Source organism: Felis catus, chromosome B1 (genome assembly GCF_018350175.1).
Source record: "Felis catus isolate Fca126 chromosome B1, F.catus_Fca126_mat1.0, whole genome shotgun sequence".
NCBI classification, from domain to species: Eukaryota; Metazoa; Chordata; class Mammalia; order Carnivora; family Felidae; genus Felis; species Felis catus.
The window spans coordinates 148145054-148203906 of NC_058371.1; the positions used below are offsets into that span (position 1 = coordinate 148145054).

Below are 58853 nucleotides of genomic sequence, written 5' to 3' on the forward strand. Positions count from 1 at the left end.
GAGAGAGAGAGAGAGAGAGAGAGAATTTCAAGCAGGCCTTGCACTGTCAGCACAGAGCCCACCCAACATGGGGCTCTAACTCATGAACTGAGATCACAACCTGAGCTGAAAACAAAAGCCGGACGCTTAACCAACTGAGCCATCCAGAAGCCTCTGAAAAAATGAAATCTTAATGAAGTTAAATAACTCGCCCAAGACTAAGTGGGGTTTTGAACCTAGGTCTGCCTGTGGTTAACCGTGTCTCTCTAGATAGTGTAGACTTACATGGAATGCATGTTTTCACCAGTGGTGTCAAGACACCGGGACCAAGATTTTATAAAGGACTTCTCTGTAAAAATGAAGTGGGATGTGAACTTACACGAAATGGGTTTGTGAAGTTTCAGTTTCAAATGCAAACACAAATTATAGTTTTTTAAAGCTCAATTGCATGGAAAGTAAAAAAAAATTCTTCCTTCTCTTGAAAGCAAGAGGCTCTCTCTTGGTACTGGGAGTGTATTGCATGCTGGGCAAGATGAATCAGCTTTTAAATGAACAGTTAGAGCAGACTAGACTCAATTAGACTCCTACTAATTGAGTAAGTTGAAGCTTGTTGAGTCTATCACATCATTTCGTACCAGACATCATCTAATCACTTTCTATAGAAATGCTAGCCTCTACACTGACACAATTACATTGAAACGGTGCACACATTTCAAACTCCTCTCCCTAAACAGGGTCCTATACATGGGGTGCAGCTCTCTGTTTATGGCTTTTGTATAAGGTGGGTTCCCTTTCCCACCCATCACCACCCACACTCACCTATCTATTCATAGCACATGAATCTCATGAGCCCACCCGCAGGATGTTAGATCAACTCCTTGGATTCCAAGGAGCTGCTACTCATTTATTTAACATGGGACTTAGGGACAAAGTTATGTATTTCAGATATATTGTATTCAAACTCTGAATGGTAGATGGTGCGGACTGAGACTCACAGCGAGTAAGTGACAAACATGGGCTGAGGCTACACAGACAGAGCGCAGGTTTGCACAGAGGTCTGTGTGCCTCCATTTTCCATTTGCCACAATACCACCATCACAGGTCTTGGCCAACAGTGGCACGAAGGGCATCGACTGACTGGGGCCACCAGAGTTAGGGAGTCAGAGTGTTGCCCGCAGGCAATTTCCCTCTGTTCTGGCTTTAGGCCCATCTTGGTTCTTTTGCTTTCCTCTGATGAGATCATTCTGGGTTCCTCAGCAATCCAATACTTGCTTTATCTACAAGAAATGTAAGGACCCAGCATAATTTAGTGTTCAAAAGATAAGTAACTGGAAGAGATTGGGGTTTTAAATGATGGACATTTTTCTTTCATTATTTTTTATTATTTTTATTTTTATTTTAACTTGTTTTATTTTTTATTCTTTAAAATTTACATCCAAATGAATTAGCATATAGTGCAACAATGATTTCAGGAGTAGATTCCTTAGTGCCCCTTACCCATTTAGCCCATTCCTCCTCCCATAATCCTCAATTTGTTCTCCATATTTATGAGTGTATTCTGTTTTGTCCCCCTCCCTGTTTTTATATTATTTTTGTTTCCCTTCCCTTATGTTCATCTGTTTTGTCTCTTAAAGTCCTCCTATGAGTGAAGTCATATGATTTTTGTCTTTCTCTGACTAATTTCACTTAGCATAATACCCTTCAGTTCCATCCACCTAGTTGCAAATGGCAAGATTTCATTCTTTTTGATTGCCGAATAATACTCCATTGTATATATATACCACCTCTTCCTTATCCATTCATCCATTGATGGACATTTGGGCTCTTTCCATACTTTGGCTATTGTAGATAGTGCTGCTGTAAACATGGGGGTGCATGTGTCCCTTTGAAACAGCACACCTGTATCCCCTGGATAAATGCCTAGTAGTGCAATTGCTGGGTTGTAGGGTAGTTCTATTTTTAGTTTTTTGAGGAACCTCCATACTCCTTTCCAGAGTGGCTGCACCTGCTTGCATTGCCACCAACAATGCAAAAGAGATCCTCTTTTTCCGTATCTTTGCCAACATCTGTTGTTGCCTGAGTTGTCAATGTTAGCCATTCTGACAGGTGTGAGGTAGTATCTCATTGTGGTTTTGATTTGTATTTCCCTGATGATGAGTGATGTTGAGCATTTTTTCATGTGTCTGTTGGCCATCTGGATGTCTTCTTTGGAGAAGTGTCTATTCATGTCTTTTGCCCATTTCTTCACTGGATTATTTGTTTTTTGGGTGTTGAGTTTGATAAGTTCTTTATAGATTTTGGATACTAACCTTTCATCTGATATGTCATTTGCAAATATCTTCTCCCATTCTGTCGGTTGCCTTTTAGTTTTGCTGATTGTTTCCTTTGCTGTGCAGAAGGTTTTATTTTGATGAGGTCCCAGTAGTTCATTTTTGCTTTTGTTTCCCTTGCTTCTAGAGACGTGTTGAGTAAGAAGTTGCTGTGGCCAGGATCAAAGAGGTTTTTGCCTGCTTTCTCCTCAAGGGTATTGATAGCTTTCTGTCTTACATTGAGGTCTTTCACTCATTTTGAGTTTATTTTTGTGTATGGTGTAAGAAAGTGGTCCAGGTTCATTCTTCTGCATGTCGCTGTCCAGTTTTTCCAGCACCACTTGCTGAAGAGACTGTCTTTATTCCATTGGATATTCTTTCCTGCTTTGTCAAAGATTAGTTAGCAACACATTTGTGGGTCCATTTCTGGGTTCTCTATTCTATTCCATTGAGATGAGTGTCTGTTCTTGTACCAGTACCATACTGTCTTGATGATTACAGCTTTGTAGTATAGCTTGAAGTCCAGGATTGTGATGCCTGCTGCGTTGGTTTTCTTTTTCAAGATTGCTTCGGCTATTCAGGGTCTTTTCTGGTTCCATACAAATTTTAGGATTATTTGTTCTGGCTCTGTGAAGAATTCTGGTGTTATTTTGATAGCGATTGTATTGAATATGTAGATTGCTTTGGGTAGTATTGACATTTTAACAATATTTGTTCTTCCTATCCAGGAGCGTGGAATCTTTTTCCATTTTTTTGTGTCTTCTTCAATTTCTTTCATAAGCTTTCTATAGTTTTCAGTGTATGGATTTTTCACCTCTTTGGTTAGATTTATTCCTAGGTATTTCATGGGTTTTGGTGCAACTGTAAATGGGATCGATTCCTTGATTTTTCTTTCTGTCACTTCATTGTTGGTGTATAGGAATGCAACCGATTTCTGTGCGTTGATTTTATATCTTGCAACTTTGCTGAATTCATGAATCAATTCTAGCAGTTTTTTGGTGGAATCTTGGGTTTTCTGTATAGAGTATCATGTCATCTGCGAAGAGTGAAAGTTTGACCTTCTCCTGGCTGATTTGGATGCCTTTTATTTCTTTGTGTTGTCTGATTGCAGAGGCTAAGGCTTCCATTACTATGTTGAATAACAGTGGCAAGAGTGGACATCCCTGTCTTGTTCCTCACCTTAGTGGGAAAGCTTTCAGTTTTTCCCCATTGAGGATGATATTAGCGTTGGGTCATTCATATATGGCTTTTAAGATCTTGAGTTATGATCCTTCTATCACTACTTTCTTGAGGGTTTTTATCAAGAAAGGATGCTATATTTCGTCAAATGCTTTCTCTGCATCTATTGAGAGGATCATATGGTTCTTGTCCTTTCTTTTATTGATGTGATGAATCACATTAATTGTTTTGTGGATATTGAACCAGCCGTGCATCCCAGGTATAAATCCTACTTGGTTGTGGTGAATAATTTTTTTAATGTATTGTTGGAGTGGGTTGGCTAATATCTTGTTGAGGATTTTTGCATCCATGTTCATCAGGGAAATTGGTCTATAGTTCTCCTTTTTAGTGGGGTCTCTGTCTGGTTTTGGAATCAGGGTAATGATGGCTTCATAGAAAGAGTTTGGAAGTTTTCTTACAATTTCTATTTTTTGGAATAGTTTCAAGAGAATAGGTGTTAAGTCTTCCTTAAATGTTTGGTAGAATTCCCCTGGAAAGCCATCTGGTCCTGGGCTCTTGTTTTTTTGGCAGATTTTTGATTACTAATTTGATTTCCTTACTGGTTATGTGTCTGTTCAAATTTTCTATTTCTTCCTGTTTCAGTTTTGGTAGTGTATATGTTTCTAGGAATTTGTCCCTTTCTTCCAGATTGCCCATTTTATTGGCATATAATTGTTCATAATATTCTCTTGCTATTGTTTTTATTTCTTTTGTGTTGGTTGTGATCTCTCCCCTTTCATTCCTGATTTTGTTTATTTGGATCCTTTCCTTTTTCTTTTTGATCCAACTGGCTAGTGGTGTATCAATTTTGTTAATTCTTTCAAAGAACCAGCTTCTGGTTTCATTGATCTGTTCAACTGTTTTTTTTTTTCATTTCGATAGCATTAATTTCTGCTCTAATCTTTATTATTTCCTGTCTTCTGCTGGTTTTGGGTTTAATTTGCTGTTCTTTTTCCAGCTCCTTAAGGTGTAAGTTTAGGTTGTGTATCTGAGATCTTTCTTCCTTCTTTAGGAAGGCCTGGAGTGCTATATACTTTCCTCTTATGACTGCCTTTGCTACATCCCAGAGGTTTTGGGTTGTGGTGTTATCATTTTCATTGACTTCCATATACTTTTTAATTTCTTCTTTAACTGCTTGGTTAGCCCATTCATTCTTTAGTAGGATGTTCTTCAGTCTCCAAGTATTTGTTACCTGTCCAAATTTTTTCTTGTGGTTGATTTCAAATTTCATAGCATTGTGGTCTGAAAATATGCACAGTATGATCTTGATCTTTTTGTACTTACTTAGGGCTCATTTGTGTCCCAGTATGTGGTCTATTCTGGAGAACGTTCCATGTGCACTGGAGAAGAATGTGTATTCTGCTGCTTTAAGATGAAATGTTCTGAATATATCTGTTAAGTCCATCTGGTCCAGTGTGGCATTCAAAGCTATTGTTTCCTTGTTGATTTTTTTGATTAGATGTTGTGTCCACTGTTGTGAGTGGGGTGTTGAAGTCTCCTACTATTATGGTATTACTATTAATGAGTTTCTTTATGTTTTTGATTAATGATTTATATATTTGGGTGCTATCACATTTGGCACATAAATGTTTACAATTGTTGGGTCTTCTTGGTGGATAGACCCCTTGATTATCATATAATGTCTTTCTGCATCTCTTGATACAGTCTATTTTAAAGTTTAGATTGTCTGATATAAATATGGCTATTCTGGCTTTCTTTTGTTGACCATTAGCATGATAGATGGTTCTCCATCCCCTTACGTTCAATCTGAAGGTGTCTTTAGGTCTAAAGTGGGTCTGTTGTAAACAGCATATAGATGGATCTTGTTTGCTTATCCATCCTGTTACCCTATGTCTTTTGATTGGAACATTGAGTCCATTGACATTTAGAATGAATACTGAAAGATAGGAATTTATTGCCATTATGATGCTTGTAGAGATGGAGTTTCTGGTGGTGTTCTCTGGTCCTTTCTAATATTTGTTGCTTTTGGCATATATATATATATATATATATACATATATATATATATATATATATATATATATGTTTTTTTTTTTCATCTTTTCTCCCCTCAGAGAGTCCCCCTTAAGAGTTCTTGCAGGGCTGGTTTAGTTTTCACGAACTCCTGTAATTTTTGTTTGCTGGAAAAAGAATTCTTGACTGCGTATTTTTCCGATTCAGCTCATTGAATATATCCTCCCACTCCTTTCTGGCCTGCCAAGTTTCTGTGGATAGGTCTGCTACAAACCTGATCTGTCTTCCCTTGTAGGTTAGGGACTTTTTTCCCTTGCTGCTTTCATGAACCTCTCCTTGCCTGAGTATTTTGTGAATTTGGCTATGATATGCCTTGTTGATGGTCGGTTTTTGTTGACTCTAATGGGTGTTCTCTGTGCTTCCTGGATTTTGATGTCTGTGTCTTTCCCCAAGTAAGGAAAGTTTTCTGCTATGATTTGCTCACATAACCCTTCTACCCCTATTTCTCTCTCTTCCTCTTCTGGGACCCTATGATTCTGATGTTGTTCCTTTTTAATGAGTCACTGATTTCTCTAATTCTTAAATTGTGCTCTTTTGCCTTAATCTCCCTCTTTTTTTCTGCTTCATTATTCTCCATAAGTTTGTCCTCTATATCGCTGATTCTCTGTTCTGCCTCATCCATTCTTGCTGCCTCTGCATCCATCCATGATTGCAGCTCAGTTATAGCATTTTTAATTTCATTCTATTTTTTACTTCTTTTATCTCTGCAGAAAGGGATTCTAATCTATTTTTGACTCCAGCTACTATTCTTATTATTGTGATTCTAAATTCTGGTTCAGATATCTTGCTTGTATCTGTGTTGGTTAGATCCCTGGCTGTCGTTTCTTTGTGCTCTTTCTTTTGGGGTGAATTCCTTCGTTTTGTCATTTTGAAGGGAGAAAAGAAATTAATGAGGTAGAAAAAGTAAATAAAAAAATTAAAATTAAAATTTATTAAAATTAAAAATTAAACACACACATACACACACACAAATTTAATAAATGATGCTAGATCCTAGGTGTGTTTTAGTCTGGGTGTTGAAAGTGGTTTGACAGATTAGAGAAAAAAGGGGAGAACAAAAAAGAAAATCATTTGAGAATTTGAAAACATGAATACACTGAAGTAGACTAAAATGAGATGATGGGAGTAAAATAGAATTAAAAAAAATTTACATAAAAGCAAAAATATAGAAAAAAACTAAAGAAAAATATTTTTAATAGAAATTTAAAGTAAAAATGAAGTTTTCCATTTTCTGCATTCAAGAAAAAGAAAGGAAATGAAAAAGAGGAAAAAGAAAAAGAAAACAAGGAAATCATTTGAAAATTTGAATAGGTGAATACACTGAAGTAGACTAAAATAGAATGATGGAAGTAAGATAGAATTTGAAAAAATTTACACAAAAGTAAAAATACAGTAAAAAAATCAAAGAAAAATATTTTTAATAAAAATTGAAAATAAAAATGATTTTTTCCTTTTTCTGTATTCAAGAAATAGAAAAGAAGTGTAAAAGAGAAAAAAAAGAAAATTGAATAAATGGACCTGCTAACGGATTGAAGTAGGACTGAAATTACTTCGTTTTCCCCTAGAAGTCAGACTATGTAGTGCTTTATAGTCCATAAACTAAGTAGGCGGTGAGACTTCTGTTCTTGAAGAGCCAGGTTGGCCCAGTTGGGCGGGGCTCAGTGTAACAGCTCCATTCTCCACTAGATGGTGCTGCTAGCCTACTGGGGTGGAGTGTTGCAGCGCTTGTCGTTGCGTAGGCACATGTGCAGTAGCGGTGAAAATGGAGTCACCCAGGTACCCAGTCTGTTCTCCCAGATCAGCAATCGTGCACCCGTCCTCTGTCTTCAGCTTTCATCCACTCCCGCTTCTCCACTCTCCGTGACCAGGCCCCAGGCAGTACCTCTCTCCCGAGTTTTGTCTCAGGTGCGGCTGTTTTCCCCAGCCCCTTACTTCAGAAGGACTGCGGCTTTGACCCGTTTCGCCCCTCTGCGGGAAGGTCTCACCGAGCAATGGCCGAATGAGCAATGACTGAATGTCAGCTGCACCCAGGAATGCCCGCTGGACCCTGCTGCTGCTGGTGCCCTGAGACTGCAGCCAGGTGCCATCCTGCCCCCCAAAAATTTCATGAGATACTGTAGCAGCAGCTTTTCAGGGATTATGGAAAATAACAACACACATATGGCACCAGGCTTCACCCTTAACCACCTTGTTCCAGCACCAGCGAATGTGGCCGTGTTCTGGGGTCTGCTGGGACCAGGTGGCTTCAACGGTCTCTACCAAATGTCCTTCCAGCAGTGGAGCTGCTTTTCCCCGTGTGGCTGGAGAACCTCCCGGCCCCCACTCTGTTCCTGGGGATTTGCCCTCCCCACCAGAACACCGCCAGGTATCGAGCTGCGGGGTTGCAGCCTTTGCGCTGCCCTTGTTTACGGTCTTAATGGAATTTAAACCCTCTTCTTTCTCCCTTTTTAGTTTAGTCCCTGCGGCTGTTTCCAATTTTCCACTTTCTCTCCAGCTGCTTTTGGGGAGGGGTGCTTTTCCTGTATTCTCCCCCAACCCCAGTCTCTGCCTTGTCTGCACCCGCAAAGGCAGCTCCTTGCCCACCGCCGGCTTCCCTCTCTCCAAGTTCGCCTCTCTGCACCATGTACCTGCTGAATTCTGTGGTTCAGATTGTGCAGATTGTTGTGTTAATCCTCCAATCAGTTTTCTAGGTGTGTAGGATGATTTAGTCTGGCTGTGTTTGGTCTTGCTGTATTTCATGGACATGAGACACACAAAAAACTTCCATGCTGTTCTGCCATCTTGGCTCCTCCCCTTTCTTTCATGATTTTTAAAGAAAGTTTCTGTCATAGATTTTTCTTTTTATTGTAAGGCTTTCTGAGGAGAGAAAATAATTTAAAAGAGATATCATACATTTTTCAATTTGTTAAGAACTAGTTTCTCATTCAGGGGAAGTTTCCACCATGGAAAAAAGAGAAAAAGCGTCTCCAAATCATAGAGTTTCAGAGTCAGATGATATTTATTTAAAAAAAATTTTTTTTTAACGTTTATTTATTATTGAGAGACAGAGAGAGACAGAACATGAGCATGGGAGGGGCAGAGAGAGGAGGAGACACAGAATCCAAAGCAGGCTCCAGGCTCTGAGCTGTCAGCACAGAGCCTGATGCGGGGCTCAAACCCACAAACTGCGAGATCATGACCTGAGTTGAAGTCGGACGCTTAGCTGACTGAGCCACCCAGGTGCCCCAGAAGATACTTTAGAATCACCTAAAGGGATGTTTCTGTGTCTTTCTAGTTTCACAGACCTAAAATCTTGGGGTTCTTTGACCCTTCTCCAATTCCTGGACGAATCCTGCCAGCTTTACCTTCAAAACAGATCCAAAATCAGACGTTTTGCACCAAGCCCATCCACTGTGGTCCAATGTTACCACCATAGTAGTTGCTCTGCTTGCTTCTTGCTCCTCTTCAGTTTATTCTGAAATCAGCAGCCAAAGTGATACATTATATATAGGTCAGATCATGACTCTCCATCTCAGTCTGCATCAAAGATGGTCCTTACATGACCACAAGGCCATATGTGATCTGATCTCACCTCTCTGATGTCCATCTCTTCCTACTTTCTATCCTTCCTCTGCTCCAGCCATACTGGTATTGTTACTTTATCATGATACCAGGTGTGCTTCTGCCTTAGGACCTTTGTACTGGCAGTGCCCTTTGGTTGGAATACTTTTTCCCAGAATTGACATAGCTCACTCTCTTGCTTCCTTTAGATCTTTACTCAAATGCTACCTTGTCAGTGATGCTTAACCTGATGAAAATGGTCACTCCATCATCTTCTCTACTTCCCATTCTGCTTTTTTTTCTGTTGTACTTATCATCAATTTACACATATTTTTCTAATTTAGATTTTGTTGTCTATCTTTCCTTTACAGTAAAAGTAGGAGCTTTTGTCTGTTTTTCCATTACTAAATCCCTAGTACTTACATCATACTAGGCACTCAGTAAATTCTTGTGGAATTAAATAAAATCATCCCCTTTATGGGGCAGATGAGAGAACTAAGGCCTAGAGAGATTAGGTGATTTTTCCAGGGTTTCATTGCTGGTTAGGCTCAGTGTTGGAGGCACTGACTTTCAATGTAGAATCTATTTTGCCACGTGATATTTTGTTTTGAGCAATTCTTAGCAACTGTTAGTATATTCCATGTTTGAGACTCAATACATTAAGTAATGATAGTGGGAGAGGCAAAGAGAGAGATAGAAAGCAGAGAGCCAAAGAGAAACAGAGAGGAAGAGAGGTATACACCCCAGGGTTTGTACATGCACGCACACACGCGTGCACACACGCACACACACACGTGTGCACGCATTAGGAAGACAAAACAGAGACAGGAAGAAACAGTCAGAGGCCAGAGACAGCTCTAACAGGGTTCATGCCTCTAGCCATTCCCCATCCAAGGACACCCTCCAGCCCACCACACTGCTATCAGGGTTAATTTCACTCACAGCCGTTCGTGTCATAGAGCACTCTTCTCTGGGAGCTACAGAACAAATGTGAACTCCTCACCTTGGCGTACAAGCCATCATCTGTCTTTTCCTGTTTTTATCCCTGACATCATGACACTTTTGCCATATTGTTCCATTTCCCCTCCCTAGATTTGCCAGATCTTCCCACATATTTGTCCATCTGCACGTGTGGTTTACTGAGCCTAGAGTTCTTGCTTTCCTTCCTCCACTTGGAAAACGGAATCTCTGAAACTTCCCTCTTCTTTCCCGGCAGAGGCAGCTTTCTGTCCTTTGAATGCTTATCTAGATAGGAGCGTTTGCCATAGCATCTGAGTGACCTATTCGTCTTGGTGCTGTTGTGTTTCTAGGGACTAAACACAGTGCCAGAGCCTAGCAGGTGCTCAAAATGTGTTAGCTGAATTAAGAACATTGCAGCAGCTTAACTAAGCTTTTTATTTTAAGTTTATTTTTTTTTATTTTGAGAGAGAGAGAGAGAGAGAGAGAGAGAGAGAGAGAGAGATGCAGAGAGAGAATCCCAAGCAGACTCTGTGCTATCAGTGCTGAGCCCAGTGTGGGGCTTGAACTCATGAACTGTGAGATCATGACCTGAGCCCAAATCAAGAGTCAGACACTTAACCAACTGAGCCACTCAAGTGCTCCTAAGCTTGCCTCTTACGATAAGTGGTATGAAGTAGGGGCCACATAGATGAAGCTGCTTCTATTAAGTAAAGCCAGGTATTGCCTTACTTAGAGCCCTCACTTGTGACAACAAATAGCAAGTTCTAGATTAAAGCCTCATTAAGTCAAAGTAGGCATTGGCAGTTTTTACCAGCAAAAACTCTCCTTAGCTTTGCTTCCTTTCCAATGACTATGGTAATTATGCATTTTAAATACACTAATTTATTTGGTATATACTTACCGAGCACACACTCTGAGTCAGTTACTGTTCCAGGGTCTGGGAACCCTGAGGTAAACAAGACAAACATATTCCTGCCATCAGAGAGCTTAGCTAGCAGAGGGCTGGTGGGGGAGACAGACTGTAAGCAAATAGGAAACAAATAATTGCTATAGTTGTAATATAGATGATATTATCTACATCAGCAGTTCTAAAAGGATACCTAGCATTTACTGAGTGCTTAGTATGCAAGTCATTACCTCTCTTAGCGTTGAGTGTTTTATTTTGTTTTCAGATAAGGAAGTTGTGACACACACAGGTTAAGTAATGGGCTCATAGCTAGAAAGGGCAGAATTGGGATTTGAATAACTAAGTTATACTGCTGTGTGGTATTTATTTATTTATTTTCTTATTTAAATATTTATTTATTTTGGGGAGAGCACATGTGGGGAAGGGGCAGAAAGAGGGGGACAGACGACCCCAAGAGGGTTCTACCCTGATAGGCTGACGGCAGTGCGCTGAGCCGGATGTGGGGCTTGAACTCACAAACCGGGAGATCATGACCTGAGCTGAAGTCTTAACCGACTGAGCCAACCAGGCGCCCCTGGTGTGTAGTATTTATGCAAGAAAGGATGTTCTCAAGTTCTAATGAAATCCAGGCACGGAGTCAGGGTTAATTTATGTGTTTTCTTTCATCTGTATAACGCCAAAACTAAGAAGATGCCTCAGTCTGTGATAGAAGGTGGCGGAGAATAGCAGACTAGAAATGTTGCATCCAGGCTGGCTTCCAATTGTGGTTGCAATTGTGCAACCTTGAGCAAGTTATGTAGCTTATTTAGCATTCAGCGTTTTATTTTAAAAAATTTACAAGTGTGTGCATGAGTAGTTTTTCTCTAAGGACATTTTAGTTTTGAAATCATTGCATTCAAATGTCACCTCCTCAGGGAGCCCTCCGTGACCACCCCATCGTTCCTTCTTTCTCTTTCTTTCCTCACTCTGCTTTAGTGTTCTTCACAGGGCTTATCATCACTTGATGCTGTATCACAGACTTGACACTCTGTTCACTGCTGTTTTCCTAACGCCTAGAACAGTGTTTAATGCATGGTGTTCACTCGGATCTTTGTTGAACAAGTGTGTTTTCCAGGAGACTGACTAGGTGACAGTCCTTAGAATCAGGATGGAATCTTCCATAAAAATGTATGCTTTGTGCTAACGTCTCTAAAACCGCAAAAAAAAAAAAAAAAAAAAAAAAAAGAGACAAATGATACGTTTTTGAGAATCTGCTGTTAAAGGAAAAACTACATTTCATAAACTTGGCTTGAAAGTAGCTTGCTTGGCATATTTGGGCACTGGGTGTATATGAAAGAAAGCCTTAGAAATCCAAGACAGAGAGACAGTCTCAATCAGGATTCCTTCCTTCCTTCCCTCCTTCCCTCCCTCCCTCCTTCCTTCCTTCCTTTTGTTCTTTCTTCCTTCCTTCCCTCCCTCCCTACTCCCCTTCCTTCCTCTCTCCCTCCCTTCCTCCCCCTCTCTTTCTTTCTTTTTCTTTTTTATATTAAAATTTTTTTTAAGGTGTATTCATTTTTCAGAGACAGAGCATGAGTGGTGGAGGGGCAAAGAGAGAGGGAGACACAGAATCCAAAGCAGGCTCCAGGCTCTTAGCTGTCAGCACAGAGCCTGACGAGGGGCTGCAACTCACAGGGCTGCAAGATCATGACCTGAGCTGAAGTCGGATGCTTACCGACTGAGCCACCCAGGTGCCTTTCTTTCTTTCTCTTTCTTTCTTTCTTTCTTTCTTTCTTTCTTTCTTTCTTTCTTTCTTTCTTTCTTTCTTTCTTTCTTTCTTTCTTTCTTTCTTCCTCTTTCCTCCCTCCCTCCCTCCTTCTTCCTTCCCTCCTTCTTTCCCTCCTTCCTTCCTTCCCTCCTTTCTTCCTTCCCTCCCTTCCTCCCTCCCTCCTTCCTTCCTTCTTTCCTTCCTCCCTCCCTCCCTCTCCCTCTTTCTTTCTTTCTTTCTTTCTTTCTTTCTTTCTTTCTTTCTTTCTTTCTTTCTTTCTTTCTTTCTTTCTTTCTTTCTTTCCTAGGTTGTTGCCTGTATTCTGTTATCTGGGACTCAGTCCTCCTTGCTTTGCAGGGATAGACTAGTCCTAGACAGTCATATTGGAGTGATGTTCAAAGTATGCTAGACACTTAACTCTAGGGTTGACCTCTTTTATGTCAGTTTTTTTTTCAAACACATCTTTAAATATCACCTGCGCATTTCTAGTTTGTGAATAAATTAGAATGTAAATCCCCATCCACTCTGGAAAAACCCACAGTCATTTCCTTCCCTGCACTCACTACAGCTTATCTTTAAGTCATTATCAAACCGGTTGTTAGGCAGGTCTCTGGGTGGAAAGCTGCTGACCCCCAGGGAAAGATGAAAGTACAGAAGAGTGCTGGAGGCATCAGCAAAGGTATTATGACCAACAGCCTCATAATGACGGTTTCTCAGAGCTGGGGGTTTGTTTCTAATGTCTGCCTTCTGTGCAGGGTGCTTGCCAGTGCTTCTACTTTTCCTCCCGTCTCTCATGTTTATGGAAGAAAGAAATTGTCCAAACTTTTAGTTTGGTCTCGTCTGCAAAATGCAGCATAGTCTGTCTGTGGATGTCATTTGGCTGCTCGCACAGGCTGTCTCTACAAGTCAACCCTTCAGTGCTGAGTTCTATGGATGGAAGTGGAACACACTTAGGGAGTCATAGCTTCTATGTGTTTGAGACTTATTTTCCCAAAGAGAGTATATTCAAGTCCTAATGAAATTCAGATTGTGACTCGGGGTCAGTTTGGATATTTGCTTCAGCTCATACATTACCATATACTGATGTGTATTTGAATGATTAGACTTTTAGGCCGTCTGAGTAAGCACTGAAAATTTTTGGCAGAATTTTCCGTGTTCTCTCCACTTACTTTTTTCTTTCTTTCTTTCTTTCTTTCTTTCTTTCTTTCTTTCTTTCTTTCTTTCTTTCTTCCTTCCTTCCTTCCTTCCTTCCTTCCTTCCTTCCTTCCTTCCTTCGGAAAGATGACTCCCAGCTTTTGCTAGATTCTCAAATGGAAGTTCAACTGCTATGAAGGGTCCATGTGGGAGAGCATTGAGTGGGGCATCTGAAGGCCTCGGTTTTTCAGCCTCTGACAGCAACTAGAACTTGAAGAACAAATTGCTCTCTGGGCATTGAATCTTCTCATCCATAAATGAGAAGATTGAATTAAATCAGTGTCTTACTAAACTTCATTCATCGACATAGTCATTTATACTGCCCCTGTGATTATCATATCTTATTATAACCTGTACTATTTACTTAATATTTTTTATTTAAACATGAAAAGAAATTTATTTTAAAAGGAACCTTGGGGCACCTGGGTGGCTCAGTCTGTTGAGTGTCTGATTTTGGCTCAGGTCATCTTGTGATTTGTGGGTTCAAGCTCCACATGGGGCTCACTGCTGTCAGTGCAGAGCCTGCTTTGGATCCTCTGTCCCTGCCTCCCTCTGCCCTTCCCCTGCTCATGCTAGTGCACACTCTCTCTCTCTCTCTCTCTCCTCTCAAAAATAAATACACTCTTAAAAATAAAAAGAACCTCTGGGGTGTTTGGGTGGCTCAGTTGGTTAAGTGTTTGATTTCATTTCAGGTGATGATCTCATGGCTTCTGAGTCTGAGCCCCGTGATCAGCTCTGTGCTGACAGTTCAGAGGCTGGAGCCTGCTTCAGATTCTGTGTCTCCCTCTCTCTCTGCACCTCTCTTGCTCATGCTCTGTCTCTCTCTCTCTCCCAAAGATAAACATTAAAAAAATTAAAAAAAATAGAATAAAAGGAACCTCACTTTTGCATCTGTTAGTGGGAAACCAGAATCACTCAATATACATAAAAATAAAATTATTCCTGTACTACATAAAAGTTATTGAATTTATTTATTTATTTCTCTAAGAGCGAGAGTGTTCATACATGTGTGTGGAAGGAGCAGAGGGAGAGAATCTTTTTTTTAAATTTTTATTTTTTAAAAATTTTTATTTGTTTTTGAGAGAGAGAGAGAGAGAGAGAGAGAGAGAGAGTGAGAGAGCATAAGCAGGGGAGGGGTAGAGAGAGATGGGACAGAGGATCCAAAGCAGGCTTCTGGCTGACAGCAGAGAGCCAGATGTGGGGCTCAAAGTCACAAACGAAGAGATCATGACCTGAGCCAAAGTCGGATGCTCAACCAAATGAGTGCAGTGCTCCTGAGTGCCCCAAGGGAGAGAGAGAATCTTAAGTAGGCTCCACACCCAGTGTGGAGCCTGATGTGGGGCTCGATTCCACAACTGTGAGATCATGACCTGAACTGAAATCAAGATTCAGCTGCTCAGTGAGCCACCCAGGCACCCCAAGTTTTTCAAAGTTTATTTTTGAAAGAGAAAGAGAGAGAGCATGAGCAGGGGAGGGACGGAGGTGGGGGGGGCAGGGGATCTGAAGCAGGCTCTGTGCTGACAGCAGAGAGCCTGATGTGGGGCTTGAACTCACAAAACGTGAGGTCATGACCTGAGCCAAAGTAAGAGGCTTAAACGACTGAGCCACCCAGGCGCCCCTAGACATTATTATTATTGTTTTACATTGAATGTTTGTTTAACAATATCTGCCATTATCAGTTTTACTATTCATTCTTTCTGTACCTCAGACCTTCCTTCTGGGAGATAATTTAAAGCATAATGTAGTGTTTTAAAGTATACACATTAGAATTTTAATAAGAGCCTGCTTACAGTAAAAATAAAAAAAGATGCAGCTGCTCAATGACAGTAAAAATAAAAAAAAAAGATTCAGCTGCTCAGTGACCTAAGCCACCCAGACACCCCCAAATTATTGTCTTTATACTTGTGGCAGATGTGCTACTCCTGAGACACATGGGCATAATGGGTCTGTTATGTTTACTGCTCCAGATTAGCTCTCCACCCTCCTGTCTCCAGAAAGGTCCAGAAAATACTTTCTTCACTAGGGCATAATGAGCTCTGTGGTTTTCTCCTCTGTAGGGCAGATATGATGATGGGGATGCTGCTTTGGGTCTTAATGGGAAACATAGGATTCTGTGACAGGAGAGGCCAGATGGTGGTGTTTATCCCTCAGATAAAGAGGATGTGATTACCATGGTAGGCCACAAGATGGAATAGTAATCACAGTGCTTTGACCAGCAAGGATGTGTGATGATGCCTAGTAGATCATGGGTTTCTCGATAAAAATAGATGGACGTTCTGTTAAGATGTGGCCTGACATGAGTAGACAAAAAGAATCTAGGTTCATTGAGCCTAACCCAAGTCACCTAGTGGGACTCACAGTGTCTTATCCAGTTCCCAGACCTACAGCCCCCCAGTCAAGGGGACATCAGGTTCCTGTGAGAAAAGACTACGTGTGTATGCCGTAGTGTCCCTAAACCTTCTCCAGAAGAAACTGACACAGTGTTCTAGGGCATGTGGGAGGGAGTGGGGGAAGGGAAATACCCAGACTTCCAGCAGGTTGTTAGATGGTGGTCCTGAACAGGCAAAGCCTTCACAGTTTACCAATTAAAGCTTATAGAAATCAGATGAGAGATGGAATCTTGGTCCATGTCCATCTGACAGTGGAGCCAATGGATTTATCTTGTAATTCATTTTCCAGTCACAGAATGTATAGTGAGAATAGATGTATCTTATAACTGGCAGAATCCCACATAGATTCCTACACCAATGGAACACAAGCTGTAACGGTAGGAAGGAAGCTCCTGGAGCTGTGTCTCTTCTTACAATTTCTCCTCCCCTCCCTTCTCTCCCCCGCCCCCCACCAGATGGTAAGTCTTGTAGGGGGAATTGCGGAGATTAGTGTCACCACTGAAGTCTTGAGGGATACAGGGAAGGTGTCTTTCCACATCCTCATTTAACTCACTTGTTTGGCTGATGCAAAAGCTGGATGGGTCCTGGGAAATCATGGTAGATTACTGCAAACTCAGTCAGCTGATGATGCCAGTTGTAGCTGTAGTTCTAGGTGTGGCACCTTTATTGGAGCCAATCAGCATAACTCCTGGCGCCTATTATGTAGTTATTGATCCACCACATACTTGCATTCTATTCCAATCAGTAAGAAAAACCAGAAGCAGTTTGCTTTTAAAAGACAGGGACACTACAAACCTCAACTGTCTTGCCCCAGGGCTGTGTCACTTTTCCTACTGTCATAATACAATCCTAAGTGTGCTGGATCACCTTCATATCACATAAGAAACCATGCCAGTCCATTACACTGAAGACACAGTGCAACAGGTTTTAATTAGCACGAATAGCAAGCCAGAAGGTGGAAGATAGAGACTGCAAAAGTCCACAGGGCTGCTGACATTTCTAGACGTTTGGTAGTCCTGGGCATGTCAGGATAGCTAAAGTGAAAGGCAAACTGTGGCAGCTCCCAGTACCCCACAAGAAGAGAAAAGCGCAATACATGTGGGGCTTCTTTGTGTTTTGAAGATAACATGTAGCACAAACTGTTATCACTTGAATGGCTGTCAGTGTTAAGTGAAACGTAGGGCAAGAAAGGTGTCTATTCAGGAACAGAAGCTTCCCTGTCACTTGTGCATTAGGACGCAGGGACTCAAATGGATGGGAAGTATCCGTGGCTGCAGGGAACCTCTGGCAAGCGCTGGCAGAATAACAGCACAGAGATTTAGGGTTTTCTTTGTGAAAAGAAGTTCTTGCCTTGCTACTGGACCCTGGTAGAGACAGCATGCCGGGCTATGCGAGCCAAGTGATTATGCTGAGTTGCCTATCTTGAACTAGGTGGTATAGGATCCACTGAAACCGTAAAACTGAGTATAAACAGCAGCATTCCACTGTAAGTGGGAACGATATATATGACGCCAGGTTCCAGCGGGTCTGGAGGGCTCAAGTAACTTGCACAAGTGATTGGTTTAGACTTCCACGTACTTTCTCTTTTTGACTTTGATGCCTTTCCTCAATCCACACAGTTAGCCTCATGGGGAGTTCCATATGACCAAAAAAGCCAAAAACAAAATACCCCCCCCCCCCAAACCAGATGTCCAGGTTTGCCCTAGCTAGTACTGGTTTATACCTGTTGTGAACATTCATTTATCATTCATGACACCACTTTTTGTTGTCAAAAGTGTCCCAGTTTGGAGAATCAGTCCTGTGACCACCCATCTATGATCAATTAATGGAGAGGAAAGAATGTTTGCCGGTTTATGCATTTCTGTACTGTATTCCAGCATCAGCTGGAAGTACACGGTTAGTGCACCACAATGCCACTCGGTGGGCAGGACCTTAAGAGGTGTGTCTGGTCGTCTATTTTGTTTGGAAGAGGAGATGGCTCGAGTTACAGATTTACACTAACTCAGCACAGCACCAGATTGGTCAGCTGGTCCGGGACTTAAAGATAATAAAATTGGAAAATTAGTATTAAGGAGGTCTAGAAGGCAGGCTATTTGGATAGGACTCTCAGGATGGGCTATAGTATGAACATACTTGTTTCTCATGTAAATGCCCGATAGAGGGAAGCCACGGTGGAGGAAATTCTCAGTAATGAAGATGGTTCTTCCTGTGGGTGACATTTAGCCTCTTTGGCCACTTTGGTGTTTGCTCACTGGAGCAGTGTTTGAAGTGGATATGGTGGCAGGGAAAGAGGTTATTCAAGGGCTCAACAACACTGTATCCCCGCCTTGTCAAACTGATCTAACTATTAACACTGTTCAGTGCCCAGGCTACCAATGGAGAGGCCACCTCTGAGCCCTTGATATGATTCACCAGGGAAACCAGCATATGTGATGTCACAAATGCATGCTCTGGGGACACCTGGGTGGCTCAGTCGGTTGGTTAAGCATCTAACTTCAGCTCAAGTCACAGTCTCACAGTTTGTGAGTTCAAGCCACGTCAGGCTCTGTGCTGACAGCTCAGAACCTGGAGCCTGCTTTGGATTCTGTCTCCCTCTCTCTCTGCTCCTCCCCCACTCATGCTCTGTCTCTCTCAAAAATAAAAAAAAAAAAACATTAAAAAAATAAAAACAAACAAATGCATGCTATGAATTATAAGGAAGAAGTCAAAAGGCTAGCTGTGGAGTGTGAATGGAAAAGCACACATTCAGATAATGGGAACAATTCCATTCTATTCTTACTGATTGTTTTGCAGGGTTCTCTTTCTGGAAAGGATCAGCAGGAAAAGGTGGAAACCGCTATGACTCAGCAATTTTATCCCAGCGCTATCCATCTCATGTAGACCTCACAACAACCGTGTGGGGTGAGTTGGCTTGCAGCTCCATGATGGAGATGAAAACACAGGATCGGGGAGATTGGGTCTCATTCCCAAAGACTCAAAGATGACGACATGTGGTGTCTGTCTGGACGTCTTTTACTATCCTGCTTTTTAGGAGACTGTCTGGCTTGCTAAGGTGGGACTCAGTGGGCACCTGCTGGCTACGGTGGGGCTCATTTTCCAACCCTTGCACCTTTGCCAGAGCCGCTACAGGACACAGTTTTAATCTCCTGCAGGTCTCCTCAGGCTCTAGCCATAGGGTAGGGGTGAGTGGAGCTCTGCCTGAAAAAGGGGGAGACATTAGGGGTGGCTGTACGGTCCTGCACCTGAAGTATCCCAGGTCCGGAGGCATCAGAGCTCATCTCCTGGGCTGTATCCCCAGAATCTCCACAGGGGAGGGATGGGAATCTAGATCCTGGAGAGGGTAAGGCCTGGCTGGGCCACCTGGGAGGGGGTGGACAGAATGGGGTGGGAGGCTACTTTTCACAGGTGACCAGAACTGGCCTCGGAACCTGTCAAGTTAGGCAAATAGCCCTGACTGAATACCTAGCTTTGGTGACAAGTAGCAATCATTTGCTGATTCCCTTTTTTACCACAGTGTACTTCACAGGAATGAGCTAATTCTCACGTGGCACCCACATGACTCTTCTTGTGTTTCTTCCTCTTGGAGGCCTTATTCTGCAAATGGTTCTGAGAAAACTTGTCTGATCCCTCCCAGCCCCTCCAATGCCTCTCCGGCTGGGTGAGGCCGTCTCCTCTGTGGCTTCGGCGGCACCCTGTGCTTGGCATTTTCTTTCTTTTTTTTTTTTTCTCCCCCCGTGCTTGGCATTTTCATAGCACTTTTCATGTATGTTGTGGGTTTTGCAGTATTGTTGTGAGATAATGTATGTAAAATACCTGAGTTGGTTCAGAATGGCTGTTTTTGTCATAAAAACAAAAACTGTGGTTGTCTGTCTTCTTGTCAGTCATGCCCAGTGTAAGCTGTGAGGGAAGGGACTGTGTGCCCGTTGCCTAGGACAGTGCCTAGGACATTGGTAGATACTCAATAAACTTTCAATGAAAGAATGAACAAATTAAATAAAATGGGTTAAAGAATAGCAAAGGTAGGGAATGAGCATGCCTTTCTTAACCATTTGAATATATGTAAATAATAAACATATAATTCCTGATATTTTCAACGAGAAAAATTCTTTATTTAAAATAAGCTAAGTGTTTTTACTAGATTAAATAAAATACTCTACAATGAGAATTTTAAATCCAATATTACCAAACCCAGTAATACCAGTCAGGGATTGTTCACCCATCCCTGTTTAATAATGTTTGAATGGTGTCTCTCATAATTCTGAGAATATGTGCCTTTGCTTGGAGAAAAATTTCCAAAGCAATGTTGCATTTCCTGGATATGACTGTCATGCTGGAGAGAGAAATTCTATAGTGCCCAAGACAGCTAAGAAACAGCGATTTTCACATGCAGAGACCCTTAAACTTGCTCTGATGTCATTAATAGAATTTCTAAATCACAGAGAAAGCCAACACATTTTATTTCAATAAGAGAATGAAAGCAAGAAGGGGACCTACACTATTTCTAGCCACTTGTATTTATTAATATATGCTCAGCATTTTTAACGCCTTTGCTGCGGCAGGGTAGTAAGTGTTTCAGTAAAGAGATATACTATAGGGACAAAGCTGGGGAGCTTGTGCATACAGAAAGTAGCTGATAATCTCAAAGCTCTCAGGGCTCTTGGAAATGCCACACATCATGCATGATCTGGGGCTGCTGGGCCTTGTTTTCTGGCATGGATGTTTGCTGAGTGTCTGGGATGGCTGTGGTATCTGTGGGCGTTTCTTCCAGGGGTGTGGTCACGTCGGCACCATAGGTCTCATAAATATCTGCTAATCCAGGGGTCATCAGTGGGTCAGCTTCTGCTGGGGTGACCCTGGGGGGTCCCCCACTCTGCCCTGCAGGACCTCTTGCCAGGCTGGGGTCGTTGCCCTTTGGGTGAGCAAGAAGCCCTCCCAGGGCACCAGGTGCTACCTCTGGAAGGAGAGCTGGGTTTTCCGGATCGGCCGGGTTGACATCCGGCCTGGGGGAGCCTTGTGCACCTCCTTCGCCCTTCTCAGGGCCTTTGGTTCCGGCGACTGGGGTGTCAAATTCCAGAGTAAAATCCCCACCCATGGCTGGATTGTGGGGTATCCCGCCAAGGTTAGGCCTCATGCCTCCAAATCCTGGGAACATGGCTCCATAGGCCATGGGGCCTCCTCTGCCTCCCTGGAAATAAACCATTTACCAAAGGTACCGTTATCACCTACTATTAAGTATAACACACAATCACAATTGGTCAGATTCACCTAGAAATCATAAAAAACTGTTAGGGAACAAAGAGTGAGTTGACAGCTTTGGGTAAGCACATTTCTCACTAAACTGGCTTTGAAATATAAAGGAGAGGATTCTGCACTTTTCTGGAAAGGTGGAAGGCAGGTGGAGGCTCTTTGCCAAGTCTGAATGATAGCAGGAAGGAGAGAAGTGGGGAAGCAGGGCAGAACCAAGTCTACAGGCAAACGGAAGTTCAAATTTAATGTTAAGAAAACAATAAGCAGCCAAAATAGGCAATGCCATCATAAAACAAATGAACAAACAAACAAAAACTGGTCCATTGCTGAGTTTGTTGAGGGATATTCTAGAAAACCACCTCAACATCATTTCTCAAATGAACAAAGCCCTCTCTAAGATTTTCCTTTTCTTTTTCTTTCTTTTTATTTTTAGAACATGTGTCAGAAAAAGAAGCTTGATCTCTCTGGAGGAACTGAAATATTTTCTTCCTGTGGACGGTTAGAATTGTAGAACTTACCAGGTCCCTTTTTTTCTGCCTTTGCTGCCCCAAAATATCCAACCTCCAATTTTGGGCTACTTACAGTGATTGTGTGTGTAGGGCTTTGTAATTTGCATGTTTGTAATCTCATTTAATTAATCGCTTACAGTTTTTACTCATTTTAAATTCTATCTTCAATTTTTTGGTGACCTTTATTGGGGGCTTTTCATAAGCTACTACAAAATCTTGTAAGCATGAGGCAGAATATAAATAATTAAAATGATAAGATGATAATTAACGCTTACTTGAATTTTCAGCCAGTTGTGTTGGTAGTATGTGGATACCGCATTCTTTTCTCCTACCTTCTCTTGGCTCTCCACTCTCTAAATCTCAGCTTCTCACATCATCTCCTTGAGGGATGGCACTGTGAACCCCTTGCCTGGGCTAACTGCCTCTCCCCTTTACCTCTCTTATAGGTCTGTTTGCCCTTATCACAACATTTTGACACTATCTGCCCTTGTATCTAACTTTCCCATTGATTAGAGAGTAAACTCCTTGAGAACAGGAATCTTATCTAATTTATCTTGCCTCTGTAGTGTCTTCCTATGCATCTAGTTCATAGAAGGCACTCAAGAATGTTGGGATGAGAAAGGCACCTGGGTGGCTCAGTCAGTTAAACATCTGACTTTGACTCAGGTCATGATCTCGCAGTTTGTGAGCTTGAGCCCCCCGTCTGGCTCTGTGCTGACAGCTCACAGCCTGGAACCTGCTTTGGATTCTGTGTCTTTCTCTCTCTGCCCCTCCCCTGCTCTCACTCTGCCTCTCTTTTTCCCCCCAAAATAGGTAAACATTAAAAAAAAAAGAATGTTGGGATGAGAGTTTTCTTTCGGTGATAGCATATTTATAGTATTTATTCATTTGATAGGATCTATAGTTGATAACAATTTAATTTAGTATGGTATTTGTTTTCTTTTGTTTTGTCCTCTAACAGAGGTAACAGGTAGAAATTTCTGGGGGAAAATATGAAATTGTGCAAGTCTACTGGTCTCAAAATTTAAAGTTGTCATATGAATGGAAAATAGAAAAAGAATATGCTCAAATTAACTTATTAACGCACTTTGAATTTTACACTAATCACCTTTTAAACTTGGTTAGTTTTCTTTTTCTTATCTGAATATAGTTGACACACAACATCACGTTAGGTTCATGTATACAACATTGTAACAGTGTTGTGTGGTGACAGATGGTGGCTACACTTGGGGTGAGGATAACATAATACATAGAGTTGTTTTCTTTTTCTTTTTTATCTCTCAATGTTGAGGTCTAAATTATTTGCAAAGCTGTTGAATTTGTTGTTTTGAATTTATTTGGTCCGAGAAGAAATGGGAACTCTGTACAAATCATGCGTGTCTTTTTTTTGGTTTGAAGCATATGCCATTCAATGATAATGGCCTTTCAGGAAAGGTTTCTCCTCTGCTCATATTCGAGAAACAGGGCAAAATCTTATGTTCTAGAATGGTCATGACTCAGAAATGACTGATGGAAATGTGGCGAAATCTTTGCATGTTGCCTAAGAATCAAGGTTTTGGTTTCTGAGTGGAACAATCTGAGTCCTGTGCTCTATATTCAGTGACATTTATGGCCAATGCCTCTTGCAGCAAGTCTTTTGTGACTGTTCTGCCCTGACCACTATTTTCATAACAGTTTGAGGACATTACTCACCGCCATTTCTTCTGAGCTCATGATGCCAAGTCTGGCAGGAGCATTCTGTTCAAAAAGAAACAGTGCATCTTATTACCAGTCAGTAGGTTCCTATTATCCCATTCGCTACTCAAGACAAAGTTAAAAGTAAAGTAAAAAGTTAACTTTTTCCTTAAACCTTAAAGTTAATGCCATGTCCAACGGCAGGGTAAAGTGTAGAGGTGAGTCATTATTAAATGCATGGAGCCAAGTTGGATAATTCAGATAGAAAATTTACCTTTCCTAAATGCTGTTGTATATATGCGTGCGTGTGTGTGTGTGTGTGTGTGTGTGTGTGTGTGTGTTTCTGGCTAGAGTTACTCAAATAGAAAGTGTGCCTCCTTGACATTTCAGTTGCTATTAGGCACTCAGAGAATATGGAATCTTTTGTGTGAAGCCTAGATTTTTATAATTATAGCTCTTAAGATAATATTTAATTTAAAATGATATTTTTTGTAGGTTACAGACTTACCAATTGATTTGCTCCATAGGACATGTAAAATATTCCTGGATAAAGCTAAATATAAATACAATAATCATCATAAAATGCATTTTCCAAGGAAAAATGTTCAAGTAAATTATAAGCAGAGGCATATTTTTTAAAAAGCTTACTGGAGAAGGTTTATTTTGTGGCATTGGTCCCCGAGATATCAAACGAGCTATTTGGAACACCTTTAAGTGATAGAAAAACAGATTTAGTAATTCATTTTTGCTATAATACAGGCAAACCTCCGATTACAGCCATTTCTAAGTGATATATGAAATGCATCTTCAGGTGGATTAGTCTAACAAATAAGTGTTTAATATTTAAGAAAACAAAGGAACCCATTATACTTCACATTCATGAATGAATGGGGCAATTAAACATTTTCACTCTTCTTTCTTTTTTTTTATTTTTAAAATGTTTATTTATTTTTAAGAGAGAGAGAGAGAGAGACAGAGTGCGAGTGGGGAAGGGCCAGGAAGAGAGAGGGAGACACAGAATCTGAAGCAGGCTCCAGGCTCTGAGCTGTCAGCACAGAGCCTGACACAGGGCTTGAACCCACAAACCGTGAGGTCATGACCTGAGCTAAAGTCAGACGCTTAACCAACTGAGCCACCCAGGCACCCCTCTTCTTTCTTGAAGTATAGATATTTTTCTTAATAAAGTATCTCATTGAGATCTGTACTTACTGATGGGCCTTGTGGATCAGCAAAATCCATTCCTGGTAGCTGCATCATAGATGAATATTAAAATTACTAAACTATAAAAGTAGAACTGGACATACTCTTAACTTATTTATGACTATAATAAGCAATCTAAAATGAATTTCCTGATTTTTGCTTTCATTTAGTCAGGCAGGACACAAAGTCTGTCTTCTCTTTTTAATTTTTTTAACGTTTATTTATTATTGAGAGACAGAGAAGGACAGAGCATGAGCATGGGAGGGGCAGAGAGAGGGAGACACAGAATCTGAAGCAGGCTCCAGGCTCTGAGCTGTCAGCACAGAGCCTGACGCGAGGATCAAACTCACGAGCCGCAAGATCATGACCTGAGCCGAAGTTGGACGCTTAACCGAATGAGCCACCCAGGCACCCCAGTCTGTCTTCTTTTTAAAAAGGATGATAATATCTGTCTTTATAGGATTTTAATCAGGGTGACATGAGGGAATGTCAAATGCCTGCAACATGCTAGTTACATGGTAGCTTCCTTTTCTTACTACTGCTCTTTTCTCTACATTATTGCATGATTGTTTTTTCTCCACCAGATAGAGAAATAATAATCCAAAATACTACATGCAATGCTGTGGGATAATCAGTCTTCTCAGTTCTTCCAACACTGAAAAAGATCCTGGTGATAGGAAGCATAGACTTCTTTGGGCTGTCCTATTTCCCCTGAAAGCTTTCATCTTATGTGACTAAGAAACTAAGAGGCACAGGATCTTTTTAGAGTCCATGCCTTGCTTCTGATGGCAAAGGACAGATATGTCAACTGCTTAAAAACATATTTGTATTGTCATAAATTATGCCTGAAAATTCCGATTATTTAAATATGCTCTGTAAATCAGTTTTCCTTTGAGTTAGTGGGCAATCCTGATTGGACTTTTGAGAAGGAATTACCTCGGCCTTTGGTGGCTTATCTGATGGTGCCACCTGCTGTTCAAGCATTGGCCCCTCTGCTTGCTGCAAGGGCGGTTGTCCCTGGTAAACTGGAGGGTGAGGTCCTCCCTTCTGGGCTGCGTCCTGGATGGCGGTTACAATAGTAGGCTGGAGGAAAGGTTTCTGTCCTGGCTGTTGAGGCTGCAGGGATGGCTGCGATGGGAGAGGTGGGGGATGTACAGGCAAAGAATATTCATACTGCAGAGAAATTTGAAAGGAGTGTCAGGAAGCGATAGCTCACTGAACTGTGGTGTCTAGAATTTCTAAAACAAAAGGGCTTGGGAAGCTTTCTACTTGCAAGAGAGTCCAGGGGAATTGGCCTGAAGCTTATGTTCATTTAGGAAGCACCAGTTTATGTAAAGTCAATGTTATTGGGGCAGTCTTTTGTGTGGCTGTCTCCTCCACTTCCTTTGGAACTATCTGTGCTGAAGAATATGGAAAACTATTGGACTTCCTGGTAGAATGGTTGTTTCCTCCTCTGAGTTCCCAAAGCTGCCTCTAGGTATGTCTCTTTTACCACTTTTTCACTGGATTACAGTGATATCTTTGCCCACCGTCAACTGACAGACAATAATATGTCTTCTTTGACTTTATAGCCCTAACACTTAACATGGTTCCTAACACGTGCCTGGCACTTGATAAATAATATATGTTTTGAGTTAATGAAAGGAGAGAAGTGATAATTAAGTAAAATACCAATCAAATTCCTGCATCATGGAGTCCATTTTGGAAATAATCAAGTGGAGAAACAGTCACGACTAACATTATTTATTGTCCCACTAAATGTGGCTTGGTGAATAATGTTACTTGTGAGCACTGGAATCAAAAGTTCCTATTAAAACAACCATGTTTATTTGCTCCTTTTTGAAATTAACTGTGGTGGATGGCTTCCTGTTATTTTTAAATCATTTGCAAGCTCCTCAGAGTGGTATGGAAATCTCACAACAATCTGGCTCTGCTTTGCCTCTTCAACTACTGCCCATCTCTAAACTCTATGGCTTTTTATTACCAATACCTCATAATTTAACACCTTGTAATACATTGTCTTATCTTATCTCCCAATCAGATCTGAAACTTCATGAACCTTGGAGCCATTCTTAAATGTTTTCATTTTCACTCCCAATCTATAATTTGGCTTATGCATTTATTAGGCACCAAAAAAATAATGGTTAACTGATTGATGTATTTATTGATTACTGTAGGGTTCATGATATTTTAACCAGGACTTTGGCATCATTTTAAATGTGACTTTGAATAATTATTTGGGACTCTTGACTAAGATCAGAATTATCCAGGATATAGCCTGCTTCCATCTTGAAGATAGTTTCTCTTTTGTTATGGCTCATGTCATTAACATAGGCCTCTTATATTTTGGAGGCCATATCTTCCTATTTGAAATAAATATACAAATAAGTTGAAAGTTTGGACCACTTTATTTTAATTTTTCCTAAGTACTAAAAACAATTATAGGTTTTGACTTGCTAATACTTGGATAATTTTTTATTCATTATTATTATCTGTCTGTAGCTAGTATATGATAAGTTAGAGAAGGCAAATATTGTTAAGCGTGAAGTTTCAAGCACATTGATGCAATTAACCTACCTGTTGAGTTTCATGCTCTCTTGGTCTCATCCATGGGAAAGAAGAATGTGGTGGCAGGAGACCATGCATCCACAAAGAATTAAATGACTTTCCAAAACCAAATCTTGAATACTAAAGATATGCAGGGGGAAAAAAAAAGAAAAAAAAAACACATGCTTTTATTTCAGTAGTGGCTTAAACGTGGTTTTCATTTTCTACAAAATCCATAGAAAGTGTGGAGACAGCAAAAGTAAGTGTGACATTGGTGAATTTAATGTGGACAGGTAAATGCTCTCTTCCAATAGACTTACTTTCCATCCTAAGACAGACTGCAAGATTCCCATAAACTTACTTGATATTTAGCTTTTTAAGCACTCATATTTTGGGCTGTTCAATAAAATTGAAGTGCTAGAAAGGATTTTTTTCTTACTCAAGAACATTAAATATTGTTTTACCTACCATCCCATCCAAGGGTCTTATTTTGTTTTAGGTTATCTCTATTACTCATTTGTTCTTTCAATACTTAGGATAATATCTGTTCACAAACAAATTTTATGAATTACAGTGTTGCTATTAATAATATCACTACCACCACCACCATTAATTCTTGCAATAAGAAATATTTGAAAATAAGGTTACCTGAGAAAGCATATTTAATCCCTGCAAACTTCCCAACTGTCTCATTGTCTATCAAGAAAAAAGGTGGGTTAGTGTTTGCCACATATATTCCCTTTCATATGGTACAACCATTTTCTAAATATATGGTATTAGCACAAAGTTTGCAGTGGGTCAGCTGAATAAAATAAAATAGACACAAATCATCACTGAAGAGTGGAAATGTTAAATGTGGTTGTGCCATTGTTGTTATTGCTATTAAAATAGTGAGTTTGCTTTTTATCATTAATCAAATAAGAGAAAAAGGTATCATTTAAGTAAAGGTCACATTAAAACATTGGAAAATAGCTCATTCAATTGAAATAGAAACTTAATCATGAGAACATTGTTTCATTGACGCTTTCCTCCCTTCCCCATTTAATTTACTTTGCCTTTTATAAATCCATCCCCAAACAGGGAAACAAAACAAAAACAAGACAAAACAAAGCACCCTTACCTCCTTCCCAAATAAAAAAGGCCTCAAAATAGTAAATGTAAAACACACTGGGGAAAATGGTGAGTATCTGGATAGATGGTTAAGAATGCTGCCAATTCAACAGAAAGTCAATTTCAATTTAATGGGAAGAGGTTTAGAGTGCTTTGAGTTGTTTTTAAGCTAGAAAGTGAGAAAAAAGTAACTCTGTGAAATTAGCTTCCGTTTGAAATAAACTTCTAGCCTATGTATATATTAATTGCCCCCAGATTATCATGATATGAATAAACTTTGCAAGGTCTTATGAAAAATTTATAATCTCATAAATGTTTTTTTATTCATAACTGTTAATATTTTCTTTTGACATGGTCAAATGTTTCCAGTGTGCTGAGATTTTCTAAACAGAGTATTATTAGTTATGAGAACTTCAGCAAGACAAACATAGGCTATGAAGCAGGTGCCACAAAACCAGGTTAATGTTATTTACAGAAGTTTTTATAAACAACCACATTTTGTGGGGTAAATTCTCTTCAGGGGAACATTGTCATATAAAATACTATAAGGTGATGGAATTAAATGTAAACCATTTGTGGCTTCAGAACAATGTGTTTTAATTAATGTAGTAATTATATTAATATAGTGATTATACAATGTATACGTAATATATATTAGGTATTAAATATTAGTATTGATCTGATTCACACACAGATGACATTCTGAAGAGTAAAATATCTGAGAGTTTAAAATTGCAGTAAAATGAGAAGATGAGGTTCTAATAAATGTCATACGCTTCTCTGGAACTTCTCTAGAAAGCCACTGACTTCTGACTAGGAAAACAGAACTTGCCCATGGTGTTTCTCTCTTACCAAGACCATACAAATGTACAGACTACATGTAAATACTCTGACGATACATACCTCCAGGCTCAAGCTAGCCATGCCTGGTGTTCCAGGTTGCTGAGGAAACATCTAGACGGAAATAAGAATAATTTTGAGATATCTGGTGAGAACCTTCCCTAAATGCATACTGGAAATAGAAAGCCTAGCCCAGTGCATAAAGACCAGCTGAGGGATTTTGACTTGAGTTTTTAAGCAGAATAAAGAAAAATTTAAATTAATTGGGAGAATTAACATCATATTTAATGGCTTTGCTCCCACATGAATCATCTACCCTTTGTATCTTAATGCAGAAATTTTTGTTTTAACCTTGAGATTACACTGAGCACAAATACAGTGTAGGATAAAGCTACAAAATAGAAAACCAAGAATACTTTGTATTCTTTTTTTTTTTAATTTTTTTTAAACGTTTTATTTATTTTTGAGACAGAGAGAGACAGAGCATGAACGGGGCAGGGGCAGAGAGAGAGGGAGACACAGAATCGGAAGCAGGCTCCAGGCTCTGAGCCATCAGCCCAGAGCCCCACGCGGGGCTCCAACTCACGGACCGCGAGATCGTGACCTGAGCTGAAGTCGGACGCTTGACCAACTGAGCCACCCAGGCGCCCCAAGAATACTTTGTATTCTTAAAGAAATTATCCTATAGGTAAGCAAAAGGGACAAACTTAAGGTCAGTTTTCTTGTGGTTTTGCCAAGCTTACGTGCTTCTGGTTCATGGAATGTGGCATGGAATCATGGCATTCAGCAAAGAGCACATGCAAAACCTAACTTGCCATCCATTCAAGGGGTTTCAACAAATGCTCCATCATCATTTATGAAAAATTATTTTATGTATAAATCTATTGATCTGTGTTTATATTTTTTGATCATATTCAAAATGTACACTTTAAAAAAAGTCAAGTTTTATTATACTTAATGTATTCATTTAAAAGTTGTTAAAAATATAGTTATACTTAAAACTAGATTTTTAAAGTGTAAGATATTTTTCTTTCTAAAGCAATCTTTGTTAATATGCATAAATACCAGTAGAAAAAAAAAATGGAGAATGGAAGAGTAAGAATTAGAGTACTTTGGATTTTGAGGGTCTTTGGTTCTTTGGAAATCCTTACTTTCCAGGGTTCCAGGTTCTCAATGCCTTCTTTCCTTCATTTATACACAAATATTTATGGAGTGTCCACTAAATATATTGGGATTTTTTTTTTCATGAGTAAGAAGTTGAGGAATAGTTTCCTGAGTGTGTTATCTACCTTCTACTTTCCGCTTTTTTATACAAGTAAAATCTTGCCCTCTTAGTCATGGTGCAAATTGCTCCAAATAATTCAGTTTTGGAAATGGATAGCAGAAAAAGAGTTATAAATGTGTAGCAAATACTCTAAGCAGAGAAAAAGATCAGTTGTGTAGACAGGAAGACTGATGTGTGTGTGTGTGTGTGTGTGTGTGTGTGTGTGTGTGTGTGTAGTGAGCAGATTGTTTAGCATTTTGGGGGACTGTGAGAGTAAAGCCTTTCTTCCTCCCAGTGGCCAGTACACAAATAAGGTATCTTGGACAGATTCAACTACAAAGTATACTTTCCTTTCCATTTACTCCAAGTCATGAATTAACAACAAATTTGCATGAATGTAAATGGACAGAGGGTACATTTCCAAGGAGGGAGTAAAAGTAGAACATCTAACTTGACAGGCAGTCAGTCGGCAATCCTAAACAATTGTCATGCCCCTCAGGGTGGACCTGATTGACACAGGTGTGGGCCAGCATAAGTTCCAGGAGTGTCAAGGTATTAGACAGTGGATGGCTGAGGCTGACCCCGGGGTCAGTATTATACAAAAGTAAGCTAGGGTGGCAGCTTCACTTTTTCTTTCACTTAAAGTTCATGTTGAGTAATGGAATAGAAACTCTTTTTATTCGCAGAGTTGAGGCTTTCATCCTTGTAGCCAGTTTTTATCCCCTTTCTCCCAAACATTTAACTTTAAGAAACCCAAGGAGCTAATCTTTTTTTTGTCAGGGAACTGAAATATTTGAAAGTTTATTTAAGTCCAACTATAAGTTCCTCAAGACAAGAGATCATGTCAAACTTATGTTTGTGGCTCCAATGCCCAGCACATTGCTGGATACATGTCAGGTGTTCAGTCAATATTTGCCAAATGCATATGGCAGCAGAACAAAGTCTCCATGAAAATAGAAACACATACTATTGGCTGGTAGAGTTCAGTACCCAGAGGATTGTATTCATGAGATCATATCAACATATGTTAGAATGAGCCAGGTATAGGACTATAACATACAATTAGCCCCATTGCCATAGCATGTTTTGATTTAAGAAACTTCAACTCTCAGTCATATAATATCTCCCCCATGAGGCAAATCTGTTGGTTAATTACTTAATTACTAGCTTCAAATGGAATTACTTAGCTCTGTTTTGTAACCATCATAATTTGGCTAATATTATTCTTTTAAAAATGAAGAAAATGGACTTACTTTTTTGGAGAAATTTCTTCTCCATTTCAATTGCACAACGGCAGCAAGTGGTTATAATAAAATTGTGCCATGGCATTGCAGAGGCTACATAAGTCTTTTATATTTGAATGAATGGAATAAGACTTCAAAATTTTCTTCAGAATATTTTAATATCTTTTTGAATAAAAAAATTACATTGACCTACTGCTTTCAGATGGTAAGCTGATGTCTGGACACCTATGACCTTTGACTCAGTAGGAACTCTACCACTGGATTAATTCAAATGAGTCCATGCATGAACTTCAGACCATGTCCTTCCGTACTGTTTAGCATCCAAGAATCTAGAATATCTAGAAAACTATGACTTACCGGCACTGCGGAACTCATTTCCAGGAGGCAAAAGATCAGTATTAGGTCCTTCATTTTGGAAAGTGGGATCTGAAACAGATGGGTTGGAGAATTAATCAGATGAATTTTTATTTCAGAATGGTTAAAAGGCAATATTTCAAATGAGCCACATCTCTGTTCTTCCAAAACAATCAGTTTCAAGAAAACAAAAATAAAAATAAAACACAATTAAATATTTCTAAACTTATTTATGCTTACTAGTTTTTGGAATGAATTGACAATCAATTAAAAAAATATCTAAGTGATTTTTTTTTTTATGGAGTTACAACCTAAATGAATATATAGGAACAACCTTTGTGCTGTGTTCTTTAACTGCTGTGTTTCATTTCATAAAATGAATTATGAATTTGAAAATCCATTCCATTATGTGAAATTTTGGTCTATTATGTATCATTCACAGGATGTTATACTTTCTCTCCAGAGTACATTTTGAAATGCATTTGAAATATAATACAATGATTATTTTATAGCAAACCTTTATTTGCAGATATATTAGAATGTATCACTCTATGTTTCAGTTATCCAGATAAACATAACAAAACTTATCTTTTAAAAAACAAGAATGAGGGATGCCTGGGTGGCTTAGTTGGTTGAGTGTCTGACTTCGGCTCAGGTCATGATCTTCCAGGTGAAGCCCGACATCAGGCTCACTGCTGTCAGTGAAGAGTCTGCTTCAGATCCTCTGTCCCCCTTTTTCTCTGCCCCTCCCCCACTTGTGCTCTCCCCCCAAATAAATAAATATTAAAAAAGTAAGAATGAACTGAATATTTTAAATGCCTTTGATATTAGTGGGAAATATGTCTCAAAACTGAGTTTTCCTTTTTCTAAAATGAATTATCTCTTTAAGTTTATTCTAGAAGTTGAAAAGCCTCTTTACTCTTATATGAACAGAAATCTGCCTACCCAAGAAATTTGCTTGTCTTCTAATGCCTTTCTAAATTAGGCGTTGTCACTAATAATCACAAATAGTAAAAAAAAAAAAAAAAAAAAAAAAAAGAAAGAAAAAAAAAGAAAAAGAAAAAAAGTCTATAGTCTTTTTTCTTAGCTGGTAAGATATTAGGCATGTCTTCTCTGGAACATGCTAATGGTTTACAATAAACTATTATTCAGCTTCTGGTGACAAACAAAAATCCTCTGTATAAAAGCTACTTGGAGATAGGAAAAAAGAACTTATAGGAATCGCATGGAAATCATAAAATCACATTTTACCTTCAATGTTGACATGCACTGTGTTCTCAGGACCTGGTGATGCCAACCAAGACAGTTCTAAGAAAAGAAGATTAAAATTTTTTCTGGTCTGTGCCTAGGACTCGCTCTGTATCTCTCATTCAGGGAAGACCAGAAACCTTTATTTAAAGCGCCAATCCACCAATCAAAGTGAAGCAAAACGGGGAAAAAAAACAAACTCTGCTCCTGTAATTTAGCCCACACCCTTTTATTGCATGCAAGGACATTGGCCCAGTAGAGTCTCATTATTTTTAATTGTAATCCAACCCTTGTATTTATTCAGAGAACTCAGTTGCAGGGAGGACAGTAAAGGAATAATGGACATAAGCTCTGAAGACAATCATTTTGGTGAGCTGAAGGAAATATATGTGCAAAAATAGGTGCAAAATTAACCATTATCTATTTTGTTCAGGTTTTTATCTGCAGATAAAGCTAGTGACCCAGTGCCAACATTCTCAAGATTTTCACCCTCATACTTGTTATAGTAAATGTATCTTCCCTCCCTTACCCCAACACTCTAGAAGGAAACATAATGTTCTGAGATTGAAAGAGAAAATGAAAATATTAGATGGATAATGAGTACATTATAATGTTTTCCTCAGAATTTCCTAGATAGTTTTTTATCTGAAGATAATAGACTAGAGTTAGCCAAGCTTTTGTTAAGTAATTTTAATTGGACCCTCTGAGAGAATCACTTCAGGTAAACCTTTGGTGCATGTGCTTTGGGGAAAGAGGGACATAAGTCAAAACATTCTCCGTGAACCAATCAGGTCAATGGGCACTAGTTTCATTTCACTCTTTATTTTATTTTTTTTTAAGATTAAAAAGATGCTTATTTATTTTTGAGAGAGAGAGAGAGAGGAGGAAGGGGAGAGAGAGAGAGAGAGAGAGAGAGAGAGAGAGAGAGAGAGAGAAGCACAGGATCTAAAGTGGACTCTGTACTGACAGCAGAGAGCCTGATGCAGGGGTCAAACTCATGAACTGTGAGATCATGACCTGAGCTGAAGTCAGATGCTTAGCAGATTGAGCCACTCAGGCACCCTTATCTCAATCTTTAGATAGACTTATTTTCAGGCATTCAGTACCAAGCCAGGTTAGTCATATCTGTGTCACTTAAAAGGCTAATGTCAACATGGATGAGTTTTTCTCCAGGAACAGATAAAGATGTTTTGGATGTGGACTGGACTTTAACTGCTTTTGTTATTTCTCTGCCCCTCCTTATCTTTCCAAAGGTGTGATTTCAGATGTGGTAGGGGTAAGAATTTAAGATTGGTTTCCTAAGAAGGGATGAGTCAGTATACTCTTTAGGGGAATAGGGATCTTACCAATTACAGGGAACACCGAGGAAGCTGGTATTTTGGAGAAAAGATGTCTTCATACCTAAGTGTAGGCTTCACATCTTCAAATAATGATATCCAAGAAATTGTTCCTGATAAAACCCATTTCCTATTGATAACAGAATTATTTTTAGGATGTAAAGAAATAAGGAATGTAAATATGTTTTGTAAATAGTAAAATGTTTTTGCAAAAAAAGTATTATTTTTGACCCCACCTTTCCCATTTGTCTCTATTCCAGTTCTGGTGCTTGATCAAGTCCTCTAATCTCTCTGAGCCCTAGTTCCTTCCTTTGTTATATAAGGATGATCATTTACGACCATAGGTTTGTTTTGAAGATTTGGTGAGATGATAAAGATACAGCGGCTGCCATATAGTGGGTGTTCAGTAAGTGGGTGGTTTGTTCTTTGAGTGGGAGAAGCTACATGAAACACCACAGAGACACTGTGTGTGTGTGTGTGTGTGTGTGTGTGTGTGTGTGTGTGTGTATGTGTGTGTGTGTTAAAAAAGAGGAGCAGTGGCAGTTAGGTGTATGAGTTCCAAAGAGGGTAGAGAAGGGACTTGATGGAAGGCATTTCGTCTGCATAGAAATTGATGCTGAATCCATGGGATTAAGCTTCCTAGTTGACTGTTAACCAGGAAAATGGGATGTGTGTGAATGTCTTTTACAGTTTATGAGCATGATCATGATAGGCTAATGATGATGTTTTCATAGAATTCATATATTCTGCTTTTCTCTTAAGCTAAATACTTAATATACTATTAATGATGTTGCTTCTACCCTTTAAAAATGACCTTCACACTCAGTCCTGGATTACTGTCTTCCAGATGTTTGCGTTAGTTTCTTTCTCCTCCACTTTCCTGCATACCCACATCAATTTATCTTCCTAAAATATTGGTTTCAGCATTTCACAGCTCCGCTCAAAAACTTTTTAAGGACCCCTAAAGCTATAATGTAAATTTCACCCTCTATAACTAGACAGTCAAATTAACATGTCCATTCACCTTTCCAATTTCATCTCCCATTTTATGCAAGACTGTACATTGGGATAGTAATCATGATTGTTGTAATCAGTTGAAGTAAACATTTTGCATCTGGTCAACAGCTTTTTAAAAAAATCTTTTAATGTTTATTTTTGAGACAGAAGAGAGAGACAGAATGAGAGTGGAGGGTGGCGGGCAGAGAGAGAGGGAATCAGAATCAGAAGCAGGCTCCAGGCTCTGAGCTGTCAGCACAGCTGACATGCAGGGCTCAAATTCATGGACCGCGAGATCATGACCTGAGCCAAAGTCGGACCCTTAACCGACAGAGTCACCCAGGCGCCCCAAGTCAACAGCTTTCTATTTTTGATTTATGTTACTGGGGAAGTTAGCAAACATATTCCTAATACATCCTAATTAAAAGGAATTTAATTACAAAGAAATCTGTAAATTAGCCTGAGCATATCAATGTGTAGCAGTGATGATAGACATTAAGGAAGTACTACAGCTGATGGCTACTATGTCATGTTGATCAAGACCATACCTTTACCTAAAAAAAATGAGAGTAACAAATTAAAAAAAATGCTGTGTCCGGAGTATAGCAAAAATAAAAAAGCTCAGAATGGCAGAAGATCTGAGATACATGAGGGGACATGTACAGAAAAACTTATAAAGAAAAAGCTAGGTAAAGAAGATCCTGTGGAAAATGTCAGTACAGTAGCTGGAGCACAGCTTTTGAAAACCCTGCCACGACATTAATCATGTGATACTGGGTGAGCCACTCAACTTGAATATATACAGTATTTTTGTATAATTATTTAATCTGTGAAATGGGGTCTACCATAGGATGGCATTAATTTAATTTAATTTATTTAAGTTAAGCATATTAATGAATATTAAGTGCTCAGCACACTATTTGGTATGCAGAAAATATTCAGTGATCATGAGTTATTGTTCTTGTTGAAATAAAGAAATCTATGGTGCATATCTACTTCATATTGGACTATGGGCCTTGGCTGTGACTATTCTAGCCACCAAAGGCAGTTATGTTAGTTATAACAACGAACTAAAATGTATCATTCTTATGATTTTAATTGCTAATGAGCATGTTGATTGCATGGGACAAAACATGGACTTTGATTTTTGCTTTGTTCTCACACATGGTCCCTTTCAACCTTCTACTCCAGCCAGACTTGTTTACTCAGTCTCTCCAGAATGTGCCATGGTTTGTCTCTTCTTGAGGCTTTTATTGAACCTTTCTCTCCACCTAAACTCTTTTCTTATCTCTTCACAGCTTGTTTTCAAAGTTCCAGTCCATTTTTACCTCTTTGGTGACTCTTTCCCCCACCATTCCATCCACTGTGATGTTCTCTTCCCTGACTCCAAATATTTGTCAGTCATTCGACAACCATTCATACACTACATTGTGGCAAATTGCTTGTTATAGATCTTCACGTTTTACTTTGCACATGATCTTCTAATTTTTTGGATAGATTATCATATTTTTTCAAACACATAAAATATTCCTGCGGGAACAGAAATCACTCATTCCACTAAGTTGTATCCTTTGACGTTATATTCACATTATAATTGGTAATATTTGGATAGTATTTACTGTGGGCAGGCATTATTTTAGTGTTCTACATATATTAATTTATTTAATCTTCCAAATGACTTTTTGAAGAAGATACTATTCTCCCCTTTTTATACAAAGAGAAAACTGATCTACAGAGAGGTGAACTAAATTACCCAAAATGACAGTTAGTGAGCGGTGGGACCAGAATTTAGACACAGGCATCTTGCTCTTATGCACCATGCCAGAATGAATGAGTCATTCAATAGTAGATGACATTGATCAATCAATCATTGCTAGATACAAAGGAGTATAATACAGTACACCTACTTGTCAGAAATTTATCAGCAAATAACTCAAAGAAGAGAAATACACAAAAATAGTCAATGAGACATATAGCAAACCAAAAATAATTTAATTAAAAAGCCTATTTAATATCAAAAAGGATGGTCCCACATGGATTAACTGCTAAAATAATAATGCTATAGAACAGTGATTCTCAATTAGGGATGATTTTGCCCCAACACGGAACATGTCTGGGGGACAAGAGGCTACTTCTGGTGGTTACAGTTTGCTGGCAGGGAAGTGGGGGGTGGAATTTGTTAGTGGCATCTAGTGAGTAGAGACCAGAGATGCTGCTAAACATCCTAAAATGTACAGGAAAGCCCCTCACAAAAACAAATATCCAGCTTGAGATGTCAATAGTTGTGAGGTTGGGAAACTGCTAATAGAAGAATGCTCTAAACTTTTTGAGGTTGGAGAAATCCTTTGAGGCTTTGGGGTCAGATATGAGGAGGATAGGTTCATGCTGAGCCTTGAGGGAAGGCTATTTGTCAAAATGCCCAATCAGTAGCTGATGACTGAATCAATTGATAAGTATTAAGTTTTCTAGGGAAAGAATCTGATGGAGTGTCATGCATTAAGCTGGAATGGAAGAAGAGTGGAGAGTATGGTCATGTCAAGGAAGGCCAAGTTTTAAAGTTGATTTTGTATGTTGGCATAATAAAAGGAATAATAAAAATTTCATGGATCTTACACTAATGTCTACTGTATATAATATTAATAGGTTATTTTATTGACCACTTAACATGTACCACATGCTGTGCTTTACATTTTTTCTTAGTTCATCTTAATGATGCACTTCATTTTATCATGAGATAAATACTGTGATGACTGGGATTTAGAAAGGATAGAATGTCCTTCGGGAGTCAATCTCCAAAGACCATATTCTTGACTGCTAGGCCACCACATTGACTGTTATTATTTAAGGGTTTATAGAGCCCATTATCATGTTGGTTTGGGATAATGTTTATATCTGATTTTTTTAATTTAATTTTTTTATTTTTTAAAATTTACATACAAATTAGTTAGCATATAGTGCAACAATAATTTCAGGAGTAGATTGCTTAGTGCCCATGACCCATTTAGCTCATATCCCTTCCCACAACCCCTCCCATAACTCTCAGTTTGTTCTCCATATTTATGAGTCTCTTCTGTTTTGTCCCCCTCCCTGTGTTTATATGATTTTTGTTTCCCTTCCCTTATGTTCATCTGTTTTGTCTCTTAAAATCCTCATATAAGTGAAGTCATATGATTTTTGTCTTTCTCTGACTGACTAATTTCACTTAGCATAATATCCTCCAGTTCCATCCACATAGTTGCAAATGGCAAGATTTCATTCTTTTTGATTGCCACGTAATACTCCATTGTGTGTATATATATATATATATATATATATATATATATATATATATGCCACATCTTCTTTATCCATTCATCCATCGATGGACATTTGGGATCTTTCCATACTTTGGCTATTGTTGATGGTGCTGCTATAAACGTTGGGGTGCATGTGTCCCTTCAAAAGAGCACACCTGTATCCCTTGGATAAATGCCTAGAAGTGCAATTGCTGGGTCGTAGGGTAGTTCTATTTTTAGTTTTTTGAGGAACCTCCATACTGTTTTCTAGAGTGGCTGCACCAGCTTGCATTCCCAGGTCTGATTTTTAATCTTACAAAATATGGAAAATAAATTTTTGTGAAATCTATTAATACTTGTTACCATATAGTCTTATAGCATTGGAATCAAATTTGAATTATTTTCCCTCTAATAATATAGTGAAAGTTATTTTGAAAACTGCAGACAATATCAGAAATTAGTATTTTTATTGGCTTCTATTTGTTTCATAATCAAGAGCAATAACCAGAAAAATAACATGGTGATGGTAATAATTACATGAATAAAAAGAAAGACGTATTAGATGGATTTTACTACCTTATCAAATGATTTCATTTTTTTCTCTGATAGTACTTACACATGTTGGATTCATATTCAGCATAGTTATGATGATAGTGTAGGTATAATTTTATATTAGGCTTTAGGCTCTATAAATATTAATTAGCTACAGGGATAAATCTTATATTTTAAATTATGTGAGTAGTAGCTCCTCAGACTGATGCTCAAGACTCCTTTTTATTTTTTTAATTTTTTTCCATGTAAACTTCATGCCTAGCACAGAACCCAGACTTGAATTCATAACCCTGAGATCAATACCTGAGCTGAGATCAAGAGTCAGATGCTTAACCTACTAAGCCACCCAGGTGTCTCAAGACTCTTATTTTTTTTTTAAGATTTTAAAAAAATGTTTATTTTTGAGAGAGAGAAAGAGCGAGTGAGTAAGTGTGAGCAGGGGAGGGGCAGAGAGAGGGAGACACAGAATCTGAAGCAGGCTCCAGGCTCTGAGCTGTCAGCACAGAGCCCCATGTGGGGCTTGAACTCATGAACCACAAGATCATGACCTGAGCTGAAGTCGCACGCTTAACTGACTGAGCCACCCAGGTGCTCCAAGACTCTAATTTTTTGATCTTTGATTGTTTCTAATTTTTCACCATAGATATTTTGGTTAGTAAATATTTTAAAAAATTATATTTTGGATTATTTTCTTAGTATAATTTACCATGAATATGATTCCTTGTTCAAAGCATGCATAATTGTATGACTTTTTTTAAATTTTATTTTTAATGTTTATTTTTGAGAGAGAGAGAGAGAGAGAGAGAGAGAGAGAGAGAGAGAGAGAGAGAGACAGCATGAGTAGGGGAGGCACAGAGAGAGGGAGACACAGAATCCGAAGCAGGCTCCAGGCTCTGAGCTGTCAACACAGAGCCTGATGCGGGGCTTGAACCCACAGAGATGTGAGATCATGACCTGAGCCGAAGTCTGCCGCTTAACTGACTGAGCCACCCAGGCACCCCTTGACTCTTGATAAGTATTGCTGAATTATCTAAGTTGATATGCTACCAGCAACGTATGTATAGCAATTCACTTGTCAGAATTTGTTCACCCAATTAATATTTTCCCATCATTTAATAGGTGTAATACAGTGTTTTGTGGTGGGTTTTGTTGTTGTTTTTGCTTTACATTTTTATTGATTGAAGTATAATTGACATGAGACATTATATTAGTTTCAGGTATACAATGTAATGATTTGACATTTGCATATATTGCAAATGATCACCATGAGAAATTTAGTTAATATCTGTCACCATAGTTACATTTTTTTTCTTGTGATGATAACTTGGTGCTTTCTTTTTTTAACAAAAAGGTTGAATGTTTTATTATTAAACTATTTATCTTCCTGCAAGACTGTTGCTTCACCATATAAAAATAGCACCAGCAAGTACAGTATATTGCACATTTAAGATAGTATCATTCTTTATCTGATACTATACAACTAACAAACCTTTCTCCACTGCCAGTTACTTCCAATGGACTGGTCATTTAAGTATTTTGACCCTAATCCAAGGTTAGATGTAAGCAAGTTACAATATTCCCTAAGGCTTAAAAGTCATCCTTGAATTACAAAATTTTTATTCTTTTTATTTTTTGAATTACATAATTTTTATAACTAGTTTTTGACCACAGGCAATTTCAGGATTCTGAATATTGTAACTGGAGCCTAGCCTAAAAATCATAGGGTGTTGCAAAAAAGATGCATATTGTGTTTATCTGCAATCATAAGTTAAGGGGTGTTTCTTTTCATTAGCATTGTTGCAAGTAGTTTCTTTTTCCACTGGTACTGCTAAAAATTGCTATTTTAAATCCTCTATGCACCACTAGTTTAAAACAACTATGCTAGATTAAGTTGTTTGATACTAGTTTATTTAGGGGTTCCATTTTCACTACTCAATAGATTTTACATGTGTCTCACCAGTTCTGAAGGATTACTGAGTGTTGTCTTGATCAGTCAGACATCTTGATAGCAAAATTTGTTGACAAGTGCTGGATTTTCCTCAAGAGCTTCATTAATTTCAGTTACTTCTCCTGCTGGAGGAGAATAGAGTTCACTAGCAGCTTTCACACATTCCAATGCACCACACTCATCTTGTTCGTTCAGTGTGGTCCCAGCTTCAGGCAGGCTACAGTAAACAACCTCTCCCAAAGCTTCCTGTGCAAAATTGCTGATTCCCACTGTTCTGATACCATTTTTCTGTTGTTATCCATTCATGTCTGTCTGTCAATTTACGCGGGGAGAGCAGAGCTTGCAGCGTCCTCAGGAAGCGCTGACCCTCAGCCCCCAGGGCCAGGGCAAGAAGGGGTGTGGTGGTGCGGAGGCTGCGCCCTGGAGGCAGGCTTGGGCCTGCACGCCCAGCACCGCTCCCCTTGTTCGCAGAGGTGTTTTAATTTACATTTCTTTGATCACTATCAAGTTTAAATATTTTCCTCACCTATTTATTTACCACCATATTTCCACTTTTTGTATTCATGTTTTTGCTTATTAGCCACAGGAAATTGATGTTCTTATTAACTTGTGTTTCTATATATCAAGAAACATTTATTTCTTTAATTATTTTTTTAATTTTGTAACATAACTTATCGTCAAATTGGCTTCCATACAACACCCAGTGCAAGGAGCATTTATTATGCAACACTTTATATAGCATACAGATTAATTTCTTGCCATGTTTGATGTAAATTCTTTTGATAGACATTAAAAAATATGTAAGTTAAGATGTCTTTCATATAAAGGCTTTATATTTCACAGTGATTTCTTGCTGTTATACTTTGTATACATGTAGAATCACGCTGAGCTCATTTTCTATCCCTTTTGCCTTCTCTGCATGGTGGATTCCAAAGTCACATACCTGGACTGACCGTGAATAAATTTGCATTGATCCTTTGCAAACAAGGGAGTTTATAGCAGAAGTATGTGCAACGGATACAGCAGTTCTTGGCAGCTTGCCAAGTAACACCTGCTTGCTTTGTATATGAAAATGATGATTCATTTGTTTCTCTTCTGGATTATTACCTGCCAGGTGATAGCCATTATAAACCCACTTCACAAGGACTTTTGGAAGAATGGGAGAGTTGACCACAAGTCAATACAGAATGACTTCAGGTCTTCACACATTGACCTTATGTAATGACATCAGAGTCAGTTTTACTGTAGAAATGGCAATTTTTCCCCCTGCTCAGAAGAAGTCTCTGGTGTATATAATTAGAAAGCAAGTCAGGAAACATATCCTATGTTAGTCAGTTGCTTAGTTTGTTGAAGAAGATTTATTAAAGGCTTACTACAAACAGAATATCATATTAAATTTAATGACAATAAAGAGATACCCAAGCTCCTGTTCCTCAAAAATGTCATAGTCTAGTTAAAGACACCATACTTGACACTGATACATGAATTAGCCTTATTATGAAAAGGCTTATCATGTAAAAGAAGATAAGGTACAGAGTGCTTAATTGCTAACAACATGGGCTCTGGGGTCAGCGTGGTCAGGCTGGGATAGAGATTCATAATTCTCTAGCTGTGTGTCTTGGGCAATTCCAATAAAGGAATCTACATAGGAGTAAATGAACAGTGTCTGGTACATTGCAAGCATGCAAATAATGCAAATTATTGATATAGCATAAATGTTAAAGGGATGTCATATAAGGAGGTTATTAGAATGGGAGAGAATTATAGAAGCAGTCTTGCAGAAAGTGGGTTTTAAAACTAGGATTGCAGGGGTACCTGGGTGGCTCAGTCTGTTAAGCGTCTGACTCTGGGTTTCAGCTCAGGTCATGATCCCACAGTTCATGTGTTGGGGGCTCTGCGCTGACGGTGGGGAGCCTTCTTGGGCTTCTCTATCTTCTTCTCTCTCTGCCCCTCCCCCCCCTCAAAAATAAATAAACATTAAAAAACCCCTAAGATTGCAGATAAAGAATACAGACTGACAGTAATAAGGTGAAAGACCTTTCCATATTGAAGGAATGACCAATGAAAAGAAATGAACTGGTTGCATTGAAGGTGAGAGACAAACAGATTGGCAGAAGTTAAGTGATACTCAGGAATCTAGTGAAAAATGTATCCAATTGATAGGATGTGATATGATCATGATGCCAAACATACTGAACCTTGGTTTTTCCTTTAAGAAAATGAATAAGGTAATAACTGCCTAGGAGAACAGTGAGGCAAATTAGCTCCTTTTCTTTTCTTTTTCTTTTTTCTTTCTTTCTTTTTTTTTTGTTTGCATATAAGTTACTTATAGCCAAAGGCTGATACCATGAAAATGAAAACTTTTATCCTAGCTTTTGAATCTTTTTTGTTCTCGAAGGTGTAAAAATCCTATACCTGGATACATACATTAAAAAACTAATGTATATGAGAAGAATAGATTATATTTATTAAGTCTTTTCTATGTTCAAGGCCCTGGACGTTTATTTCATTTTTACTTATAACAACTCCATAAGGCAGATACTATTATTGTCAACATTTTATAGATGAAGAAACTGAGTTCAGTGGGATTGAGTAATTTGCCCAAAGTCACACAGCTAGTAAGTGGCAATCTGGATTTAATGCTGATCTGTCTGAAGCTGGAGCCAAATTGTACCAAACATTTAACATTTCTCAATGAAAAGGAGCTGAACATAAAAAATGAATTATTATTAACTGGATGTTTGAATTTCACTGCAGCCTAAATGAGAGGTTGAAATTGCTCACGCATTCAACAATTGAGCATCTAATGTGTACCAGGCACTGTTCTTGGCACTGAGGTACCAAAGTGACCAAATCTGACAAAACCCCCTCATGGAGCTCACCTACTAGCAGGGGAGAGAGTCAGTAAACAAGGTGGATAGGTAACATGTGTAGTCTGGTAAGTGCCAAGGAGAAAGAATTAAGCAGGAAAGGGGCATAGAAATTGTTAGGAGTATGTGTTGAAACTTTAGGTAGGGTGGCCATGGAAGGACTCATTGTGAAGAGACCACATGAGAAAGAAATGAGGGAGAAGTCCATTCTAGGCAGAGGAACAGCCTGTGCACAGACAGAATGTTCCAGATGTGTGTAAAGATTGGTGAATGAACCCAGTGAGGGCTGAATGACAGAGTTGTGAGAGATGAAATCAGGTAGGATCTCATAGGTCACGGTCAGGGCTTTGGCTTTTACTCCAAGTGAAGTAGGAAACCAAGGAGAGGTTTTGAGCACAGGAGGGACGTGATCTGATCTTGTAATGGGACAATTCTGGCCAGGTTCAAGAGACTGAAAGGGGCCAAAGGCAGGAGCACAGAGACAAGTTAGGAGAGACTGCAGTAATCTAGGCAAGAGATGGTGGTGTCTTGGATCATAATAGTAGCAGTGAAAGGGGTGAAACATGGCTAGACTCTGGATATTTTTCGAGGTAAACCTTATAGAATTTACAGAGTAGATGTAGGATGTGAGAGAATTAAAGGGATCAAGCAAAGGGTAGCATAACATTTATCCAGTAGATTTATACCTCACTAGTTCAAGTGTCATTTATCTTTATTTCTTAAAAACTTTTTTTAGCGTTTATTTAATTTTGAGAGAGTGTGAGCAGGGGAGGGGCAGAGAGAGAGGGAGACACAGAATCTGAAGCAGACTCCAGACTCTGAGCAGTCAGTGCAAGGCCCGATGTGGGGCTCCAACTCATGAGCTGTGATATCATGACCCGAGCTGAAGTCAGATGCTTAATCGCTTAACTGACTTAGCCACCCAGGCACCCTAAGTGTCATTATCTTTAAATGCAGCTATTTATAGCATATTCAAGAACTCAGAAATAAGCAAAAAATTCTTCAAAGCCACCCAGACAGCACATAGTGCTAAAGCTCATGTCCTTCCAAGAGATATTTTTAGTTCCTTTTTATTCTAATTTGAGTTACAGTTCAAATAAACATCATCATTTTATCATTTTTAGATCATAAGAAATTTAGAAGGAATGGAGAGATTATTTCCAGTTTTAGAAACTCTTATAGTGACCAGAAATAATAGCTGAGACCAAGAACAAAGATAAAATACAAACAAAGCCAAAACATAAAAAACATAGCCTGAGGACACAGAATCTAATGTTTCATAATGCTTGAGAAGCCGCTGTTAAAATAGGAATGCACATTTGTAATGGTCATTGTACCGTTATAATTAGGTCAGGTAATGTTTTTATCTTTTCATCTAGAGAGGTCAAATTACAGATGTTTTGCCTCTAAAATAATGGAATGTGTTGGGGTTCTTTATCCTTATCACTTTCGAGGGCACACACAGCAATATTCTGGTAGATAAAAAGAGCTCTGGGCTTGAATTATGATCTCCTTTCCTTCCCTGCAGAGCTGGCTTAACAAACCAGAAGAAAATGATGAGACCTTTTTTTACTCCCCCTTCCTTTAAAATTGGAACCTAGAGCAAGCATGTCGGCAAATTCCTTGTTTTCTTTGTTCTGAGTCCCTTACTAATACATTCTACTTCTTATTTTATTTTATTGTATTTTATTGTATTTTATTTTATTTCATTTATTTCATTTCATTTCATTTCATTTCATTTCATTTATTTTATTATTTATTTATTTATTTATTTATTTATTTTTTTAATTTGTTTTAGAGAGGAGAGTGAACACAAGCAGAGGAGAGGGCAGAAGGAGAGAGAGGGAGAGAGAGAACCTGAAGCAGGCTCCATGCTCGACTCAGAGCCCGACGTTGGGCTTGATCCCATGACTCTGGGATCATGACCTGAGCCAAAATCAAGACCTGGGTGCTCAACTGAGTCACCCAGGTGTACAATCTTATTAGCTCATTCTAAAGGCTCACACGTGCCCCGGAGACTCCTAAGACCAAATTCTTTCAAATCTTTCAGTTTTAGGTCAATAACTATAGACTAATAAGCCACAAAAATTTCTAGCTCAAAAGCCTGTCCACACTGCTTTGAATTTGAAAGGTGGAACTTTGCCCCTTCTTCACATTTCTCCATTTTCCAAAACTCATTTCTCAATTAGTTGAGGTGAGTAGAGCAGGAAGTGGATCCACCTGAAAATTCACTTATGTGGAGGAGCTCATTCTCTGATAAGCCCAAGGAATGGAGCATTATGGGTTATATAATGGATATGAAGACTTATGGCGCACACAACTACTTCTTTCAGATTTAATTTTAATTTGGGTTACAGAGAAGTAAATTTCTGAGAAGTGATTTCAACTGTTTCTAGGCAGATGTGGATTATAGCAGGAATTGAGGAATCTTACTGTGACACTGAGACACTGTGTTTCACAGGGTGTATGAAAATATTGGGTCACATAATTAAAATTTTTTTCAAAAGTTTCCTGACCATAGGAGTCTTCATAGGGATGGAGATTTTGGAGAATTTTACTGAGTTTTAGATGGATCAAGGTAATGTTTGGTTGATGTTGGCCTCTAAACCGACTGATCTGCAAGTGTAAGAATGACTTTTTCCAGAAAGCAGCCAGGATTTCTTATTCAGACAAGACAAAGATCCTGTTGCTCTCCTTCTGTTGTCTCAGCATTTCTGGCTGAAACACAGAAGTGCAAAGAGATACATAACTGCAGGCAAAAATAATAGAGGAAGTACACATGATGAATCACAGGTTATTTGCTCCTCAAACCAGCAGGATGTATTTATCCTTGACTGGTTGTGCTGTACTTTCCAGGATGTAATAAAATCTAGCACAGAATGAGGGGGGCAGGGGACAACTATGTATTAGATTCTACTTTTACTCTATACCTTGTACTTTTCCATATTACTATATTTATTCTTCGCAAGAACCCCAGAAGGCAGGTATTGTTATGATCCCTGTTGTTTGGATATAGAAATAAGCATCAAGGAGCTCATGGCCATGCAGGTAAATTGTAGAATCAAATTTCCAGTTTAGTCTGGGTCCAAAGCCCACAGCTCTCCCACTGTAGACATGTAGCTTGACTTAATAGGGTTTGCTTCAATATTTGTTTAAAAAATGACTTTCTGAATAAATGAACTAATATCCAGCCACTCTGGCCACTGCAGACAGATCTGTCTGAGATGAAGGGAAAGGATAGACCTGCATTTACTCAAGGCATAGGGCAAAGATCCTTCGTCCTCAGTATCGTGTCTAAGTACATTCGAGTCACCTCTCCTTGTATCTTCTCATATCTATGTGAAACCAGATTGATCCTTCCATCCCCCTAGGAGAAGATGGGGTGGAAACAAGAAAGTAACATTTTATTAAATGTCTGCTAAACGATAGACAATGGACAGACACTTTTCTATGTTATTTCATGTAATACTCATATCAGCTTTATAAAGTAAGCGTTATTGTCACCATCTTTAGAAATGATAACACAGGCTCGGAAAGGCTAAGGAACTTTCCAAAGATACATATCTGAAAAGCATGTCAGAATTTGAATCCAGGTCAGTCTGATTCCCAAATTCATACATGCTATTATCACACTGCTCTTCCACAGGAAATTGGGCCTGAATGGGTTATATTAATACAGCATTAGTTACTTTGACATTTTAATGTGCTTTGGATGTTGATTCATAATATTAATTCACAATATTAATTCATAGTAGTTGTTAAAACATAAGGAAGCCTAGACCCTTGCCTTAATTACTTTGATTTTGGTAATGGGTTCCTCTACAATTTTTTGAGAAAACAGAACAAAACAAGACAGTTTCTACTGCACTAAAGTGTGGAGTTGTAAGTATTGGTGTAAGTGTTCTGCACATGTGTGTGTTGTGTTGCCAAACTGCTTTTTTCAGTATGGTCTTCTCACTCATTTCTTAGCTGAACTTCATTATTTTTCCAATCCTTCAAGGCAACAAAACTTACTGATTTGTTTTGGAAGGGCTGGTTAGACTGGCAGTCTCTGATTAAAGACTCAGAGAAAATCACATTATGTTCAATCTACATTTATGTCTGATAGGCAATTTCTGAAGGTGTCTCTGGGGTAATTACCCAGGGAAAATATAGGCTAGAAAAACCAAGAAATGGGTAGGCCATCTTTCCCCCAAAACCAAAGAAATGAGCATTAACAGAAAGTAAATCAGTAGAGTCAGCGTACCTTAAATTTTAGGGTTCTTGTGATTTAATTAAAACTGGCACTGTGTTTTAAAGAGCATGACCTAAAAATATTTGTTAGATAAATATATATTAAGGAATTAGAACATGTAAAGTTGCCACGTGGTTTCATTTCTCCAGATGATGTCTATGGAAGTTGACTGTTGATAATGATTATAAATGATATAAACCAATAATAATGAATATTAATGGGCTCTTGAGATGTGCTAGGTGGACATGCATTGTTGGAAGTTCTAGCAAATAGCATCTATCCTTCCAAATGATAACAATGACCAAAACTGGGGTGCAACAGAGCAAGCATCTCCTTATCGTCTATACCTGGCTGTCTTCCCTAGTGTATGTTACCTGTCTTGCTTGGGTAGGCCTTGTGGCCTTTGATGCCTGCTCTAACTCTTAAGAGCGTTTCACTGTAGTGTGTTGGATAAGTGGCTGAATTGTCTTTCTGCTCTGTCCCAGAGCTTACTACAGTGTAAAGTCTGTGGCTCTCACTGTCATAAACCATAAGAACGAAATATGCTTCTTAATCAATGAAAGCAAAAGAGGAACAGATGCATTTTCAGGGCTCATGGAGATGGGATGTCATCCTGTACCTTGTAATTGCTCTGGCATCTGCTGGCAGTTTCAAGACTTTTAGGGCACTCTAGCTCTCTCTTTTAGTGGCAGTCACCTGTAGGGAGACACAGCTATTGCCTGTGCTGCGCTGAATGATTCAGCTGTTACTAACTGCGTCTCCTAAGTGTCCAGGGTAGATTTCCTGGGAGGACCTGATTCAACTAGTCATCTCTGCCTATAGGAGGTCTTCATTGGGCAGAGCTTTTGACTCAAGTCACTTTCATAGACTCTGGCCAGAAAAAGAACCCACCCCTAGTCCAATAAGTGGTGTCCAGGGAAGGAAGCAAGGGGAAAGGAGTAAAGCATGATTAAGGAAGACTTTGGAAGGGGATATAGGCCTGGCAGGCATTTTGAAGCTCCCAGAAGGGGTTATGACTGTCAGAATAAACTTGTTCAGACATTTAGGATTATTTTTAACACTACAAAATTTAGTCCCACCAAAAACTCTACAAAATACAATTCCTCTCATATTCAAATGAGGAGAAATGCTTTCCAACCTGGGGATGGGCTTTATCCTTTTCTTTACTTCTCTTTTCTTTCAGATTTCTTTCAAAGAATTCCCTTGTAGAGAAAACTCCTGCTGAGGAAAGGATTGAAAACTAGACATGATATCTTGACAAAATGGTACTGTGAATCTGAAGATAAAATTCTGGGAAGCTCCATTCTAGGATTTCCTTTATGGCAGTCACCTTAATTGCATTCATTCTCATTCAGTTGTTTCCACATAATCTACAGTTAGTTACACCAGAATCCGTTTCATGGATTCAATTAAAGCATCATCTGGTCATTCACAAACGCTCACTGGATGGTTTCTGTGAACTAGTCAGTGTGTTCTGATGCTGAGATTATGAAGCTGGCTAATCACAGTCCCTTTCTGCAAGGAGCTAACGGTTTGTGGGAGAGTTAAACATAAAGAACTAATTTGGTTTTATAAGTGTTATAGCAGAGGGATATGCCAAGAGCTATGCTACCATGTACAGTTTAGAAGTTGGTTTATTTATTCTACCAGAATTTATTGAGTTCCAACTCTGTGCTAAATATAGTGCTAGGGGGGTGTAGGGCATGACAAATAATTTTGCCTTCTAGAAGCTAAGAGTCTAGTTGGAGAGAATAATGCACACATGTACACACACCAATGATCAGCAGTGGTGGTTCAAGACAGTGTGAGATTAAAATCCAACTATTTATAGTAAATAGAGCCATAGTATTTCAGAGAAGAGATCTTCACAGGCAAGAGAAGTTTCAAAAACTGAATTTCAAATCCCCTTGAATGAGCCCTGAGGGGCAGATGGGACCACAGGACAGAGAGGAGGGATAGGTGTCTAATAAGGGTCGGCAGTGGCAACCAGTGTAAACCTGTTGTTCTTTTCAGACCTGAAGCCCTCTTCTTATAACAAATATTTCCTTTTCTGAAATTAAATTCATTCCATAATGTACATGCACAAGCAATTTAAAAATGAAATTACTTTAAATATAAACATAATGTTCTTACCATAATTTAAAGGAGAAAGAAAGATATAATAAGCAGTGCATTTCAATACATAATCCTTCAGCACGACTACACAAGTAGCCAAAATGAAGTAGTCAGATGTTTAACCACTTGTAATAACTAAGATAGAAGTTCGAGGAAGTAAGATTAGAAGCCACGTTGAACAAGAAGTAGAGGAAAATGAAAGAGCAGAGGTACAGTGAACATAGAATAAAAACTAGTGCTAGGGTGAGTATGGCAGACTAGACCTGTCTATATATGATGAGAGAAGGAGGGAAATCACCTTAATTGCAGCACAGATAACATGGCAGACAAATTATAGATTGTTGATGTGAGAAAATGAGGAAGTATGGTATTCTTGCAAATGAGCTGGATCTTACCTATCAGTGTGTGTCAAGGTAATTCTCTGTGTTGCCTGGGATGGACGAGACAGAATATTGCAGTAAATAAATTCTATCTTGAAACCACAAGTTGAGGTGTACATTTTGTTTTGAATATCCACAGGGACTACAGAGACCATCTGCTTTGATAATCAACAGGAAATTAGGGATCTATTGAAAAAAAGATAGCAATTCAAGGGACAATACAGAAGTTTTGTGGCAAATCTCTGGGGGATGAAGGATTGGAAAGAAAGTGAGATTGAAGAATAGCAAGCAGTTTCAAGAAAAAGTTTCAAGTTTAATTTTCATAACACACGTAACAAGAAACTATTACACCACAAAATTAAAGTAATATGATTATTAATACAATGTGATGAGATGTTTACATTTCATGTATATCAATTAATATTAATATCTGTCTCAAATCTTCACTGTAAAATATTTGTAAGCACCAAATATTTGCAGCTACAAATGCAGATGGTACAAGTGTGGAACATGGGTTTGCATGCTTGCGTTTCGAGACAAGATTTTCTACAATGGTTAGCAACTTTTGAAAAAATTTGAACAAAACCAAAGCATACTATTTTCTTTAAAGCATGATATTTTCATGATTAAGAGGAAGGTGCTGGCCTAAAATATTCTGTGTATATTAACATTGTGCAAAAAACACATTGTGTTATATATCAAAAAGAGTTGAATCCTAGGCTCAGATATACAAATTATTTTATTTACTTCCATGAAAATCTGGTGGGATGTTTGGAAGTCATGTAGGATGTGAGCCCAATCTTCCTTGTTTGGCACATGCTCATGTGTTGCACAACATTTAGCAGGACTGTCCCTTGACACTACACATCAATAGCAGTTTCAATCATATGACAGTTAAAAATGCCTGAAAAAAATTGCCAAAATACCTCCATAGGGTTTTCCCATCTCCATTACAAGATTCTGTTACCATACAACAACAACAAAAAGGCTTAGGCCAAGTAAAGTTATACTTAAAACGAATGCAGTACAGAGGGTTTGAAGGAGAATGAGGCCTTCTGTTGGGCAGAGCCAATTAGCAGAGACTTAAAAAAAAAAATTATTTCTTTCTGGGAGAGAGCAAGCTGGGGGTGGGCAGAGAGAGGAGGACAAAGGATTCTAAGCAGGCTCTGCACTGACACGCTAACAGCAGCAAGCCTGATGTGGGGCTCGAGTTCACGAACCATGAGATCATGACCTGAGCTGAAGTCAGATGCTCAGCTGACTGAGCCACCCAGGTGACCTAATAGAGACTTTTAAATCCAAGGCCAAAGATTTTATTCAAAAAGTCGTGACGGGGCGCCTGGGTGGCTCAGTCCGTTAAGCATCCGACTTCGTCTCAGGTCATGATCTCGCAGTCCGTGAGTTCGAGACCCGCGTCAGGCTCTGTGCTGACAGCTCAGATCCTGGAGCCTGTTTCCGATTCTGTGTCTCCCTCTCTCTCTGACCCTCCCCCGTTCATGCTGTCTCTCCCTGTCTCAAAAATAAATAAACGTTAAAAAAAAAAAGTCGTGACAAGTTATTGGAGTTTTTTTAAACTTTTTTTTTTGTAATGTTTATTTATTTTTCAGAGACAGAGAGAGACAGAGTGTGAGTGGGGCAAGGGCAGAGAGAGAGAGAGACACAGAATCCAAAGCAGGCTCCAGGCCCTGAGCTGTCAGCACAGAGCCTGATGTGGGGCTCGAACTCACGAGGTGTGAGATCATGACCTGAGCGGAAGTCAGAGGCTTAACCTACTGAGCCACCCAAGTGCCCCAGTTGGAGCTTTTTTTAAAAATAAAAACACCAGAAATTTAGTTCTCACAGTTCTGGAGGCTGGGAAATCTGAGATCATGGGGCCAGCATGGCTGCCTTTTCTGATAAGGGCCCTCTTCCTGGTTCACAGCTGGCATCTTCTCATTGTGTCCTCACAGGTGGGAGGGGTAGGGAACTCTCTGGGACCTCTTTTATAAGAGCACTCATCCCATTCATAAGAGCACTCATCTCTTTTATTTTTTTTATTTTTAATTTATTTTATTTAAATCCAAGTTAGTTACATATAGTGTAATCATTGTTCCAGGAGTAGAATTTATTGAGTCATCACATATAACACCAAGTGCTCATTGTTATTGAAATGTTTTAATACCTTTAGTGAGTCTAAAATTCATTCATCTGTAGTTTTTCATGTTTTTGTAATTGTTATACTATCACAGCTCTAAAGGGTCAAACTCCTTGGATAAAAAACAGTGAGTTTGCAACTTGTATTCACTCACTAGTAGGTGTTTAAGCAGAGTTTGCTGTGGGCATTTGTGGCTAAAATGTCAATTGTAAGGAATGTTCATTTCAGGAATGTCATTCCTGGAATATCATGTCTGTGCACCCCAAACTTCAAATCAGTAACTAGTGGTCATGTAATGAAGGGGGTAAGAATTTTCATTTTGTGAAATTTTTTAGTCTTGCATTGATGCAAATCTTTGTGTCTAAGTTAAGAAAAAAAGAATGTACCCAAGTTTTTGGGACAACTGACCACTTTTTTACCCCAAACTTCAAATCAGTAACTAGTGGTCATGTAATGAAGGGGGTAAGAATTTTAGTTTTGTGAATTTTTTTAGTCTTGCAACGATGCAAATCTTTATGTCTAAGTTAAGAAAAAAAGAATGTACCCAAGTTTTTCTTGGGACAACCGACCACATTTTTACCCCAAACTTCTCATGGCTTTGTTTCACTTTTCTCCTCTAGTGTCTAGGTCTCTTACTTCATGCTGACTGCCATTATTTAGGGAAATTGAAGCATAAATATTTCAGTATCTTCTAGAGGGTATTGTGGAAGGATTTCCCTGATTTTCACAAAGATGTAAGTTATTGTCATAGCCCAGCATGAATACATACCAATCATCTTTCTAGTCAGAGAGTGGATGCTTTTTCTTGAGCCTTGTCCAAGAAATCTGGGATTGGTAATTTCCTGAAGAAAAGTATAGGAGAATTTCAAGGACAGGTATAGTATCTTATTTCTTTTGTTTTTTCCAGTACCTAGCCAGTACATAATAGGCATTCAGTAAGTGTGCTTGGATTGAGTGAATGAGGGAGAAGTGCATACAGAGGTTACTACTGCCCTTTGTGATTTTCCAGGATTGTTCTCCATTCAGTCTTCTTCTCTGATACCATTTGGTCAGCAGAGGGAGTCCAAGATCCATGTCAGTATCAGAATAAACTAGGGAAATGAGAAAATTTCTAGACATAGAAAAGCAATCATCAAAAAAAGGAAGCATGAGTTTGAAATCGTCAAGAAGGCTTAATTTAACTCTTTCAATAAACTGTTACTCTTAGAATGCTAAATAATCTTGATCTCATGTGGATAATATATTAGAGGGAAATGTCTATTTTTACCTGATTTGAAACATGAAGCTTCCAGAATGTTTAAAGGAGAAAAAGATTGTTTACAACTAATTTTTACTCACATTTCACTGTCTCTACTTTTATCTTTGTATACATAATACATAGAATGTAGGATTCTTAAGGAAAAGGATTTTTGTATTATTTACCAGATTATTCTAAGTACCTGCTATGGGGCACCTGGGTGGCTCAGTCAGTTAAGCATCCGGCTCTTGATTTTGGCTCAGGTCATGATCTCACAGTTCGTGGGATTGAGCCCCCCATCGGGGCTCTGTGCTGACAGTGCTGAGTCTGCTTGGGATTTTCTCTCTTCCTTTCTCTCTGTCACTTCTGCCCTCACTCTTCCATTTCCTCTCTCTCTCAAAATAAATAAACAAACATTAAAAAAAAAAACCCTTAATTAAAAAAAAAGAATAGCACCTGGCACATATAGGTATTAAATAATGAAGCTGTTGAATTAGTTAATCAATAATTAAAATTATACTACCAGTTTGTGTCATTTAGCATTATATTGTCTATCAATGGATGGATGAATAAAGAATATGTGAGCTACACACACACACACACACACACACACACACACACACACGACTATTATTCAGCCATGAGAAATAAAGAAATCCTTCTCTCCTTCCACTGGCAACATGGATGAACAGGAGGGCATTATGCTAAGTGAAATAAGTCATACAGAGAAAGACAAATCCTGCATGGTATCACTTACATGTGGAGTTTAAAAAAAAGTCAAACTCATATAGAGAGTAGAAAAGTAGTTGCCAGGGCCTGGGGGTTGGGGAAAATAAGATAGTTTAGTAAAAGTGTTCTAATTTTCAGCTATAAAAATGGATAAGGTCTGATCAACTAATGTAAAACATGGTGATTGTAGTTAATAACACTATATTATATAGTTGAAATTTGCTAAGAGAGTAAAACTTAACCATTCTCAAGAAAGAAAGAAAGAAGGCAGGAAAGAAAGAAAGAAAAAGATAAATATGTGAGGTAATGGATGTAATTAACTAGATGGGGGGAATTCTTTCAAAATGTATATGTCTACTAAATTACCAGTGTATACTCTAAATATCTTACAATTCTATAGGTTAATTAACCTCCATAAAGATGAAAAAAAAATCAGTATTATATTGTAAGCATTTTCTTACATTGTATTTTTAACACTTCCTTTTATATTTCATTATTTCATTAAATATCCACATAATCACAATTTTATCTATTCAGTAAAATATTCTTTTTTCTTTGAATGAAAATACTCACTACTAGGCCCCACTCCCAGAGATGTTGATTTAATTAGGCTGGAATGGGATCTGGGTATAGATAGCTTGTAAAGTTCACCAGGAAATTTTAATATACAGCCAGGGCCAGCAAGCATTGGTGAAAGTTACATAGCCAGACTACTTTCCAAAAAGGTTGCACTGATTTACAGCAGAATCAGTTACACGTAGCACCAGATATTTTCACCAATACTTATCATTATGGTTGGCGATTGACTGAGTATTGGAAGTGTGGTCTCCAGCTTCAGCAACACTGGCATCACTTGGAGATAATAAGAAATGTAGCCTCTCTGACTCTTTTTGTGCCCTAGTGAATCAGGATCTAAGCTTTAACAAGATCTTCTGGTCATTTGAACACACATTAAAGCTTGAGATGCACTGATATAATGTCTTTTCTTAATCTGATAAGGCAAAAACAGTAGCTTGTTTTTATTTGAACCTGCTGAAGTTCAATTTTTGAGGTTAAACTTTCTCTTTCATGCATTTATTGTCTGTTTCTGGCTCATCTTTTTAAATTGTCCATTTTCATCCTTCACCTGTTTTAAAATTAGGGTGATTTTCTCAGATGTTTGGATATATGAAGAAGCTCTGATGGCTTAACAAAGGACATGAATGAATTATGAAGTAGAGATCTATTGCCATTGAAATTTAAATCTATCTAGAAGCAAAAGACACAAGAGAGAGATAGGGAAGAATGTCATGAACTAGGGAAGAATATTTAAACTGATTCTTATTTAAGGCCCTTAACATTTGTATCTCTCCTCTTAGCATTCATCAAATACCCAATCATCCATTCATTTAATACATTTTTAGATTGTCTTTATACGGTATATGGTACTAGTGCTGTGAGTCTGTGTGACCATGTGGAAATCTATTTGCTCATCTTGGGGCCTCATAGTCTATTTGGTCTGGTTACACGTATGCAAAGTTAATTAATAATAAAAAGTTTTGTTTATTATGGCTGACTGAGTGCCAACTGGATGGTTAAGACATTGGAGTCATCTAGGAATTAAGCAATGGGTAGTGGAAGAGAAGGAACTCATATCCATTGAGTCTTATCCTGTATATGTTCTATCTTACTCAATTCTCATGATAACTCCATAACATGGTCAGGATATTTGGATCATAAACCATGTGAAAAGTTGAAGAATGATTGCTATTGGTGACATAGCAAATAAAGTTTATTTGGGGGAGAAAAGAATTATGTACGAATTCCAATTAAAAAATGGAGAAGAAATGGGAGAAATAGAAATTCTCCATTAGAATTCCACAGTAATTGTTACTGTAGGAGAGATCCACAGATAAATGCTAAAATTAGTGGGTCAAACTTTTACAGAAAAAGATGATATTTGGATAGCCTAAAATCATCTCCTCCCAATATTTGGTAAGGGAAAAATAGTATATTTATGGTGGAGAAACCTAACAGACACCAGTTCAACATTACATGAGACATACTAATTCCATTTACCCCCTGAAAGATGCACTGAGAAGGGCATATCACTTCTGTGGTATTCTTCCTCAAAATTATAACCTCAATCTGATTCCTTAAAAAGTTAAAAAATAGAATTACCATATGATCCAGTGATTTCAGTACTGTGTATTTACCCAAAGAATACAAAAACACTAATTTGAAAAGATACATGCACCCCTATGTTTATTGCAGCATTATTTGCAATAGCCAAATTATGGAAGCAAACCAGGTGTCCATCAATAGATGAATGGATAAAAAAGATGCGATATCACACACACACACACACACACACACATATATATTTATATATACATGATATATATATTTATATATATATGATATATATGATATATATATGATATATATATGATATATATATATATATATATATATGAAATGGAGTATTATTCAGCCATAAAAGAATGAAATCTTACCAATTGCAGCAATATGGATGAAGCTAGAAGGTGTAATGCCAAGTGAAATAAGTGATTCAGAGAAAGACAAATGCCATATGATTTCACTCATGTGTGGAGTTTAAGAAACAAAATAAACGAACAAAGGAAAAAAGGGGGCAAACAGGACAACAGAGTCTTAAATATAGAGGACAAACTGGCACCTACCAGAGGCAAAGTGGGTTGGGGGATGGGTAAAATAGGTGAAGGGGACTAAGAGTATATTTACAGTGATGAGCACTGACTGTATAGAAATTGTTGACTCACTGTATTGAATACCTAAAACTAATATAAAGCTGTATGTTAATTATACTGGAATTAAAAAAATAACTTAAAAAAATTATAACCTCAATCTAATCACAAGAAAACATCAGAAAAAAACGAGTTGAAGGATAGTCTACAAAATACCTACCAATACACTTCAAAAGGTTATTAAAGACAAGGAGAACCTAAGGAATTGCCCCTATAGGAAGAAGCTAAGGAAACATGACAACGAAATGAAATGTGGGATTTGAATTAGATCTTGGAACAGAAGAACAGTAGTGGAAAAACTGATAAAGCCCAAATAGAGTCTGTAGTTTAGTTAATAATATTGTACTAATGTTAATTTCTTAGTTTTAAAATCATACCATAGGTGTGTAAGATGTTATATGAACCTGGTTGAAGAATATATGGAAACTCACTCTGTGATTCTTCTCTAAGTCTAAAATTTTTTCCAAAACATTTTAAAACATGAAAAAACCTGTTTATACTGAAAAAGAAAAAGTTTAATTCTTCCTCTTCATCTTGATTCAGTTCTCAACATATGGCTGCAACCAAAACCTTCTTTACAAGAAAGAGGAAATGAAAAAAAATAAATGTGATTAGGTTTTCCTTTTGTAAAGAGTGATCATTTCTACTATGGAACAGAGTTCTTGGCTGTTTATAGTCACTCCTTCATTGTCAGGTCTGCAAAGCATTGTTCCTGTGAAATGAAAATTGTGCAATATACTGAATCTCTCTTGGCATAAGCATTTCTGGA

The 58853-nt window shown here is 38.6% G+C and overlaps 1 protein-coding gene across 1 annotated transcript; it reads right to left on the reverse strand.

Annotated features, from left to right (window-relative positions):
- Positions 1–20424: 20424 nt before the first annotated feature.
- On the reverse strand, positions 20425–49255 carry AMBN (ameloblastin). The gene is made up of 15 exons (XM_045056742.1): positions 49099–49255; positions 42564–42766; positions 41902–42080; positions 41672–41837; positions 36394–36399; positions 32268–32336; positions 29466–29516; positions 28101–28148; positions 27483–27593; positions 25842–26078; positions 24915–24953; positions 24354–24413; positions 24214–24258; positions 23724–23768; positions 20425–21460 (listed from the first exon to the last, which is right to left on the reverse strand). Exons 1-15 carry the CDS (start codon positions 49253–49255, stop codon positions 20924–20926), a joined length of 1953 nt encoding a protein of 650 aa, XP_044912677.1. The 3' UTR covers positions 20425–20923.
- Positions 49256–58853: the final 9598 nt, after the last annotated feature.

Excerpts from the sequence above, each read along its gene's own strand:
- AMBN (XM_045056742.1), bottom strand. The coding sequence starts at position 49,255 with ATGGTTTATGACAGTGAGAGCCACAGACTTTACACTGTAGTAAGCTCT. Across the intron at positions 42,081-42,563 it reads TTTATTCACGGTCAGTCCAG|GGGAGCGGTGCTGGGCGTGC; the intron begins GTATGTGACTTT and ends TCTGCGAACAAG. Across the intron at positions 24,414-24,914 it reads CTGATCCACAAGGCCCATCA|GTGTTCCAAATAGCTCGTTT; the intron begins GTAAGTACAGAT and ends TATCACTTAAAG.